General features: G+C 39.5%; 2 protein-coding genes and 3 long non-coding RNA genes across 27 annotated transcripts; 2 read left to right on the top strand and 3 right to left on the bottom strand.

The window, feature by feature from the left end:
- Positions 1-24,209: 24,209 nt before the first annotated feature.
- Positions 24,210-24,782, top strand: LOC121745907. The gene has a single exon (XM_042139850.1). It carries the CDS (start codon positions 24,210-24,212, stop codon positions 24,780-24,782), a length of 573 nt encoding a protein of 190 aa, XP_041995784.1.
- A 7,897-nt stretch (positions 24,783-32,679) lies between these two features.
- Positions 32,680-33,252, top strand: LOC121745906. The gene has a single exon (XM_042139849.1). It carries the CDS (start codon positions 32,680-32,682, stop codon positions 33,250-33,252), a length of 573 nt encoding a protein of 190 aa, XP_041995783.1.
- An 8,778-nt stretch (positions 33,253-42,030) lies between these two features.
- LOC121742940 lies at positions 42,031-51,691 on the bottom strand. 22 transcript variants are annotated; one of them, XR_006038180.1, is made up of 22 exons: positions 51,614-51,691; positions 51,334-51,513; positions 50,930-51,260; positions 50,798-50,862; positions 50,114-50,292; positions 49,865-50,040; positions 49,295-49,683; positions 49,080-49,172; positions 48,860-48,947; positions 48,458-48,714; positions 47,408-47,618; positions 47,157-47,186; positions 46,961-47,083; positions 46,415-46,493; positions 46,190-46,279; positions 45,660-46,057; positions 45,440-45,542; positions 44,958-45,310; positions 44,763-44,859; positions 44,176-44,647; positions 43,362-44,103; positions 42,031-42,174 (listed from the first exon to the last, which is right to left on the bottom strand). It is a non-coding gene; the product is annotated as an uncharacterized LOC121742940 (long non-coding RNA). The 22 variants fall into 22 exon arrangements; XR_006038183.1 differs by having other exon boundaries at positions 43,362-43,441; positions 43,589-44,103; positions 50,114-51,260; XR_006038188.1 differs by having other exon boundaries at positions 43,362-43,441; positions 43,654-44,103; positions 50,114-51,260.
- Positions 51,692-53,303: 1,612 nt separating this feature from the next.
- On the bottom strand, positions 53,304-53,766 carry LOC121744419. The gene is made up of 3 exons (XR_006038599.1): positions 53,678-53,766; positions 53,457-53,559; positions 53,304-53,327 (listed from the first exon to the last, which is right to left on the bottom strand). It is a non-coding gene; the product is annotated as an uncharacterized LOC121744419 (long non-coding RNA).
- Positions 53,767-54,472: 706 nt separating this feature from the next.
- Positions 54,473-64,941, bottom strand: LOC121744333. 2 transcript variants are annotated; one of them, XR_006038551.1, is made up of 18 exons: positions 64,680-64,941; positions 62,414-63,773; positions 62,108-62,315; positions 61,696-61,955; positions 61,488-61,609; positions 60,700-60,807; positions 59,628-59,692; positions 59,348-59,527; positions 58,128-59,274; positions 57,879-58,054; positions 57,309-57,697; positions 57,094-57,186; positions 56,874-56,961; positions 56,626-56,728; positions 55,420-55,614; positions 55,169-55,258; positions 54,973-55,095; positions 54,473-54,513 (listed from the first exon to the last, which is right to left on the bottom strand). It is a non-coding gene; the product is annotated as an uncharacterized LOC121744333 (long non-coding RNA). The 2 variants fall into 2 exon arrangements; XR_006038552.1 differs by lacking the exons at positions 54,473-54,513; positions 54,973-55,095; positions 55,169-55,258; positions 55,420-55,614 and adding an exon at positions 56,417-56,557.
- Positions 64,942-72,089: the final 7,148 nt, after the last annotated feature.

The raw sequence follows: 72,089 nt of genomic DNA, 5'->3' as shown, positions 1-72,089 counted from the left end.
CGACGGTGGGTGGGAGCTGCCGTTAAGGGCAATATTTTGGCTGCCACGAATGATATCCAGAGGAGGAATTTTTGTTATTCTAAGTCCATATGCGGCAGCCGCGGGGGCTGGTAGTCAAGCTGCTCTCGGTGGTCTCTGGCATAGGGAATTCGCAGCAGCGCGTATGACTCCGTGTAGGTGTAGGGCGGCTGCTCATAGGCCGGTGTTGGCGGGTCCCAACAGGAAGGTCCCGGTTGCCAAGAATCTGTGTAGGGCAAGTAGTCATCCACGCTATAATTGAAGGAATTTCTCGAATATCCTTCTCCGTTGTACACCGGAGAATATAGCTCTTCCGACGGCTGATAGTGGGAATACGGAAGATCCGGCTCTGATGTCAGCGAGTGATAGTGGTGGTATGGTTCCGGCATCTGGTGGCCAGCCGGTGTTGCTAAATCTGGAATCGAAGCTCGCATATGGCAGTTGTCCGTATGATGATGTCAGTGACTGATGGTGGCTGTAATGTTGATATTCGGGCTGCTCTCATTTGTCCATCATGTCCAATCTCTTGTTTAATCTATTGCAGAAAGCCATTATCTGGTCACATAGTGAAGACAAAATGATTTTCTCATTGGGATTCATGGATGAAGATGATTGAGGATGGAGGATGAACACGAAATGAAAGCACCAATTGTTAACAGATAATTTACGCCGAACTTAAAAACCTACAAATTTACAAAATTTGTTTGTAAGCCATTTATATTATCTACAAGTTCGACTGATAAGATTGTTCACATAAGGACGTGATCGCTAACTAATTAACAATCCAAAATTAAGACTGAATATTAACCATTAAATTAGGAGATCTAGTGGTTGATATAATGTCAGGTGGATTATATTTTAAATTTAAATAGTTATTAAATAAAATTAAAGGGTATTAATGTCAATTCTCTCTTATGAAAATTATCCCAAAACTTTAAATTTACGTAACTCTCTCGATTTAAATTATTTTTTCGCAAAAAATATATCAAATTAAAGGTAATTTTATAAGGATTCTAACGAAATCTAAATTGCATATGTTCCGACGGCGTTCAGATTATGAAATTTGCTAATTTTATTTCCGTTTTCGTATATGTTGATAAGCATAGTTTTTATCAACACATACATCAAAAAATTTCAATATAATGAATGTAAAATCTCAATAAACTATGCTGATCTTAAAAAAGCACGAAATTATGATATGATAACAGAATGACGATCTTACCCATTTGTTGATATTTTGTTTACTATTAATTAAAATTCGCAAGGTTTAATCTCATTCATTCATTTTAAAATCTAAGAGTCTAGATTTGGTCTTAATTTTTTATTATGATGCTATAAGTAATATAGGAGGACCCTGTTCTCACATAATTGGATACTTGATATCTCCTATCCAAATTTTTATGATCACGTTACGTTCGTCTATATTTTTTATAAAATTTAATATTTTAGAGTAGCCGATTTAATCAATTATTCCATTATCAGGATATATTATGCCCCCATTTAAGTGATAGACTTGTATAAAAAGCGAGTTTTAACTTTGATTTGAATATATATAAATTCTGGGTGTGACACCCCGGAATTTCTTTCCCCTTTTGTTATGGATAAGCCGAATTTAGTAAACTAATTAATTTTTGTTAGAGGGCGTAAAATGCTTCCGTGTAATTCCCGACATTGGATCAAATAAAGTATTTCGTTGGAAGAATTAAAGTTCAAGGAAATTACTTCAATGAGAAAAGTAAGAAAGTATGCTTTTTTTTAAGAGTGCATTTTGGAGATACAATTACAAGGAGGATGGAAATACAAATTGTACATGCTTCGATTCCCACACAATGTAACAACTAATCCTACTCTAGCTATGAGAAGAACTAAGATCAAGCTAGTGGCCAAATTAGGACTTGGTCAAGAACTATGCCTAGCCTAATGCCTAAGCAATTGCTAGATCAAGCAGTGAAACCAAGTATGTGACGTATAGATTCATCTCTTATCTTCCCCCCACATCTTCTCGATTTCCAGCTCCCACAACACTCCAAATGTGCAGCCCTAGACCTGCAAAGATAGCACAAAATAGGGGTTAGAAAATGGACTCATAAGAAAAGGGAAGGAGGGGAAGAGCTCGAATGGGATTGAGGAGATGGCTAGCTGTTGGGTCAGCCAAGAGACTGTCATCTAGGCTGGGAGATCAGCCATTCTGTCACACTTTCTAGTTACACCAAAGAAGGTATCAAATTTGGTACATAAAATAAAGGAAAAGGGAGACACAAGCTCAGTTAAGGGAGGAGATGGGGTGGACTGCTCGGAACAGCCTGGAGCTGCAAGTTAGAGCTCGATAACCGCTCCTTTTGTCACCAATCCAAGTTTCATCAAAAAAGAAATCAACACAAGGTACCTCTAGGGAGTGGACTCCTCACCAAGCTCAAAAGAGCAAGGCAAATCCACACAATCCCAGGCTGGAAGAGCAGCCTACAAACAACTCCAAGACTTACACCAACTTGGCATGATCAACATACTTATAAAACACAAAAGGTAGCCAAAATTAGTAATGCAATGACCCATAATTCTGCCACAAGAAGCCAAAGCATTTGGCCTATAAATACCGCCGCCCTCTCCCCCTCCACAGAGGCATTCCGTCGATTATCAAAAGGGCAAAGAGTGTGACGGAGTGAGGAGTAGCTGCGCGAGACGGATGAAACGGGAGGGCAAACTAAAAGGGGCCAGAGAGAGAGGTAATCACCAAACCACCTTTGCATCATATAGACAAATAAGATAGCACAAGAACATAGACTTTCTCAAATAGGATCACCACAGTTTCAAAAGCAATTACAGTAGGCAGAACCCCATCAAAACGATGAACAACAAGAGATAACTAGCTTCTCCCCGAGTCTCCTTAAACAACCCCACGAGATCAAATATTCATGGAACAAAGAATACGTAGCCACTGCGTAATTCAACAAAGTAGTAAACGGGGGAAAAGGGGGAAGGGACTTAGCTTCTGGACTGAGAGGCCGCCGGAGCGGCAGCGGGCGAGACGGAGGCGGTGCGGCGCGAGGAGGACTCCCCGCTAGACTCCAGCGACGGCGAAGCTCCGGAAACTCCCGCGGAGAAATTTCAGGCCGCGGCTGAGGAAGAGGGAGGGAGGCGACGCCTCCTCTCCACTACTGATTCGCCGAGAGAGAGAGCACTCGCCGGAGGACGTTCGACGGAGGGAGCGGGCGTGAGCAGCGGAGAGCCGGGAGAAAGAAAGGAGACGCCGCTGCTCCTCCATCTCTAATTTTGGGGATCTGCAATTGGGAATTAAGTGGAGTTTGGAAAGAGATGGAGTCACGATGGGGGTGGGACTGCCCATTTCCAAGTGTTGGGCCATTAAAATTATTGGATTGGGCCTCATAAATTAAGATAGTGGTTGGGTACCTTATTTAATTAACTTGGCCGCTCTATTTAACTAGCTGGGCCCTGACGACTATTTGGAGTGTTAAGTGCTAAGTAATCAAATACTGTTTGGGCCACCTTGGAGTAACTAGTTGGGCCGAGATTGTTGAGGAGCAAGGAAATAAATTACGTTGGGAAGGAATTAAAACAAAATTCAAGATTAGAGCTTAATGAATTAATTCCCGAATAAATTACTAAATTCCCAAAGATGGAAAGTGATGAAGCGGGAGATGCGAGGGCAGACCGGCGTCGCCCCGCGACGCCATGGGCGGCCTTAAGAAAAATTCGAAGAAGAAGGAATTTAAGGAGGGATTTTAAGAATCCATATTAAGAGATAATAGAATTTCTCCAAGATAAGTAAAGCGAATAATTTAAGTGCCGTCGTACAGAAAAGCCGAGTTAGGATTTAAGAAGAATCCTTTAAGCCGAGACTAAGAGATAGGATGCATGCATTCTTTTCTCAGAAAAATAGTTCGAGTGTTAATTAGCATTTTACGCTATTTATTTCTGAAGGAATTTGTTCAAGGGGCAAGAGAGGCCGAACGAGGAATTGTTAATTGGAGATAAGCATAACAGGTGGGCTTTCTTTTAATATCCAACACTATAGTGTGGATATAAAGCAAATGTTTTGAAGTTATGAAATACCTTTTTCTCAAAAATTGATATGTGATCATTTCTTTTAAAGTTGTTGTCATGCCATAAAGTGTTTGTTTTCGAGACCTGTCTGTTGAAGATATTTGTCCGTTGGAGATATTTGTTTGTTGGTTTTGGCTACGCCAAAACGTTTCGATTCGGATTGTGGTGCACAAGAGTCGTGAGCCATCCTAGAGAGGTTGGCCGGCGAGGGTACTGTTGAAGGTGGCCACCTTCACGGTACACTAGATTCTCAGACATGGCAGGATACACCAAGAACTTAGACTGCAGTCAGACTTTTAAGATCACAAAAGAATTTAGTATGCTAGGGCCTTTTTAAGAAAAAACCCCGTGTGATACTGTTGATGGATGACAACTTATATTTGTATGTTTTGTTTTCGGCGCGTGTCCACTGAGAACTCCTGTACTCAGCCTTGCATGTATTTATAAATGTGCAGGTTGAACGTCAAGATGGAGAAGATTTGATCGGAGTTGATGCTACTAAATAATCGTGTGGATTCCTAGGCGATTCGTGTCTTCATACACGAAGTCGTTCAGTAGGGACCTATTCCGCTGTGTTTTGTCAATTGAGAATAGTAATGTCTCATCATCGAACTCTGATTCAGTTGACTTGTTGAATGACTCTATTTCTTGAGAGTTTGTAAGTGAATACTTGACACTTATTTTGGTGATATCAATCATTTGGCCTTCGGCAAGTTCTTCAGATTCTACCCCTTTTCTATCCCCGCTTCTTTAATCCCCCATTAGTCGCTAGTTACTCATTCTTGTTATCCTTAACGAGAATTGGGTCGTGACAGAGTGGTATCAGAGCCCTAGTTTCTTTCCGGCTCTGCTACCCACACATTTCTTCAGTTAAGATCTAGACTTGTTCGCTTGATCCTCCCAAGTAATCGGCTCGATCTATACTCCTGGACGTTCAACCGAGGTGAAAGTTAAAGAAGCGAGATTTTGAGGTCGCTAGAACCAAGTGCGACGGGAATGCCCACCTGATAAAGAAAATAAAGAAGAATCGAAAGGAAATGAGAACTTTCCTAGAGAATGTAGTTCAAACTGGAACTACAAGGGATGAACTATAAATCCTATGATTGCTCCCCCGAGCAATCGATTTTTGAGATAGATAATACATCACGAAGCTAAACACGAAAGCGTGAACCCAAGAGAAACGATTTTTTTCGCAAGAAAGCCAACGCCCAATGCATAAGAGCACGAGAGGGGCAACGTTGAAAGGATAGACGAGGAACAGTGCTATAAGGGAATAGCACAAGATGCATCCTCACTGTGGTCAAGTCACTCATGTAGATCCAGGGGTTGATGTTTTCACCACGTTTCGCGAAGACCTTGTAGAATGATAGTTTGAGATGAGAACTTAGTCGGATGACATTAGATCACACAGTATAGTGGCTCTAGAGGATGATTCCTTAGACTCGCATGCATCGTCTTTACGTTCTTTACGTTTTCTTCACGACTGCACTCTCTGACTCGGGATCCACCCACGTGCAGATGGAGGGACAAGACCCAGCCAGACCTACGCTTGATGCTTACGAGAGCCTAGCAGAGTACTTGCTTCGTGCATACCGATCTTACCGCCCGTATGATGGAGAGGGCATACTGCCGATTCTGTGCCGCTTTTACGTGCTGTGGGAGAGGACCCACCAGTACGGTACCACCGAGCTCGATGGCATCCACCAGCTGATCTCTGTGCTTCCCAACGAGTGGAGGGTCTGGGCCACTTGGATGTCGAGTAGCTACATCTATAGGAGGGTCGATACACAGGAGAAGATTGGGGACTTCCGTGGCTTTATATCATTCATCTTCTTACAGTATAATCATTTCCAGGACGTTCCGCCTGTTGCGGAGGGCGACTTTCCACCACCCCCACTCCAGTGGAGCATGTCGACCCCTCCTGAGGGCAGCACCTTGGGCGGCCATGACCATGAGGCGGGACCGTCCCGGCATCTAGGGACGCCAAAGCCAGAGAGAGCTAGGCACGATCCAGAGGCGCGAGGCAAGGCCCCGATGGTAGTTGCCGACGAGGATGAGAGTCCGGGAGAGGTCCGGATTACTCACACCATGGTAGCTCAGGAGAGGGCCCCGGAGATGGTGAGACAGGCAGTCGAGGCACCCGAGCCACCACCAGCTCACCACTGGGTGGATGACCTCCGCACCAGGTTCCGTCAGCAGTCGGAGGAGAGGATGGCTTGGCTGCAGGCCATCCGCACTGAGATGGAGCTAGAGGCGGTTCTCTTCCCGATAGTCGCAGCCCCACCCCCAGCACCCGAGGACATGCCAGGGGCAGCACCTGAGGATCCTATCCTGGTGATGGATAGTGATGATGACTTCAAGGGGAGTTCGGAAGTGAGCTCTCTAGGATCGGACGAGGAGCAGTAGGTGGCTTGTACCATCAGAAACATCTCAGTATGATGGCGTTCGGATGTAGTGCTTTCTTTTGAGATGTAGTAGATTTCTATTGGATTAGCACGTAAGACCCGAGCTGTTAGACGGGCAGTGGCTAAGTACTTTTGGTGATGTTCCGCAGTACCGGGACTTCATGATGCGTACTTGGATGTGCATTCTTTTTGTAAAAGACCTTTCGAGGCGAACTCTTATGATGTACTGGATTTGCGATTATATATGAAATCTCGTTATCTTTAAAAGCGGTGTCATTTATATCTTGAAGATCCACATTTTCTGTTTAGCTATCATGTGTGTTGTATTCTTATTAAAAATTTACATAAACCATCAGGATGCCACCACGAAGGGCTGGCAGGCTACGAGGCCGAGGACGTGGAAGGGGCAGAGGACAAGCCCGAAACGACCTTCCAATCTTTGAAGGGGAAGTGCAAGAGGAGTGGAATGAGGTAACACCACCTCCATCGCCAGTTCCACCACCGTCATCACCCCCGCCACCCCCCAACCACAGGACCGTCGGGTCGAGGAAATGTTTCTGAGATAGAACCCACCAACGTTTAACGGGTTAGGAGACCCAACGGTGGCAGAAACATGGATCCGTGCACTGGAACGCATATTCGACTTTTTACACTGCACAGACCAGGAGCGGTTGTCCTGTGTGACTTTTCAATTGACTGGACCCGCAGACTTTTGGTGGGAGGCGAGGAAAAAGACTATGGCTCCGATGCAACTGGGAGAAATGACTTGGGAGGAATTTAAGACTGAGATCTATGAGAAGTATATTCCCAAGAGCTAAAGGAAGAAAGAGGAGGCTGAATTCTATCATCTGAAGCAAGGATGAATGTCGGTGACGGACTACAACCGGATGTTCTGTGAGATGGCTCGGTACTCCCCAGATCAGGTAGATACCGACGCCAAGATGGCTGAAAAGTTCTGTACTAGTCTGAGGCACGAGATACGCATGACGCTGGCTAGCCACGGAGGACTGTCCTACACTGAGGCTCTGGGACGAGCACTGGACATCGAGGCAGCCATGCCGGGAGAAAAGACTACACCAGCTGTGAACCCTACTCCACCCTCGACTCAGTCCCAAGCACCCAGGGACAAGAGGAGATGGGAAGGACCACGGGCCCAGCCTGATCCTAAGAAGGGAGGGTATGGACCAAGTAGGCCACAATATGGTGGATACCAGACTACCCCTAGATCTTTCAAGGGGAACATGTCAAAAACCAGTCCGTGTCCTAGATGCAACAGGCTGCATGGCGGCATCTGCAGGGCAGGGGCTGATACCTGCTTCAACTGCGGAAGAGCTGGACATTTTGCTAAGAACTGCCCAAGCAAGAACCCAGGGACGGGAGCAAAACCTCACCCGTCAGCTCAGCGCCAACAACTGCGCGCAATGAATATCCAACCTGGAACAATGTCACAGCGGTCGCCTAGAAATCAGCAGCAGAGGCCGAAACTCCCAACACAGGCTCAAGCTTATGCGATGAGGCAGAAGCAGCCAGAGGTGAACCAGGGAAATTTGGCAGGCATGGGTAAGCTTTTCGACACACCCGTTAAGCTTCTGTTTGATACTGGTGCTTCGCATTCTTTTATATCTGCTCATTGCGTGACTACTCTGAAACTCGATGCGAAAGAATCTGAACATAGGATGGAAGTAGTTTCCCCACTAGGAGGACAGATAGAAATAGCTTGTACTTGCTCGAACTTAGAAATCACTCTGGGCGACCTTAAAGTTGTAGCAAACAACCTCAGTGTTATGATTATGTGGGACGTAGACATAATCTTAGGGATGGACTGGCTGGCTGAAAACCATGCCACCATCTTATGCAAGGAGAGACAAATTTCCTTTAGAAACCCCGAAGGTGAAGCTACTCGCTTTCACGGAATCTCCATGGGAACCCGAAAGTCTGTAATCTCAATGATGCAAGCCAGCAAGTTGATAAGGAAGGGATGCCCGGCATACCTTGTGTACCTGAACAAAGAAGAGAAAGAAGAGAGAAAATTGGAAGAAGTCGAGATCGCTCGTGATTTTCCAGATGTATTCCCCGACGCTCTACCTGGTCTACCGCCAGATCGACAAGTAGAGTTCACGATAGATCTAGAACCAGGATCTGCACCGGTATCAAAGGCACCATATCGAATGGCTCCAAAGGAACTGGACGAACTGAAGATACAGTTGCAAGAACTCCTGGACCTGGGATTCATCAGACCCAGCGTCTCGCCGTGGGGAGCACCTGTACTGTTCGTCAAGAAGAAAGAAGGAACCATGAGAATGTGTGTGGACTACCGCGAGCTTAACAAGTTCACTCTTAAGAACAAGTACCCATTACCTAGGATCGACGATCTGTTTGACCAACTCAAGGGAGCCAGTGTGTTCTCCAAAATGGACCTGAAGTTAGGTTATCACCAATTGAAGATTAAGCCAGAGGATGTGCCCAAGACGGCCTTCCGAACTAGATACGGTCACTATGAGTTTACAGTGGTGCCGTTTGGACTAACGAATGCACCAACGGTGTTCATGGATTTGATGAACCGCGTTTTCCATCCGTATCTCGATAAGTTTTTCTTAGTCTTCATTGACGACGTGCTGATATACTCCAAGAATAGAAAGGAACACGAGGAACACCTACGGCTTGCCCTGGAGACGCTACGGGCAGAGAAGTTGTACGCTAAATTCAGCAAGTGCGAATTCTGGCTCAAGGAGGTGAATTTTCTCAGGCATATTGTGACAGCAGAAGGAATCCGAGTAGATCCTGCCAAGGTAGAGGCAGTAAGGAACTGGAAGGCGACGACGACTCCCAACGAGATCCGAAGTTTCCTCGGACTAGCTGGCTACTACAGAAGGTTTATTAAGGGATTTTCAAAGATTGCAAGACCAATGGCTCAGCAACTCAAGAAGGGAACCAAAGTCTCATGGTCTCCCGAGTGTGAGGCAAGCTTTCAGCTACTAAAGGAGAAATTGAACAGTGCACCCGTATTAGCAGTCCCAGAATCAGGGAAGGACTACGTCGTCTATACAGATGCTTCCAAGAGCGGACTTGGATGTGTGTTGATGCAGAATGGGAAGGTGATTGCTTATGCGTCACGACAGCTCCGACCACACGAGCTCAACTACCCAACACACGACCTAGAACTAGCGGCAGTGGTTCACGCGTTGAAAATTTGGAGACACCACCTATATGGAGTTAGGTGCGAGATTTTCACGGACCACAAGAGCCTCAAGTACTTCTTCGAGCAGAGGGACTTGAACATGAGACACAGAAGATGGCTCGAGCTAGTGAAAGATTACGACTGTGGCATAAACTACCACCCAGGGAAGGCCAACGTTGTGGCAGACGCGTTGAGCCGTAAGAGTCAGCACCAACTAGCAGTCTTGTTCACCCAGGAGGAAGAACTGCTTAGAGAATTCGACAGAATGAGTTTGGAGATGGTGCAAGCACCTGAGACGGTGGAAAGTATAATTTCGACTCTAGTAGTTGTTCCCGATTTGAGGGCTAGGATCGTGAAAGCCCAGAGGCGGGACGAAACTCTAGAGAAATTGCGTCTGAAATTGAGGACGGGTAAACAAGAGAACTACCAGGAGGAGGCAGACAATACGCTCACATTTGAAGGGAGGTTGTGCGTACCCAACCAAGAGGAGCTCAGAAATGAGATAATGAGTGAAGCGCACGATACCCCATACACCGCCCACCCAGGGAGTACAAAGATGTATCAGGACTTAAAGAAGAAGTTCTGGTGGGACGGAATGAAGAGGAATATAGCATCCTACGTCGAGAGGTGTCTTGCCTGTCAACAAGTGAAGGCACTACACCAACAGCCGTACAGAAAGTTGCAGCCGTTAGAGATTCCCGAGTGGAAATGGGAACATATAGCCATGGATTTTGTCACGGGATTACCAAGATCTCAGAGAGGAAATACGCGATTTGGGTGATAGTTGATCGTCTCACCAAGAGAGCTCATTTTATACCGATCCCTATCACGTACGGATCAGAGAAACTAGCCCAGTTGTACGTGAAGGAAATCATTCGCCTGCATGGCATACCAGCGACGATCACGTCGGATAGAGATGCCAAATTCACGTCCAGATTTTGGAAGAGCCTACAGAAAGAGCTTGGGACGCGACTAAATTTTAGCACGGCATTTCACCCACAAACCGACGGACAGTCGGAGAGAACCATTCAGACGCTCGAGGACATGCTGAGAGCAGTAGTGCTCGATAGAGGGAGCAATTGGGAGCAAGTGCTGCCATTGATAGAATTTGCTTATAACAACAGCTACCAGGCCACGATTGATATGGCTCCGTACGAGGCGTTGTACGAGAAGAAGTGTAGATCACCCCTCTATTGGGACGAGGTCGGTGAGAGGAAGATTTTGGGCCCGGATGTAATTGAGGAAATGATAGAAATTGTCAGAAAGATCCGAGAGAGGATCAAGGAGGCTCAGGACAGACAGAAGTCCTATGCGGATGTCCGACGGACTGATTTGCAGTTTGAGGTGGGAGATAAAGTTTTCTTGAAAGTGTCACCCTCAAAGGGAATAGCCAGATTTGGAGTCAAGGGAAAACTCCGACCCCGATACATAGGACCGTACGAAATCCTAGAAGCAGTTGGACCAGTGGCTTATCGATTGGCGTTACCGCCGAGTTTTGGAAACGTTCACAACGTATTCCATGTATCACAGCTAAGGAAATATGTGTTTGATCCGAAGCACGTGATTCATCAGGAAGAGATTATAATAAAACCGGATCTGAGCTATGAGGAAAAGCCAAAGGCAATTCTGGACAGGAAGATGCAACATTTAAGAAATAAATCCATTCCTTCAGTGAAAGTACTTTGGGAACACCACGGGCAGGAAGAGGCCACGTGGGAGTTGGAAGACAAGATGAGGGAGCGATATCCCGAGTTGTTCGAGTGAAGCCGTACAAATTTCGGGACGAAATTTCGTTTAAGGAAGGTGGAATGTGACGCCCCGGAATTTCTTTCCCCTTTTGTTATGGATAAGCTGAATTTAGTAAACTAATTAATTTTCATTAGAGGGCGTAAAATGCTTCCGTGTAATTCCCGACGTTGGATCAAATAAAGTATTTCGTTGGAAGAATTAAAGTTCAAGGAAATTACTTCAATGAGAAATGTAAGAAAGTATGCTTTTTTTTTAAGAGTACATTTTGGAGATACAATTACAAGGAGGATGGAAATACAAATTGTACATGCTTCGATTCCCACACAATGTAACAACTAATCCTACTCTAGCTATGAGAAGAACTAAGATCAAGCTAGTGGCCAAATTAGGACTTGGTCAAGAACTATGCTAAGCCTAATGCCTAAGCAATTGCTAGATCAAGCAGTGAAACCAAGTATGTGACGTATAGATTCATCTCTTATCTTCCCCCCACATCTTCTCGATTTCCAGCTCCCACAACACTCCAAATGTGCAGCCCTAGACCTGCAAAGATAGCACAAAATAGGGGTTAGAAAATGGACTCATAAGAAAAGGGAAGGAGGGGAAGAGCTCGAATGGGATTGAGGAGATGGCTAGCTGTTGGGTCAGCCAAGAGACTGTCATCTAGGCTGGGAGATCAGCCATTCTGTCACACTTTCTAGTTACACCAAAGAAGGTATCAAATTTGGTACATAAAATAAAGGAAAAGGGAGACACAAGCTCAGTTAAGGGAGGAGATGGGGTGGACTGCTCGGAACAGCCTGGAGCTGCAAGTTAGAGCTCGATAACCGCTCCTTTTGTCACCAATCCAAGTTTCATCAAAAAGAAATCAACACAAGGTACCTCTAGGGAGTGGACTCCTCACCAAGCTCAAAAGAGCAAGGCAAATCCACACAATCCCAGGCTGGAAGAGCAGCCTACAAACAACTCCAAGACTTACACCAACTTGGCATGATCAACATACTTATAAAACACAAAAGGTAGCCAAAATTAGTAATGCAATGACCCATAATTCTGCCACAAGAAGCCAAAGCATTTGGCCTATAAATACCGCCGCCCTCTCCCCCTCCACAGAGGCATTCCGTCGATTATCAAAAGGGCAAAGAGTGTGACGGAGTGAGGAGTAGCTGCGCGAGACGGATGAAACGGGAGGGCAAACTAAAAGGGGCCAGAGAGAGAGGTAATCACCAAACCACCTTTGCATCATATAGACAAATAAGATAGCACAAGAACATAGACTTTCTCAAATAGGATCACCACAGTTTCAAAAGCAATTACAGTAGGCAGAACCCCATCAAAACGATGAACAACAAGAGATAACTAGCTTCTCCCCGAGTCTCCTTAAACAACCCCACGAGATCAAATATTCATGGAACAAAGAATACGTAGCCACTGCGTAATTCAACAAAGTAGTAAACGGGGGAAAAGGGGGAAGGGACTTAGCTTCTGGACTGAGAGGCCGCCGGAGCGGCAGCGGGCGAGACGGAGGCGGTGCGGCGCGAGGAGGACTCCCCGCTAGACTCCAGCGACGGCGAAGCTCCGGAAACTCCCGCGGAGAAATTTCAGGCCGCGGCTGAGGAAGAGGGAGGGAGGCGACGCCTCCTCTCCACTACTGATTCGCGAGAGCACTCGCCGGAGGACGTTCGACGGAGGGAGCGGGCGTGAGCAGCGGAGAGCCGGGAGAAAGAACGGAGACGCCGCTGCTCCTCCATCTCTAATTTTGGGGATCTGCAATTGGGAATTAAGAGCATCCGCAGCGGTGGCGGTTGGCGCCACCGCCGTCCGTGCCAGCGGCAAGGCGAAGAACCGCTGCCGCTGCAACCGCGCCGCTGGCACGGCGCTGCTCGATGTATCGAGCACGTCCGTGCCAGCGGACGCACACGTGTCACTCTCCCATTCGCCAACGGCATAGCCGTTGGTTTCAAACAATTTTTTATTTTTTTTTTTAAAAAATCGGTTTTTTATTAAAAAACCGATAAAAAATAAAAAAAAAAATTTCACTTCCCCAAAAAATTATATCCGTTTATAACCGTTTTTCCCCACTTTTTAATTTTTTTTTATTTTTTTTACCCCAAAAATACACACTTTCATCTATAAATACCCCCAATTTCACTCCCAAAAATTCACACTTTCACTACACAATTCTCATCATCATTCTCTCATCTCCATTCTCATCTTCAATCTCTCATATCCATTTTCATCTTCCTCTCACACCCTACAACACCACTATGTCCGGTAACGACGACAACCCAAGCGGCTCTCACGGTTGGAACCCCGAATGGTTCGGTTCGCAACCGTTTCCTAGTCCGGAAACGGAATATTCGGCCCCTCCTCTCACCCAAGATTCGGGCGTTCCGAGTGGCTACCGGCCATACCCAATCGACGATCAAGGTGCCTCCGATGGGCGCTACGGGTGGACACCGGAGCCTAGGCCTCGCGCCCCTTCCCAAATGCCGAATCCTCCATCTCGCGCCGGTGTCCGCACACCGTACTCACCGGCGGAGATGGAAAGATTGTTCAAGGCGTACTTGGAAATCTCCGAAGATGCGGTGGTTGGAACGAACCAATCCGGCGATCACTTTTGGTGGCGCGTCTCTAGCCGGTACAATGCACACCGGCCGCCGGGAACGATCGAGCGCAACGAGAGTATGGTGCGCAACTGCATCGGCCGAGCCAACGAAGAAATTGGCAAGTTCAACGGCTATTTCATCCAGGAGTCCCGGAATGCCGGGAGCGGCCAAAGCGAGGTCGACATCATCACCGCCTCGCTGAGCACCTACCAATCCATGAACGGTAAGTCGTTCAAATATCTTAACGTTTGGCAGGAGACGCGGACGCACCCGAAGTATAAGGGAGGCATAACATCCTCCTCTAGCGGCTCCTCCAAACGCTCACGGTCGGTAGCACTATCCGACTCCGGCTCGGAAGAAGTGGCTAGCCAACTCGCCGGAGCTAACTTGGGTAGCCCCGATGCCGGACCAAGCGGTTCCCGACGCCGACCGCAAGGTAGGAAGAAGGCGGCGGCCGAACGACGTCGCGCCGCGACTCCATCTGCCCCTGCTCCCGAACCCGCACCCTATGTTCCACCTCCACCCCCGAACAACTCGTTGTGGGCCCTTTTGGCCCAACTCAATATGGCCGATAGGTCAACTATGACCCCCACGCAACTTCAAACGCACGAGTCCATGATATTGGGTCTCCAAAAACAATTGGGGTTGGTGCCGCCGGATGCGTAGTCTTCCTCGGGTTATATTAGCCAATAATTATGTAATTTTTAATTTTTAGGAGTTTAATTATGTAATTTTTAATTTTTAGTATTTTAATTATGTAATTTTTAATTTTTAGGATTTTAATTATGTCTTTTTATTTTATTTGTAATTTGTAATTTTTATTGTGGTTTTTTTAATGAATTTTAGTATTATGAAAATGTTGTTGTGTAATTGAATTTTATATTAATTGTGCTCGTCCTTGCGGAAGAGCACAGTTGTGGGTGTTGTGCTCTTGCCAGAGAGCAGGCATGAATAGTACCGCCCGGGCCCACAACCGTGCCGCTGGCAAGAGCACGGTTGTGGATGCTCTAAGTGGAGTTTGGAAAGAGATGGAGTCACGATGGGGGTGGGACTGCCCATTTCTAAGTGTTGGGCCATTAAAATTATTGGATTGGGCCTCATAAATTAAGATAGTGGTTGGGTACCTTATTTAATTAACTTGGCCGCTCTATTTAACTAGCTGGGCCCTGACGACTATTTGGAGTGTTAAGTGCTAAGTAATCAAATACTGTTTGGGCCACCTTGGAGTAACTAGTTGGGCCGAGATTGTTGAGGAGCAAGGAAATAAATTACGTTGGGAAGGAATTAAAACAAAATTCAAGATTAGAGCTTAATGAATTAATTCCCGAATAAATTACTAAATTCCCAAAGATGGAAAGTGATGAAGCGGGAGATGCGAGGGCCGACCGGCGTCGCCCCGCGACGCCATGGGCGGCCTTAAGAAAAATTCGAAGAAGAAGGAATTTAAGGAGGGATTTTAAGAATCCATATTAAGAGATAATAGTGTGGATATAAATCAAATGTTTTGAAGTTATGAAATACCTTTTTCTCAAAAATGGATATGTGATCATTTCTTTTAAAGTTGTTGTCATGCCATAAAGTGTTTGTTTTCGAGACCTGCCTGTTGAAGATATTTGTCTGTTGGAGATATTTGTTTGTTGGTTTTGGCTACGCCAAAACGTTTCGATTCGGATTGTGGTGCACAAGAGTCGTGAGCCATCCTAGAGAGGTTGGCCGGCGAGGGTACTGTTGAAGGTGGCCACCTTCAACAGTACCCTCGCCGGACCTTCACGGTACACTAGATTCCCAGACATGGCAGGATACACCAAGAACTTAGACTGCAGTCAGACTTTTAAGATCACAAAAGAATTTAGTATGCTCGGGCCTTTTTAAGAAAAACCCCGTGTGATACTGTTGATGGATGACAACTTATATTTGTATGTTTTGTTTTCGGCGCTTGTCCACTGAGTACTCATGTACTCAGCCCTGCATGTATTTATAAATGTGTGGGTTGAACGTCAAGATGGAGAAGATTTGATCATAGTCGATGCTACTAAATAATCGTGTGGATTCCTAGGCGATTCGTGTCTTCATACACGAAGTCGTTCAATAGGGACCTATTCCGCTGTGTTTTGTCAATTGAGAATAGTAATGTCTCATCATCGAACTCTGATTCAGTTGACTTGTTGAATGACTCTATTTCTTGAGAGTTTGTAAGTGAATACTTGACACTTATTTTGGTGATATCAATCATTTGGCCTTCGGCAAGTTCTTCAGATTCTACCCCTTTTTTATCCCCGCTTCTTTAATCCCCCATTAGTCGCGAGTTACTCATTCTAGTTATCCTTAACGAGAATTGGGTCGTGACACATAATTTATCAACACAAGAAAGATTGATAAATTTATGTCTTTGTGTTGATATTTTTAACATACAAAATTGATATTTAATTATTAGTTATTACTATAAGAAGTTAGTATTTGATCACACACCCTATATTGCATACGCACAATATAATCATATGGATTAACTACAACATTAGAAGGTTTAGCCGTTTATGAGCCGAAGTGAGAAATAATTTATATGACAGTTATTTTGCCTATTTAAGGTAAATCAAATATTCAACTACATTTTTCCTCTCTACTTTATTCCATCTAACAACACTTCCTAAAATCTCATACCACAAAAAAAATGTGAGTGGGACAGAGGGAGTAGTACATTTCATTCTTTTACTTTATGTACTCTTTTTGTATGATTATTACTAATATTTATTGGTTGTGTTCTTATCGCATGGAGAAATAAGTTGAAACCATAGAATTCAAAATCTCAATGACTTACATCCTACCATAATTTCATCAATCAATAAATTAGGTGTGTTTGTGTTTTTTAAATGACCAAATCAAAAGTCATTGGGGTTTTCTATGACAATATGGTATGTGTTTTGCCATTTTCTTTTTTATCTTATTGGGATTGTTAGCATGATTCTTGAATTCTAAATTTCTTTTGATTTGGAGACAAATAAAAAGTCGTTAGCTTGAAATTTGTATTCTATGACCATATGGTATGTCTTTTGCCATTTTCTTTTTATCTTATTGGGATTTTTAGTATGATTCTTGCTTCTTATCAACAGATCATATTGGGGTTTTTAGTATGATTCTTGTTTTTTACCAATAGAAATACATTTACGTTCCTTTAATTTTATGTACTCTCTTTTTGTATGATTATTATGTTGCTAATATTTATTGGTTGTATTCCTACTAGATGGAGAAATTAATTGAACCCATAGAATTCTAAATTTCAATGATCTACAACCTACCACAATTTCGTCGGTCAATAAAGTTCTCGGTGTGCTCGTGTTTTTTAGATGATCAAGCGTGAAAATAAATAAAGTTTGTTTTCTATGACTGTGTTTTGCCTTTTTTTTATCTTATTGGGTTTTAAAGTTGTTTTATCTAAAACCTGTTTAATTTTTTACCCTACATGTTGCACACTCATTGCTATAAAACACACAAACACAACACGCAATTTACATATATTCACACTATATTCGAAATACAAAACATTGCGCCACTCATATACAATACGCACAGTACACAAAATATCTACACTATACACAATATAAACACCACACTATACACACATTATACAAAAAATACAGACACTACACACATACTAAACACACTATACACAAAATCACATACTATAAAAAATGCACACATTGCACACATTATACATACTAAACAAAAAAACTAAATAAATATAGATAAAATACACACCACGGCCACAACATGCTCACATAGCACATACTACACACAATACACACAAATACACACAAATACACAAAGGACACAATGTAGATGCGCATATACACAATACATACAATGCACTCATTTGTATACACAATACATACAATGCACACGTGTAACAAAATACAAGCACAACCACTGCACAAAAAATACACACATTATACACAAACTATACATGTTATACATAATACATACACTTTACACAAAATATATACAATGCACAAAATACACACATTATACACACTTAGACACAAAATACACACCGCACACATACACAAAGAACACACACTACTTATGTTGCACACAATACACAAAAAATACATACACTACGCTACACACACTCAATACACAAAATAAACATAAATAATACACAAAACACAAAATGTTGCACACATTTTACACACACTTGGACAAAAAACAACCAAGTATATATATATATATATATACACTGCCACATACACTGCACACACAATACACATACTACATAAAATGCACAGTATATTCAAAATATATGCATTGAAAAAATGCACAAACACACGCTACACACAACACACGCTTCACATAAACCCACACAATACTTAAAATACAAACATTGCGTGCACTACACATACACAATCCACAATATACACGCAGTACACAAAATATCTACACTATACACAATATAAACACCATGTTATACACACATTAAATACATACTAAACACATTATACACAAAATCACAAACTATAGAAAAAATACATTTAGCTGACTACATATACACAATACACACAGTACATAAATATCTACTCTATACCCAACATAAACACCGCACTATACACACATTATACAAAAATACACACACTACACACATACTAAACATATTATACTCAAAATCATACACTATAAAAAAATACACACATTGCACACATTTTTCCTATACTAAACACAAAAAATAACAACATATAGATAAAATACACGCTACTGGCACAATATGCACACAATATACACACACAAAGAACACACAAATGCACCATGCGTATATACAAAATGCATACAATACACACACTACACCGAAAATACACAGAACTATGCACAAACTACACATGTTATACATAATACATACACTTTTCACACAAAATACACACTATACACATTCATACACAAAATATACACCCCGCACACACATACACAAAGAACACACTACACATACTACAAACAATGCCGTGTATATTTAGAATACAAACACTATGCACATTATACAAAAAATACACATTATTCACACTCCACAACTATATATACACTTCACGCACTATATACTTTACATTACACACTCTCACTTTAAACATAAAATAGACACTATACACACATAACACGAACACACATACATTGACACTATACACTACAAATTTCACAAGCTGCACACACACTATACGAACACACATACTACAAAAAGAAAACAAAATTGTAACACCCGAAGTTTTCGTGCACGAATTTTTAGAGTATAAAAAAAATTTGGACGAAGAGATATTTGGAATCAAAGTGCAAATAAATTTACTTCAAGGATAAAAGTAAATGAAATACTCTTATTAGAAAATTTTGGAACATATATGAGAGCAGTAAAATACAAAACAAGCTACACAATTGGATGAATGAAGCTACAAGTAAGGTTCCTATTCAAGCATAGGAGACCCTTCGAAGGAGGGGAATGAAGTAGTAGCTAATCCTACTCTATTGGAATTGTAGTAGCAAAAACTTAGATAAAAGTTAAGGTTGCTTTGGTCAAAGGAGCTACAATAGGAGATCTTCTACCCCTCCTCAATCTTCTCTCCATCTTTCTCGAAAATATGGCCCCATGTAGCTCCAAGGAGCAGCCACCTCACCTACAAAAAAATTACACCAAAAAGGGTGTCAAATTTTTAACACATAAGAAAGGAAAGAGGAGAGACAAGCTCAATTAAGATAGTAGGAGTAATAGGCAGCCAAGAGGCTGCGGTTTTCAGCTGTGAGAACAGCCATAGTTGACCACTCTCAACTTACACCAAATGGGAATCAAGACCAACTGCCACCAAGTAAGAGGAGCCAAACACAAGCCAAAAATTGATACAAAGAATTTCCCCTATCGAGACTCAAGGGAAAGTCAAGGAAAGACTTCCTCCCCTCAAGAATTTCACCAAAATAGTATAAACAACATGACTATGAAGCTTAGAAAGAGAGCTGAGCTTATAACCAAAATTAGGAGCTCAATGCCCAAGATTCTGCCACAAGAGGCCAAGGCATTTTGCCTATAAATACCACCGCCTCCCTCCCCACTCCACACTCAGTTTTCCTGCCAAATTCTCGCAAGGCAAGGGAGTGCGACGGAGTGAAGGGCGACGGAGTGAGGAGCGACGGCAGTCAAGGGGCAGCCAAGGACCGAAGGGAATCACCGAGCAAGGTAATCCCCTCGACAACACCCTCTTTTGCATCATATAGAATGGTCGGATAGCACAAGAACATAGAACTCCTCATAAGGATCCCTACAACAAGTATGAAAATAGAACAGTAGCAAATCCACCAAGTATTCCCCAGTGAACATATGCAGAACCAAAGCTACAGTGAGCCAATGCTCCCAAATGCATATGTAAAGTCATAACACATAGCCAAGAATCCCAATACCACAAAGCTACTGCCCAACTTCCCCTCAAAGCACAAAAATCACAAGAACAAGGATTTGAGATAACAAAGCAATACCAAGCTGATGCATAACTCGATAATTGACGAGTAAATGGGGGAAAGGGGGAAGGGACTTAGCTTCTGGACTGAGAGGCCGCCGGGCGGCAGCGCGCGAGACGGAGGTGGTGCGGAGCGAGGAGGACTCCCCGCTAGACTCCAGCGACCGCGAAGCTCCGGAAACTTCCGTGGAGAAATTTCAGGCCGCGGCTGAGGAAGAGGGAGGGAGGCGACGCCTCCTCTCCACTGCTGACTCGCCGAGAGAGAGAGCACTCGTTGGAGGACGTTCAACGGAGGGAGCGGGCGTGAGCGGCGGAGAGCCGTGAGAGAGAAGGGAGACGCCGCTGCTCCTCCATCTCTAATTTTAGGGATTTCATTTGGAAATTGGAAACTTGGGAGATTTCCGGAACGAAGAGAAAAGGAGAGAGGATGGGCGAATTAGAGAGGGACTACGCCGGTAGATCTCCGGCGAAGCCGGACGGCGAGGGAGCGCGATGGGGGAGGCGCTGCTGTTCTTCCTCTTCAATTTCAGGATATGGGAGAAATAATGGGGGAGAGATAGTTCACGATGGCAGCAAGGGAGTATTTTGGACCCCAAGAGTTGGGCTTTGTTGGAATTAATTAGTTGGGCCACCTTATTTGTTTTAGTTGGGCCATTCCATTAATAAAGTGACTTGGGCCAAGATTTAATAAAAGAAAGAGAGGGGAGAATGGACCTTATTTATTTAAGTTGGGGCCTTTTGAGAGGAGAATGGGCCGAAAATAAATTAGGAAGAATGGGTTGTTCCCAATTAAAAAGGTTTTGGGCCACGAGATTTTATTGGAATGGGCTACTTAATTTAATTAGTGAATTTGGGAGATTATTTTGTGGAGGGAAATTAATTTAAGAAATTGAGCTTGGAGCTTAATTAAATTAGTTTCCGGATAATTTATTCCAAGGAAGGAAGATATTATAATTTGGGAAGCGAGGGTCGACCGGCGTTGCCCCGCGACGCCATGGGCGGCCTTAAGAGATCTTAAGAAGCCTTAAGAAAAATCCGAAGAAGAAGGAAATTAAGGAGGGATTTTAAGAATCCATATTTATTGAGAAAATAGAATTTCTCCAAAAGAAGTAAAGAAAATAATTAAGTGCTGCAGAACAGTGAAGCCAAGTTAGGATTTAAAGAGAAAACCTATAAGCCGAGACTAAGAGATAGATGCTATCCTGTAGGATGCATGCATTCTTTTTCAGAGAAATAGTTCAAGTGCTAATTAGCGTGTTACGCTATTTATTTTCAAGGGAGAAAATATTCAAGGGCAAGTGAGGCCTAACGAAGAATTTAATTGAAGATAAGCATACGAGGTGGGCTTTCGTAACTAAGTATTTTACGAGCTTTCTATTTAAGATATGATTGTGGGCTTTCTTTTAATAACCAGCAATATAGTGTGGATATAAAGCAAATGTTTTGAAGTTATGAAATACATTTTTCTCAAAAATGGAGATGTGATCATTTCTTTTAAAGTTGTTGTCATGCCATGAAATATTTGTTTTCAAGACCTGTCTGTGAGGACTATATGCCGAGAGTTTGGCGATGCCAAAAACTTGGTAACAAACTTGGTTTCCAATAGGACCACAAATCCTATTTGGAGTTACGTGCGCGAGGGCTGTGAGCCATTTTCCAATAGGACCGCAAATCCTATTTGGAGTTACGTGCGCGAGTGCTGTAAACCATCCTTTTCCAATAGGACCGCAAATCCTATTCGGAGTTACGTGCGCGAGGGCTGTGAGCCATTTTCCAATAGGACCGCAAATCCTATTCGGAGTTACGTGCGCGAGGGCTGTGAGCCATTTTCCAATAGGACCGCAAATCCTATTCGGAGTTACGTGCGCGAGGGCTGTGAGCCATTTTCCAATAGGACCGCAAATCCTATTCGGAGTTACGTGCGCGAGCGCTGTGAGCCATCCTAGAGAGAGGCTGGCCGGCGAGGGTGCTTGTGAAGGCGGCCACCTTCACGGCCCACTGGATTCTCAGACATGGAGGAATACATCAAGAACTTAGATTGAAATCGGACTTTTAAGATCACAAAAGAATTTAGTATGCTCGGGCCTTTTAAGAAAACCCCCGTGTGATACTGTTGATGGATGACAACTTATATTGTATGTTTTGTTTTTGGCAAGTGCCCACTGAGTACTCCTGTACTCAGCCCTGCATGTATTTATAAATGTGCAGATTAAGCAATAGGGTGGAGGCGTGCTGATCAGAGTCGATGCTACTTAAGTAAATAAGTGTGGATCTCTCGACGCTTCGTGTCTTCATACGCGAAGTCGTTTTCTGGACTTTTTCCGCTGCAGTTTGTTAAGAGAGTATAGTGAACTCTCATCATCGAAACTCTGATTCATTTTGATGAAATGCCATTGTTATTCAAATCCTTGTAATCGAATACTTGGATCTTATCTATCATATATTGTTTGACTTTTCAATGTGCAAGTTCTATCTTCATTTCTTCCATATTTCTTTAAATCCCTTTATTAGTTGCGATTTATCCGCTTTTGCTATCCTTGGCAAAGTGCGGTCGTGACAGAGTGGTATCAGAGCCTCAGTTCTTTTCTGCTCTGAGATCCAAATACTCCTTTCAGTCATGGTCTAGACTTGTTCGCTAGACTAAACCAAGTAGCCGACGAGATCAGCACTCCAGCCCGACGTGTTCGACATAATTTTGAGAAAACAGTTTCTTGGGGTGTCTTGAGGACCAAGTGAAAACTTTTTGAAAAAAAAAAAATTCAGTGACAAGAGTAATGTTTTTGCGAAATCTTTTCATAACTCGAACTGTAGGACTCGAACGAATTCTTACTACCGCTTCCCTGAGCGATGATTATAAACAATACTACATACGTTAGTAAGAAAGGACGTGATGTGCGGCGACAAGACATAACACCTAAGAAGGACCAACGCCCGATGCAGGAAGCATGAGAGGGCAGAGGTCGAGGAAGAGAGAATGAGGAACAGTGCTATAAGGGAATAGCACACGGTAGATCCTCGCCCAACCGAACTGCATTACCATGCTTGGGAGATCGTTAATCCTACCGCGTCACACGAATCTTGTAGAACGACGGTCTAAGAAAATTGGACTTAGCTTACGATGAATTTTAGATCACTTCTTGTAGTGGCTTTAGTAGACGACTTTCCCTACTTAGACGTTCGCGACTCGATCCTTAAGCTTTAGATCACAAGTTGACCGCAACTCGGACTACGATGATGGTTTTGATGGAAGCCCTGGGCTGACCTCCCTAAAAAAAAACTCTGATGGTGAATTATGGAGAAGTGAAAGTTATACCAAAAGAAATGCACTAGAATACGAATTCGTTCGGATTAGTCTTTATGCCTCATAGTGAATCGTGCTTTGGTTAGCACGTAAGACCCGAACCGTGATGTGGAAAACAACTAAGTGCTTTTGGTGATGTGTTGCAGTATGAAATCTTATGACGCGTACTTGGGAATACGATGTGGGAAATCCTTGTAAAAGTCCTCCTGAGGCAATTTTGTTTGATATAATGATATACTAACCTTCAGTAGCTATGAAAATCGTGTGCCTCGATAAAGTTGTTGTGTTCTAGTTTCTAGTTTGTTGATAAGTTTGTCCGTTCCGCACCGGCATAGTGCTTAATGGTAAAACCGTGCTTAATGTATTAGTATGCTACCCGGAAGAGTTGCAAGACCCATAGGCCGAGGCCACGAAATGATACTAGCGTTCGAGAGAGGGAGTCCTGAATGGTGGCGCGATGTGACACCACCGCCACCGCCCCAACCACAAGATCGTCGGATCGAGGAACTTTTCCTAAAGCAGTGTCCGCCGGTATTCAATGGTTTGGGAGACCCGAAAGAAGCTGAGACTTGGGTCAAGGCACTAGAACGCCTATTTGACTTCCTACGTTTCCCGGACAAAGACCGACTGAGATGTGCATCATTCCAGCTGATTGAATCTGCGGATTTGTGGTGGGAAGCGAGAAAGAAAACAATAACTCTAGGACAATTGGAGTGGACTACTTGGGAACAATTCAAGACTGAGTTTTATAATAAGTATGTTCCCCTGAACTATCGAAGGGAAAAGGAAGTGGAATTCTGTAACTTGAGACAAGGACCGATGTCCGTGACAGACTACGATCGGTTGCTCTGCGATATGTCCAAATATGCACCGGAGCAGGTGGATACTGATGAGAAAATGGCTAGGAAATTTCGTGCCGGTCTGAGGCACGAAATTCGAATGGCGTTGGTTCGCCACGGGAGGTTGACATACCCTGAATCTCTATGAGAAGCACTATATGTTGAATCTACTTTAGCAAAGGAGGACCCGCACCGGTCACCACTACCGCATTCCGCCAAGTCCAGGCTCAAGCACCTAGGAACAAGAAACAGTTGAATGGACAACTGACTCAACTCGGGCCCAAGAAAGCTCGGCTAAAACAGAACAAGCCACGAGGGTTCGGGAGGCAAACGACCCCCAAAACAGTCAGGAAATATCAACAAGAACCCCCCGTTTGCCCAGAGTGCAATAGAACGCACTATGGGATATGCAAGGCGGGAACAGGAGCTTGCTTTGCATGTGGGCAGAGCGGACATTTTAAGAAACATTGTCCGACAAAACCCCTAGAAATCGGGACGAGGTCACACCCTACAATTCAGTCAGAACTGCGGACACCACACACACAACTTGGAGCAAATCCACAAGTGCCACCGCCAAATTATCAGCAGCCGCAAGGTCTCCTGTCACAGGCTCGAGAGTATGTCCTAACGCAGGAACGGCTAGAGGGGAACCAAGGAAACCTAGCAGGTATGGACGTTCCCTCGACTTACCAATTATCATACTGTTGGATACAAGTTTTTATGCCCATCTCATAACCGCATTTTGAGTAGACACTTTAGATATCCACCGATCAAGCTGAACATAGGATAAAGGTGTCCTCACCATAGTAGGCCTTATAAATAGTACGAAAATTTGCTTGAACATAGAATTCACCGAGAAAGACTCCAAGTTAAGGGTTCACAATTTCAAAACGTTGCCATAATACTAGAAATGGACTGGCTGGCGGAAGACCACGCCACTGACGAAAATCTATAATCTCGATGCTTTAAGTCGTTAAATGATTAGAGAAAGACAAATGGGAACTTGAAAATGGTAGACATCGCCGTAAATTCCAGATATGCCACCGATAATACCACGGTACAGACAAGTGGAATCCAAGATAAGACCTAGAACCCGGATCCGCCTCGATAACAAGAGCACCTTACAAAATACCAGTTGCACTTAAAGGTCTAATGAATCATGATTTTAACCGGCGCTTGAAAAAGAACCTATTCTAGCTTTGTGTGACAGATTTGTCTATCTGAAGGACGCAAGAAAACACTAAGGACAATAGAGGACTACGCTAGAAACGTTAAGAGCCGAGTAGCTCTATGCTAAGATTAGCAAGTTTTGAGTTCAGGCTTAACGAAGCAAATTTCCTCGAACACATGGTAGCAACGGAAAGGAATCCGAGTGGAACCACAGTAACAGACCACTGTAGGAGGCTATCAAAGGATCCTCTGAAATTGCGATGACAATGACTCAAAAGCTCGAGAAAAGGGTCGAGATTTCACGACTCCCTGAGCAAAGTGAGCTTGCAACTACTAGAAGAGAAGATAACTATGGTGCTAGCACTAGTTACCGCAAAACTCGAAATAGCTACATCGTCGGCACCGACGCACTGAAGGGGTTGGCCTGGCCATGGCTAGACGCGGAAGGGGCAGAGAGATCAATTATGCATCATGGCAGCTCAGGCCGCATAAGCTGAAATACCCAACGCATGATCTAGAAGGGGCTGGCATAATCTACATACGAAAGGATTTAGGCATACGATAGATTGAATGTCTAAAGTTAGCAAAAGACTGCGACTGTAGCGTAAATCACTATCCGAGCAAGGCTAACGTAGTGGCCGATACGCTGAACCACGAAACTCAAACATGGTTAGCAGCCTTAAAAGGGAAGAGGAATACTGCAAGAACTTGATAGATTGAGCCTAGAGGTAGAGCGAGCGCCCGAGAAGGTGGGAGAGAGAATTTCCACTTGGGTAGAAGTGCCAACCTCAGGATCAAGATCGTAAATGCACGAAAACAGAGTATGACAGTAGAAGGTTATACCTGAAAGTAAAAGCGAACGACCGAAGGAGTCACCACAAGGAACTGTGGGAAGATCTCACATTCGAATGTAGGTCGTGTGTGGCAGAACAGTAAGAGCTCAAAGATGAGATCACAGGAAAAGCCACGACACCAAGTCATCATGGGAGTACCAAGATGTGTTAGAATCGGGAGAAGAAATCCCGGGGGCAAAGGATTAAGAAAGATATAACAATGGTTGTACGAGGATAACACAAGCTGGGTGACAGTCGATCGCCTCACTGTGCATACTAACTTTGTGACAATCAGACAAGTTAGTTGAGTTATACACATCTTCGTAAAATACCAGTAATTTTCACATTAGACCAAAACGACAGATCTACGACTAGATTTTAGAAGAATCTACATGATTGGTTTCAAGGATTTATTACCACCGATAAGGTGATGAAGTGTCAAAGCGGGTGTAGGAAACGCTCGAAGACACGATCGAGAGCCAAGGTGCTCTGTATAGAAGGACAATTGGGAACAAGTTTTTACCAGAGATGAAGTCCGTTCATAACGACAACTACTAGGCAAATAGTGAAATAGTATCGTACGAAGCCTCACACAGAGAGGAGCTTAGACCGCCCTCTATAGAACGAGGTCAGTGAGAGAAAAGTATTGGACCCAGATTTCTATTACGGAGGTGATAGAAATTTCTCAAGAATCCTAGATGGAAGAAAGGGGCTAGGACGGATGGAAGTCCCGCAGTGATGTCAGACTCATAGTTTAACAAGGAAAAGCAAGGTTAATTGAAGACTGTCTCCCTCAAAGAGATAATTGGATTCGAAGTCAAGGGAAACTTCGACCGCAATATATAGGGTCTAGTGAGATGCTCGAGAGGAGATAGTCATAAATATGGACAAGGAATTGCAAGGGAAGTCGAAACATTTCAAAGAATACAATAATTGAGAAGTAAGTGTTATTTTGGATGAAGGTGTTAGAGAAACACCATGGAGGAAATAAGGGGCAATACGGAGGAGGAATATCTTGAAGCATGCAAGTAGAGCAGCACAAATTTCGGGACGAAATTTTTGTTAAGGTGGGTAGAATGTAACACCCCGAGTTTTCGTGCACGAATTTTTAGAGTATAAAAAAAATTTGGACGAAGAGATATTTGGAATCAAAGTGCAAATAAATTTACTTCAAGGATAAAAGTAAATGAAATACTCTTATTAGAAAATTTTGGAACATATATGAGAGTAGTAAAATACAAAACAAGCTACACAATTGGATGAATGAAGCTACAAGTAAGGTTCCTATTCAAGCATAGGAGACCCTTCCAAGGAGGGGAATGAAGTAGTAGCTAATCCTACTCTATTGGAATTGTAGTAGCAAAAACTTAGATAAAAGTTAAGGTTGCTTTGGTCAAAGGAGCTACAATAGGAGATCTTCTACCCCTCCTCAATCTTCTCTCCATCTTTCTCGAAAATATGGCCCCATGTAGCTCCAAGGAGCAGCCACCTCACCTACAAAAAAATTACACCAAAAAGGGTGTCAAATTTTTAACACATAAGAAAGGAAAGAGGAGAGACAAGCTCAATTAAGATAGTAGGAGTAATAGGCAGCCAAGAGGCTGCGGTTTTCAGCTGTGAGAACAGCCATAGTTGACCACTCTCAACTTACACCAAATGGGAATCAAGACCAACTGCCACCAAGTAAGAGGAGCCAAACACAAGCCAAAAATTGATACAAAGAATTTCCCCTATCGAGACTCAAGGGAAAGTCAAGGAAAGACTTCCTCCCCTCAAGAATTTCACCAAAATAGTATAAACAACATGACTATGAAGCTTAGAAAGAGAGCTGAGCTTATAACCAAAATTAGGAGCTCAATGCCCAAGATTCTGCCACAAGAGGCCAAGGCATTTTGCCTATAAATACCACCGCCTCCCTCCCCACTCCACACTCAGTTTTCCTGCCAAATTCTCGCAAGGCAAGGGAGTGCGACGGAGTGAAGGGCGACGGAGTGAGGAGCGACGGCAGTCAAGGGGCAGCCAAGGACCGAAGGGAATCACCGAGCAAGGTAATCCCCTCGACAACACCCTCTTTTGCATCATATAGAATGGTCGGATAGCACAAGAACATAGAACTCCTCATAAGGATCCCTACAACAAGTATGAAAATAGAACAGTAGCAAATCCACCAAGTATTCCCCAGTGAACATATGCAGAACCAAAGCTACAGTGAGCCAATGCTCCCAAATGCATATGTAAAGTCATAACACATAGCCAAGAATCCCAATACCACAAAGCTACTGCCCAACTTCCCCTCAAAGCACAAAAATCACAAGAACAAGGATTTGAGATAACAAAGCAATACCAAGCTGATGCATAACTCGATAATTGACGAGTAAATGGGGGAAAGGGGGAAGGGACTTAGCTTCTGGACTGAGAGGCCGCCGGGCGGCAGCGCGCGAGACGGAGGTGGTGCGGAGCGAGGAGGACTCCCCGCTAGACTCCAGCGACCGCGAAGCTCCGGAAACTTCCGTGGAGAAATTTCAGGCCGCGGCTGAGGAAGAGGGAGGGAGGCGACGCCTCCTCTCCACTGCTGACTCGCCGAGAGAGAGAGCACTCGTTGGAGGACGTTCAACGGAGGGAGCGGGCGTGAGCGGCGGAGAGCCGTGAGAGAGAAGGGAGACGCCGCTGCTCCTCCATCTCTAATTTTAGGGATTTCATTTGGAAATTGGAAACTTGGGAGATTTCCGGAACGAAGAGAAAAGGAGAGAGGATGGGCGAATTAGAGAGGGACTACGCCGGTAGATCTCCGGCGAAGCCGGACGGCGAGGGAGCGCGATGGGGGAGGCGCTGCTGTTCTTCCTCTTCAATTTCAGGATATGGGAGAAATAATGGGGGAGAGATAGTTCACGATGGCAGCAAGGGAGTATTTTGGACCCCAAGAGTTGGGCTTTGTTGGAATTAATTAGTTGGGCCACCTTATTTGTTTTAGTTGGGCCATTCCATTAATAAAGTGACTTGGGCCAAGATTTAATAAAAGAAAGAGAGGGGAGAATGGACCTTATTTATTTAAGTTGGGGCCTTTTGAGAGGAGAATGGGCCGAAAATAAATTAGGAAGAATGGGTTGTTCCCAATTAAAAAGGTTTTGGGCCACGAGATTTTATTGGAATGGGCTACTTAATTTAATTAGTGAATTTGGGAGATTATTTTGTGGAGGGAAATTAATTTAAGAAATTGAGCTTGGAGCTTAATTAAATTAGTTTCCGGATAATTTATTCCAAGGAAGGAAGATATTATAATTTGGGAAGCGAGGGTCGACCGGCGTTGCCCCGCGACGCCATGGGCGGCCTTAAGAGATCTTAAGAAGCCTTAAGAAAAATCCGAAGAAGAAGGAAATTAAGGAGGGATTTTAAGAATCCATATTTATTGAGAAAATAGAATTTCTCCAAAAGAAGTAAAGAAAATAATTAAGTGCTGCAGAACAGTGAAGCCAAGTTAGGATTTAAAGAGAAAACCTATAAGCCGAGACTAAGAGATAGATGCTATCCTGTAGGATGCATGCATTCTTTTTCAGAGAAATAGTTCAAGTGCTAATTAGCGTGTTACGCTATTTATTTTCAAGGGAGAAAATATTCAAGGGCAAGTGAGGCCTAACGAAGAATTTAATTGAAGATAAGCATACGAGGTGGGCTTTCGTAACTAAGTATTTTACGAGCTTTCTATTTAAGATATGATTGTGGGCTTTCTTTTAATAACCAGCAATATAGTGTGGATATAAAGCAAATGTTTTGAAGTTATGAAATACATTTTTCTCAAAAATGGAGATGTGATCATTTCTTTTAAAGTTGTTGTCATGCCATGAAATATTTGTTTTCAAGACCTGTCTGTGAGGACTATATGCCGAGAGTTTGGCGATGCCAAAAACTTGGTAACAAACTTGGTTTCCAATAGGACCACAAATCCTATTTGGAGTTACGTGCGCGAGGGCTGTGAGCCATTTTCCAATAGGACCGCAAATCCTATTTGGAGTTACGTGCGCGAGTGCTGTAAACCATCCTTTTCCAATAGGACCGCAAATCCTATTCGGAGTTACGTGCGCGAGGGCTGTGAGCCATTTTCCAATAGGACCGCAAATCCTATTCGGAGTTACGTGCGCGAGGGCTGTGAGCCATTTTCCAATAGGACCGCAAATCCTATTCGGAGTTACGTGCGCGAGGGCTGTGAGCCATTTTCCAATAGGACCGCAAATCCTATTCGGAGTTACGTGCGCGAGCGCTGTGAGCCATCCTAGAGAGAGGCTGGCCGGCGAGGGTGCTTGTGAAGGCGGCCACCTTCACGGCCCACTGGATTCTCAGACATGGAGGAATACATCAAGAACTTAGATTGAAATCGGACTTTTAAGATCACAAAAGAATTTAGTATGCTCGGGCCTTTTAAGAAAACCCCCGTGTGATACTGTTGATGGATGACAACTTATATTGTATGTTTTGTTTTTGGCAAGTGCCCACTGAGTACTCCTGTACTCAGCCCTGCATGTATTTATAAATGTGCAGATTAAGCAATAGGGTGGAGGCGTGCTGATCAGAGTCGATGCTACTTAAGTAAATAAGTGTGGATCTCTCGACGCTTCGTGTCTTCATAGGCGAAGTCGTTTTCTGGACTTTTTCCGCTGCAGTTTGTTAAGAGAGTATAGTGAACTCTCATCATCGAAACTCTGATTCATTTTGATGAAATGCCATTGTTATTCAAATCCTTGTAATCGAATACTTGGATCTTATCTATCATATATTGTTTGACTTTTCAATGTGCAAGTTCTATCTTCATTTCTTCCATATTTCTTTAAATCCCTTTATTAGTTGCGATTTATCCGCTTTTGCTATCCTTGGCAAAGTGAGGTCGTGACAGAGTGGTATCAGAGCCTCAGTTCTTTTCTGCTCTGAGATCCAAATACTCCTTTCAGTCATGGTCTAGACTTGTTCGCTAGACTAAACCAAGTAGCCGATGAGATCAGCACTCCAGCCCGACGTGTTCGACATAATTTTGAGAAAACAGTTTCTTGGGGTGTCTTGAGGACCAAGTGAAAACTTTTTGAAAAAAAAAAAATTCAGTGACAAGAGTAATGTTTTTGCGAAATCTTTTCATAACTCGAACTGTAGGACTCGAACGAATTCTTACTACCGCTTCCCTGAGCGATGATTATAAGCAATACTAGATACGTTAGTAAGAAAGGACGTGATGTGCGGCGACAAGACATAACACCTAAGAAGGACCAACGCCCGATGCAGGAAGCATGAGAGGGCAGAGGTCGAGGAAGAGAGAATGAGGAACAGTGCTATAAGGGAATAGCACACGGTAGATCCTCGCCCAACCGAACTGCATTACCATGCTTGGGAGATCGTTAATCCTACCGCGTCACACGAATCTTGTAGAACGACGGTCTAAGAAAATTGGACTTAGCTTACGATGAATTTTAGATCACTTCTTGTAGTGGCTTTAGTAGACGACTTTCCCTACTTAGACGTTCGCGACTCGATCCTTAAGCTTTAGATCACAAGTTGACCGCAACTCGGACTACGATGATGGTTTTGATGGAAGCCCTGGGCTGACCTCCCTAAAAAAAAAAACTCTGATGGTGAATTATGGAGAAGTGAAAGTTATACCTAAAGAAATGCACTAGAATACGAATTCGTTCGGATTAGTCTTTATGCCTCATAGTGAATCGTGCTTTGGTTAGCACGTAAGACCCGAACCGTGATGTGGAAAACAACTAAGTGCTTTTGGTGATGTGTTGCAGTATGAAATCTTATGACGCGTACTTGGGAATACGATGTGGGAAATCCTTGTAAGAGTCCTCCTGAGGCAATTTTGTTTGATATAATGATATACTAACCTTCAGTAGCTATGAAAATCGTGTGCCTCGATAAAGTTGTTGTGTTCTAGTTTCTAGTTTGTTGATAAGTTTGTCCGTTCCGCACCGGCATAGTGGTTAATGGTAAAACCGTGCTTAATGTATTAGTATGCTACCCGGAAGAGTTGCAAGACCCATAGGCCGAGGCCACGAAATGATACTAGCGTTCGAGAGAGGGAGTCCTGAATGGTGGCGCGATGTGACACCACCGCCACCGCCCCAACCACAAGATCGTCGGATCGAGGAACTTTTCCTAAAGCAGTGTCCGCCGGTATTCAATGGTTTGGGAGACCCGAAAGAAGCTGAGACTTGGGTCAAGGCACTAGAACGCCTATTTGGCTTCCTACGTTTCCCGGACAAAGACCGACTGAGATGTGCATCATTCCAGCTGATTGAATCTGCGGATTTGTGGTGGGAAGCGAGAAAGAAAACAATAACTCTAGGACAATTGGAGTGGACTACTTGGGAACAATTCAAGACTGAGTTTTATAATAAGTATGTTCCCCTGAACTATCGAAGGGAAAAGGAAGTGGAATTCTGTAACTTGAGACAAGGACCGATGTCCGTGACAGACTACGATCGGTTGCTCTGCGATATGTCCAAATATGCACCGGAGCAGGTGGATACTGATGAGAAAATGGCTAGGAAATTTCGTGCCGGTCTGAGGCACGAAATTCGAATGGCGTTGGTTCGCCACGGGAGGTTGACATACCCTGAATCTCTATGAGAAGCACTATATGTTGAATCTACTTTAGCAAAGGAGGACCCGCACCGGTCACCACTACCGCATTCCGCCAAGTCCAGGCTCAAGCACCTAGGAACAAGAAACAGTTGAATGGACAACTGACTCAACTCGGGCCCAAGAAAGCTCGGCTAAAACAGAACAAGCCACGAGGGTTCGGGAGGCAAACGACCCCCAAAACAGTCAGGAAATATCAACAAGAACCCCCCGTTTGCCCAGAGTGCAATAGAACGCACTATGGGATATGCAAGGCGGGAACAGGAGCTTGCTTTGCATGTGGGCAGAGCGGACATTTTAAGAAACATTGTCCGACAAAACCCCTAGAAATCGGGACGAGGTCACACCCGACAATTCAGTCAGAACTGCGGACACCACACACACAACTTGGAGCAAATCCACAAGTGCCACCGCCAAATTATCAGCAGCCGCAAGGTCTCCTGTCACAGGCTCGAGAGTATGTCCTAACGCAGGAACGGCTAGAGGGGAACCAAGGAAACCTAGCAGGTATGGACGTTCCCTCGACTTACCAATTATCATACTGTTGGATACAAGTTTTTATGCCCATCTCATAACCGCATTTTGAGTAGACACTTTAGATATCCACCGATCAAGCTGAACATAGGATAAAGGTGTCCTCACCATAGTAGGCCTTATAAATAGTACGAAAATTTGCTTGAACATAGAATTCACCGAGAAAGACTCCAAGTTAAGGGTTCACAATTTCAAAACGTTGCCATAATACTAGAAATGGACTGGCTGGCGGAAGACCACGCCACTGACGAAAATCTATAATCTCGATGCTTTAAGTCGTTAAATGATTAGAGAAAGACAAATGGGAACTTGAAAATGGTAGACATCGCCGTAAATTCCAGATATGCCACCGATAATACCACGGTACAGACAAGTGGAATCCAAGATAAGACCTAGAACCCGGATCCGCCTCGATAACAAGAGCACCTTACAAAATACCAGTTGCACTTAAAGGTCTAATGAATCATGATTTTAACCGGCGCTTGAAAAAGAACCTATTCTAGCTTTGTGTGACAGATTTGTCTATCTGAAGGACGCAAGAAAACACTAAGGACAATAGAGGACTACGCTAGAAACGTTAAGAGCCGAGTAGCTCTATGCTAAGATTAGCAAGTTTTGAGTTCAGGCTTAACGAAGCAAATTTCCTCGAACACATGGTAGCAACGGAAAGGAATCCGAGTGGAACCACAGTAACAGACCACTGTAGGAGGCTATCAAAGGATCCTCTGAAATTGCGATGACAATGACTCAAAAGCTCGAGAAAAGGGTCGAGATTTCACGACTCCCTGAGCAAAGTGAGCTTGCAACTACTAGAAGAGAAGATAACTATGGTGCTAGCACTAGTTACCGCAAAACTCGAAATAGCTACATCGTCGGCACCGACGCACTGAAGGGGTTGGCCTGGCCATGGCTAGACGCGGAAGGGGCAGAGAGATCAATTATGCATCATGGCAGCTCAGGCCGCATAAGCTGAAATACCCAACGCATGATCTAGAAGGGGCTGGCATAATCTACATACGAAAGGATTTAGGCATACGATAGATTGAATGTCTAAAGTTAGCAAAAGACTGCGACTGTAGCGTAAATCACTATCCGAGCAAGGCTAACGTAGTGGCCGATACGCTGAACCACGAAACTCAAACATGGTTAGCAGCCTTAAAAGGGAAGAGGAATACTGCAAGAACTTGATAGATTGAGCCTAGAGGTAGAGCGAGCGCCCGAGAAGGTGGGAGAGAGAATTTCCACTTGGGTAGAAGTGCCAACCTCAGGATCAAGATCGTAAATGCACGAAAACAGAGTATGACAGTAGAAGGTTATACCTGAAAGTAAAAGCGAACGACCGAAGGAGTCACCACAAGGAACTGTGGGAAGATCTCACATTCGAATGTAGGTCGTGTGTGGCAGAACAGTAAGAGCTCAAAGATGAGATCACAGGAAAAGCCACGACACCAAGTCATCATGGGAGTACCAAGATGTGTTAGAATCGGGAGAAGAAATCCCGGGGGCAAAGGATTAAGAAAGATATAACAATGGTTGTACGAGGATAACACAAGCTGGGTGACAGTCGATCGCCTCACTGTGCATACTAACTTTGTGACAATCAGACAAGTTAGTTGAGTTATACACATCTTCGTAAAATACCAGTAATTTTCACATTAGACCAAAACGACAGATCTACGACTAGATTTTAGAAGAATCTACATGATTGGTTTCAAGGATTTATTACCACCGATAAGGTGATGAAGTGTCAAAGCGGGTGTAGGAAACGCTCGAAGACACGATCGAGAGCCAAGGTGCTCTGTATAGAAGGACAATTGGGAACAAGTTTTTACCAGAGATGAAGTCCGTTCATAACGACAACTACTAGGCAAATAGTGAAATAGTATCGTACGAAGCCTCACACAGAGAGGAGCTTAGACAGCCCTCTATAGAACGAGGTCAGTGAGAGAAAAGTATTGGACCCAGATTTCTATTACGGAGGTGATAGAAATTTCTCAAGAATCCTAGATGGAAGAAAGGGGCTAGGACGGATGGAAGTCCCGCAGTGATGTCAGACTCATAGTTTAACAAGGAAAAGCAAGGTTAATTGAAGACTGTCTCCCTCAAAGAGATAATTGGATTCGAAGTCAAGGGAAACTTCGACCGCAATATATAGGGTCTAGTGAGATGCTCGAGAGGAGATAGTCATAAATATGGACAAGGAATTGCAAGGGAAGTCGAAACATTTCAAAGAATACAATAATGGAGAAGTAAGTGTTATTTTGGATGAAGGTGTTAGAGAAACACCATGGAGGAAATAAGGGGCAATACGGAGGAGGAATATCTTGAAGCATGCAAGTAGAGCAGCACAAATTTCGGGACGAAATTTTTGTTAAGGTGGGTAGAATGTAACACCCCGAGTTTTCGTGCACGAATTTTTAGAGTATAAAAAAAATTTGGACGAAGAGATATTTGGAATCAAAGTGCAAATAAATTTACTTCAAGGATAAAAGTAAATGAAATACTCTTATTAGAAAATTTTGGAACATATATGAGAGTAGTAAAATACAAAACAAGCTACACAATTGGATGAATGAAGCTACAAGTAAGGTTCCTATTCAAGCATAGGAGACCCTTCCAAGGAGGGGAATGAAGTAGTAGCTAATCCTACTCTATTGGAATTGTAGTAGCAAAAACTTAGATAAAAGTTAAGGTTGCTTTGGTCAAAGGAGCTACAATAGGAGATCTTCTACCCCTCCTCAATCTTCTCTCCATCTTTCTCGAAAATATGGCCCCATGTAGCTCCAAGGAGCAGCCACCTCACCTACAAAAAAATTACACCAAAAAGGGTGTCAAATTTTTAACACATAAGAAAGGAAAGAGGAGAGACAAGCTCAATTAAGATAGTAGGAGTAATAGGCAGCCAAGAGGCTGCGGTTTTCAGCTGTGAGGACAGCCATAGTTGACCACTCTCAACTTACACCAAATGGGAATCAAGACCAACTGCCACCAAGTAAGAGGAGCCAAACACAAGCCAAAAATTGATACAAAGAATTTCCCCTATCGAGACTCAAGGGAAAGTCAAGGAAAGACTTCCTCCCCTCAAGAATTTCACCAAAATAGTATAAACAACATGACTATGAAGCTTAGAAAGAGAGCTGAGCTTATAACCAAAATTAGGAGCTCAATGCCCAAGATTCTGCCACAAGAGGCCAAGGCATTTTGCCTATAAATACCACCGCCTCCCTCCCCACTCCACACTCAGTTTTCCTGCCAAATTCTCGCAAGGCAAGGGAGTGCGACGGAGTGAAGGGCGACGGAGTGAGGAGCGACGGCAGTCAAGGGGCAGCCAAGGACCGAAGGGAATCACCGAGCAAGGTAATCCCCTCGACAACACCCTCTTTTGCATCATATAGAATGGTCGGATAGCACAAGAACATAGAACTCCTCATAAGGATCCCTACAACAAGTATGAAAATAGAACAGTAGCAAATCCACCAAGTATTCCCCAGTGAACATATGCAGAACCAAAGCTACAGTGAGCCAATGCTCCCAAATGCATATGTAAAGTCATAACACATAGCCAAGAATCCCAATACCACAAAGCTACTGCCCAACTTCCCCTCAAAGCACAAAAATCACAAGAACAAGGATTTGAGATAACAAAGCAATACCAAGCTGATGCATAACTCGATAATTGACGAGTAAATGGGGGAAAGGGGGAAGGGACTTAGCTTCTGGACTGAGAGGCCGCCGGGCGGCAGCGCGCGAGACGGAGGTGGTGCGGAGCGAGGAGGACTCCCCGCTAGACTCCAGCGACCGCGAAGCTCCGGAAACTTCCGTGGAGAAATTTCAGGCCGCGGCTGAGGAAGAGGGAGGGAGGCGACGCCTCCTCTCCACTGCTGACTCGCCGAGAGAGAGAGCACTCGTTGGAGGACGTTCAACGGAGGGAGCGGGCGTGAGCGGCGGAGAGCCGTGAGAGAGAAGGGAGACGCCGCTGCTCCTCCATCTCTAATTTTAGGGATTTCATTTGGAAATTGGAAACTTGGGAGATTTCCGGAACGAAGAGAAAAGGAGAGAGGATGGGCGAATTAGAGAGGGACTACGCCGGTAGATCTCCGGCGAAGCCGGACGGCGAGGGAGCGCGATGGGGGAGGCGCTGCTGTTCTTCCTCTTCAATTTCAGGATATGGGAGAAATAATGGGGGAGAGATAGTTCACGATGGCAGCAAGGGAGTATTTTGGACCCCAAGAGTTGGGCTTTGTTGGAATTAATTAGTTGGGCCACCTTATTTGTTTTAGTTGGGCCATTCCATTAATAAAGTGACTTGGGCCAAGATTTAATAAAAGAAAGAGAGGGGAGAATGGACCTTATTTATTTAAGTTGGGGCCTTTTGAGAGGAGAATGGGCCGAAAATAAATTAGGAAGAATGGGTTGTTCCCAATTAAAAAGGTTTTGGGCCACGAGATTTTATTGGAATGGGCTACTTAATTTAATTAGTGAATTTGGGAGATTATTTTGTGGAGGGAAATTAATTTAAGAAATTGAGCTTGGAGCTTAATTAAATTAGTTTCCGGATAATTTATTCCAAGGAAGGAAGATATTATAATTTGGGAAGCGAGGGTCGACCGGCGTTGCCCCGCGACGCCATGGGCGGCCTTAAGAGATCTTAAGAAGCCTTAAGAAAAATCCGAAGAAGAAGGAAATTAAGGAGGGATTTTAAGAATCCATATTTATTGAGAAAATAGAATTTCTCCAAAAGAAGTAAAGAAAATAATTAAGTGCTGCAGAACAGTGAAGCCAAGTTAGGATTTAAAGAGAAAACCTATAAGCCGAGACTAAGAGATAGATGCTATCCTGTAGGATGCATGCATTCTTTTTCAGAGAAATAGTTCAAGTGCTAATTAGCGTGTTACGCTATTTATTTTCAAGGGAGAAAATATTCAAGGGCAAGTGAGGCCTAACGAAGAATTTAATTGAAGATAAGCATACGAGGTGGGCTTTCGTAACTAAGTATTTTACGAGCTTTCTATTTAAGATATGATTGTGGGCTTTCTTTTAATAACCAGCAATATAGTGTGGATATAAAGCAAATGTTTTGAAGTTATGAAATACATTTTTCTCAAAAATGGAGATGTGATCATTTCTTTTAAAGTTGTTGTCATGCCATGAAATATTTGTTTTCAAGACCTGTCTGTGAGGACTATATGCCGAGAGTTTGGCGATGCCAAAAACTTGGTAACAAACTTGGTTTCCAATAGGACCGCAAATCCTATTCGGAGTTACGTGCGCGAGGGCTGTGAGCCATTTTCCAATAGGACCGCAAATCCTATTTGGAGTTACGTGCGCGAGTGCTGTAAACCATCCTTTTCCAATAGGACCGCAAATCCTATTCGGAGTTACGTGCGCGAGGGCTGTGAGCCATTTTCCAATAGGACCGCAAATCCTATTCGGAGTTACGTGCGCGAGGGCTGTGAGCCATTTTCCAATAGGACCGCAAATCCTATTCGGAGTTACGTGCGCGAGGGCTGTGAGCCATTTTCCAATAGGACCGCAAATCCTATTCGGAGTTACGTGCGCGAGCGCTGTGAGCCATCCTAGAGAGAGACTGGCCGGCGAGGGTGCTTGTGAAGGCGGCCACCTTCACGGCCCACTGGATTCTCAGACATGGAGGAATACATCAAGAACTTAGATTGAAATCGGACTTTTAAGATCACAAAAGAATTTAGTATGCTCGGGCCTTTTAAGAACACACATTACACAAAATATCTACACTACACAGTATAAACACCACGCTATACACACATTATTATACAAAAAAGAGACACGTACACATTCTAAACACACTATACACAAAATCACACAATATAAAAATATACACACACTAAACACACACATACACAAAGAACACACACTACTACATACTGTACTTATGTTGTACAGAATACACAAAAAATACATACACTACGCTACACACAATCAATACACAAAATAAACAAATAATACACAAAACACAGTAGGTTGCACACACATTGCTATAAAAAATACACTGTACGCACTCTTCACACAAAAAACATAAGTATATATACACACATAATACAAACAATCACATAATATACATACACTACACATACATTGCACACACACTACACATACTACATACACGCACAATTTATTCAAAATACAAACACCGTGTGAAACACACCACGCACATTGCACACACTATATATACACTCCATGCATTACATACTATACAATACAATACAAAATACACATTATATAAAAAATACACACACTGCACATATGCATACACAAAAGACACACAAACACAGCACGCACACTACACGCTGCTACACACATTGTTACTATACACTACAAACTTCACACAAGCTGCACACACACTATACAAATTTGTATTTTAGTCATGTGTTTAGTAGATGAAAGCAGAATATACACAAAATATACAAACATTTGGAAAAATACAGATAATACAAACTGCACACAATATACAAGCACATACACCGTAAAAATAAAACATAGTATACACAAAATAATTAAATGTAGGGAAAATACATGCACAACACACACATTATGCACATACTACACATAAATTACATGCACTACACAAACATTATAAACAAAATGTATACGCACACATATATACACAAAATGCATACACTCACACTACACCCGACACACACTTCACACATACCCACACCTTACTCAAAATACAAACATTGCACTCATGCACACATACACAAAACTATATGCACTGCAAAAACACACATACAAAGACTACACGCAACACACACTTCACACATACATACACCACTCAAAATACAAAAATTGTGTTACCCATACACAATACACAAAATATCTACACAAACACAAAATACAAACACCGCGCTATACACACATTATACAAAAAATACACACACCACACATATACTAAACACACTATACACAAAATCACAAACTATAAAAAATACACATTACACATATTATACACTATTAAACAAACATTTCACATTTTATGCACTTCAAACTATACACAATATACAAAAACATACGCTATAAAAAGTAAACACAAAATACACACACGTTGCACACTATACGTACTATGCACATACTATATACACATTACACAAACACTATACACAATGTATATACACACTCGCACACACATACACAAAACACATGGTTTGCAAAAACACACAAACACATACTACACACAACTCGCACTTCACACATACACACACTATATTCAAAATACAAACATTGTGCTACACATGCACTATACAAAAATACACACAGGACAAAATATCTACACTAATACACAAAATACAAGCACCGCGACAAAATGCACATAGTGCATACGTTATACATATATACATTATATACCAAAATACACACATTCTACACACAACGCCCATAATATACACAAAATACAAACATATAATCAAAACACAATCTACACACGGTACTTAAAATGAAAACATCACAATATACTGCGCACAATAAATACATTACTCATAATACATACATTTTGTGCAATGCACGTGCATTGCAAACACACATACACACCAACACTTACATTGCACACAATACAGACACCGCTACACACTACACACTACACGCAATACACATATCATACACAATACACACATACACAAAATGCACATATATACACAAAAGAAAATACAAACAATATATAAAACACACAATACACACAACACATGTCACACACACTATACACAAAATACAAGCATTACACACGCACACTACACACAAGCACTTCGCTAAACACGCACTATACAAAAAAATACACATTGCACACAATATACGTATAATAAACAGACTAAACCCAAACCCATACTACACGCAATATACACACTGCACATACTCATGCATCACAGTACGCTCACTACACATACACACAAAGTATTCACAGTGCAGATATACATACACAAAATATATTGCACATATACACACACAAAATACATGCAATACAAACCCACACTTAACGCAATACACACTTTACACACCACATACAAAATACACAACACACTGCGCGCACACATACATAAAATACATACACTACAAACACACATATACACACTGTACGCAAAATCACAAAGTACACGAAGTTCATACACTAAACCAAAACACACACAATGCGGACACAACACTACACTCACACTATACACAAAATACACGGTGCACATAGTACACACAAACACCTACACCCCAAAATGAATCTAAACATTTCCCTTTATGTGATGGACGATAAAATGTGAGGCAAGATAGAACACTCCTTTGTCTGCATAGAAAATTAGGTGGTGGGGGTTAGCTACTTTTCTTATCTTGTTTCCTAAAAAGTTAGCTCCTCCATAACTCCTACAAAACAAACACAAAAACAAAACAAAATAAACTATATAAATAAGCTGATGAATAAAAACTAAAGACATGAAGTACAACATAAGTAAATAAATACTTAAAAGTGCATATTCAGAGTACCAACTTAAATATGGGATAGCAAGTTATCGATGTTCACCACATAGAAAATATCAAGAGACCATAGAAAATATGAGAAATGTACTTGGTCTTGTTCACTACATAGAAAATATAAGAAATGTACTTGGTCATTTTCAATATTATTAAAATCATAATGAGTTTGGTGTTTTAAATTAGGAAATCTTGTTCTCCAACCCTCGAGAGAAACTAAGTATACATTAATAACCCATAAAAAAGTGTTTCTTGTGACAATCAATAGAGAAAAAACCATTGAAACACACACAAATATGACAAATTACAACCACAAAAAGAAGAATGCACGCAAACACCCACACCTCAAAACTATTATAAATATTACCCTAAATGTGAAGAACAAGAAAATGTAAAGGGAGATAGTATACTTAATTTTTTGCGTAGAAAGCAAATAAGGGGTGGTGCTAGGATAACACCCCTATACTGGAACCGAGAACCGGCGCAACTTTGGGGTAAGTCCCTACAAAAGTGTGTGCTCAAAGTGTACTAGCAGAAAAATCCTAAGAGTATTGGATACAAAAATAACACCTCACTGTTGAAAAGGAGATATCTCAAGAATGCATGAATAATATTTAAATTTTTTAGTGCATCACAAGATTTCCAGAGCGGTTATCAATCGAGGAAGATGTGTGCATCAGTGGATGGATTCCATTCATTGGTGTCAACTCAGTTTGTGATTCTTGCAAAGCCGTATGGTATTTCTAATTAAAACCAATTAGTTTGGTGGATCCTAACAAGTTTTTATTCGCCTCTCTTGTTTTATTTTAATAGTTATTATGGAAATCAAGACAAATTGATGGACAAGAGATTATCACTAGCCACCAGCTGAAATGACTGCTCTAGAAGATCACTTGCTATGGCCCAGCCCTTCAGTGACTTTCCGAGTTGGCTAAATATTGAACCACGTAAAGGTTCCTTGATGTGATGTAAAGGCATTTTCAATCAGCACGCAAAATATATAAAGTAGTGTTCTAACAATTCACAAGATAATTAACATTTATAACACAAGAAAGTAATAAAGCAAAGGTTATCTATACCTACAGGTTACATTAGCAAGACTTCCTGTCAAATGTGCTGCATTTCGTATAAGTTTCTCATCAGGCTCTGTGGCATAGACCTGTCAATTAAAACCACATAACTTCTTTAGCATTCGCATAGTTATATACACTATGGAAAAAAGGGTCCTTCAGAATCAACACATCAGAGATAGAGTAATCAAATTATTTACAAACACATAATCAAGCATGCACACAAACACCCTCACCCCAAATCTTAATCTTAACATGACCCTTTATGTGAAGGGAAAAAATGTGAGGGGAAACAAAATACTCCCTTGCTTGCATGGGAAGTTAGGTGATGGGCGTTAGGTATTTCTTCTCTCATCTCACTTCCTTTAGAAGTTAGTAGCTCCTCCTTAACTACTACAAAACAAACAGAAACAAACAAATTCAATTATATAAATCAGCTGGTGAATAAAAATAAAGAAATGAAGCGCAACATATGTAACAAATACATAAATTGCATATTCAAAAGTATCAACTTAAATACAACCTAATATGTTGGACAACAAATTCCAGATTAAGAATCCAGCTGAGTTTGTAACCTTTTCGGCAGCTGCTATTCGGACTTGTGCTTCATAATCTAAAGCCGGCACACATACGTCTAAACATATAAAAATGAGATTGTATCATCAAAATAACTCATTCTAATATCAAGGTTTGTCCCAAGATGCTCGGAAGACAGAATTGCATTAGTAGGATGTGCAGCATTTCCAGGTTCCTGCATTTACAAATTCTACAGGTAAAAAGTGCACAAGCAAACAATGGCATATATATAACAGAATGTTCTCACTTTTGCATAACTGGAAGGTTCCATCAGTAGCTAGCTAAAGCAGGAGGGAATGAAGGAATGATGTCGTTTACAAGAGTTTGTGGACCATTGCCAATTGAAATACGAGATGAGCGAACTGAAAAATGATCACCAGAATTTTGCTAATTTGATTCCTTTTAGTTTTTGTTGGTCGGAGGTTTACTCATAGAAAAACAACAATTAATAATTAACATTTAATCAATAATATAAAAATCAAAAGATGCCATAAACTAAACAAACCTTGTAGGATTCTGGGATCCAACTGGTTCTATCTCGTCAGAGTCGATTTCCGGTGTATGGGGTATAGCACCAATTCCAGTGCTAACAAGGCCAGATGAGTAAATGCTAGCACTCATTTGGTCAGAAGTAGAGATGCAAATTGCCTGGATAATCCACCTCCTGATGAAGCCGATGGGCAAACTGGAAATGCATTTGAGCTCTGGGTTGATCGATTCTGCCGTGAAAAAAGAGCAATATGCAGCAAAGAAAATGACAAAATGAAATGAGATACCAATAAAGATCACAAAGATAAACTAGATAATATATATTAGAATTTGTCAAAGAATCACCTCATAAACTCGTTGTGAATGTGACACATGCCCTGGCTCTGGATAAAGGGCTCCCGTTTGAAAGTAATCGATCTATTTCCCCATTAAATGGTTTGGACTGCATGTAAACAAGTTTAAAATACAATAAGGAAAAAAATACAAACAATATTAATTCCAAACCCATACACAATGGACTAAATTAACACAAGACTTTACCGAAATTTTTCTCAGCTATTTGCGGGTATTATTGCTTTAATAAGTAAATCTCATTCAATACTGAAATAGTGCTCTCAACAAAGGACCGAGTTCTGCTTGCAGCTCAGCCTTGCACTCAACCTGCAATGAACAACAGCAAAAGTTAGATGAGCAGTATGAGCAAACTCAAGTTTGCAATCAAAAGCAAATTTGGTCCCTCGATAGCTGATCTAACTGTCATAGACAAATACAAATGATGGAATAATATTTAAAACTTTGTGTGTATCACAACATTTCCAGAGCGGCTATCAATCGAGGAAGATGTGTGTCAATGGATGGATTCCATTCATTGGTGTCATCGCCGCCTGTGATTCCTACAAAGCCGTATGGTATTTCTAATTAAAACCAATTAGTTTGGTTGATGCTAACAAGTCTTTTATTCGCATCTCTTTTATTTTAATAAAATTATGGAAATAAAGACACATTGTATGAAAGGAGATTACCATTAGTCACCAGCTAAAATGACTGCTCTAGAAGATCATTTGCTATGGCCAAGACCTGAAGTGACCTTCTGAGTTGGTTTGATACTGGACCACGTAAAGGTTCCTAAATGTGATATACATGCCTTTTTCAATCAGCATACAAGGTATATAAAGTGGTGTTCAGACAATTCACAAGATCATTAACATTTATTAGACAGGAGAGTAATAAAGCAATCTATACCTAATAAGTTACATTAGCAAGACTTCCTACCAACCTTGCTACCATCAAATCTGCTGCATTTCGCATAAGTTTCTCATCCGGCTCCATGGCATGTCCTGCCATTTAAAAACACATAACTTCTTTAGTATTCGCATTGTTATATACACTATTGAAAAAAGGGTCCTTCAGAATCAACACATCGGAGATAGAGTAATCAAATTATTTACAACCACATAATCAAGCATGCACACAAACACCCTCACCCCAAATCTTAACTTAACATTGCCCTTTTAAGTGAAGGAAAAAAAAATGTGAGGGGAAACAAAATACTCCCTTGTTTGCATGGGAAGTTAGGTGATGGGGGTTAGGCATTTCTTCTCTCATCTTGCCTCCTTTACAAGTTAGCTCCTCCTTAACTCCTACAAAACAAACACAGAAACAAACCAAGTCAACCATATAAATCAGCTGGTGAATAAAAATAAAGAAATGAAGCACAACATATGTAACAAATACATAAAGTGCATATTCAAAAGTATCAACTTAAATACAACCTAATAAGTTGGACAGCAAGTTCCAGACAAGGAATCCAACAGAATTAGTGACCTTTTTCGGCAGAGCTATTCATGCTTGTGCTTCATTATCTAACGCATGCACACACATGTAGAAATATATAAAAATGAGATTGTATCATCAAAACAACTCATTCCAATATAAAGGAAAAAACATATCAATCTAAACAACATAATAAATATATTTTGCACATTAATTTTACATACCATGTAGGATTGACATCATTCCCACTTCTAGACCGATCCCAGCTTATGAAATTATATAGTCATCATCAGAAATATTATCCTGAGAATCAGTGCATATTTTGAGCAACTCAAGAACAATCTGCTAAAGCTTGGTTCTTTGCAAACAGTTATAGAAGCAGTAATTTACCTACATAGGAATCAAATGTCCATGATGCAAAGCAATGCAGCTTTAGACAAGTAATTAGCTCATTAAATAACATTCATACCTTGTTGGATGTGGATTCTACAATTGAAGTCTAGGTAAAACGCATGATCAAATTAATAGTTGGAAAAATCAGTAAAAGTTTTATGCTCAAACCACCATGTCTTAAAAAAGGAAAACAACATAATAAGCTGACATCAACATATTGGAGGATACCAGTTACCAACTAAGATAATAGTAAAATAAACTTATAGCTATAGTTCGTAATTTTGTACTCCCTCCGTCCAACAATAAGCGAGGCAATATTTTGGGCACGAGATTTAAGGAATTGATATATAAAGAGTTAAGGCGCATAGTATACATACCTTCTATGAGATAGTATGGTACATACGCAATGCATCACCAAAGGTTATAAATGGCTCAGAGACATTTGTCTCGGGATGCTCGCAAGACAATTGCATTAGTGGATGTGTAGCATTTCCAGGTTCCTGCATTAATAAAGTGCACAGATAAAAAAGTGCACAAGCAAATAATGGCTAATATATAAAAGAATGTACTCACTTTTGTGTAACTGGAAGGTTCCATTAGTAGCTGGCCCAATCAAGAAGGAATGAAGGAATTATGTCATCTTCAAGAGTTTGTGGACCATCGCTAATTACAATGCGAGATGAAGGAACTAAAAACGATCACCATAATTTTACTAATTTGATTCAATTTTGTTTTTATTGCTCGCAGGGTTTAGTCGCATGAAAACAACAACTAATAATTAATAAATGGTATAAAAATCAAAGAAAACCATAAACTAAACAAACCTTGTAGGAATCTGGGATTCAACAGGATCCATCTCGTCAGAGCAAATTTCAAGTGTGTGGGGAATAGCACCAATTCCAGTGCTAACACTCATTCAGTCAGAAGTAGAGATGCAAATTTCCAGGAAAGTCCACCTACTAATGAAGCGGAGGGGCAATCTGGAAATGCATTTGAGCTCTGGATGGATCGATTCTTGCCTAGAAAATGAGCAAACTGATGCGAACAAAATGAAAAAATGAAATGAGACATAAATAAAGATCACAAAGATGAAAATAGATAACATATATCTGACCACCTGAATCAACTTAGATGTCCTAGAATTTGACAGAGAATCACCTCATAAACTCGTTTTGTGAATGCGACAGGTGGCCTAGCTTAGGACAAAAGGTTCACTTGACCTTGCACATAAATGCTAGCATAAAAAAAAAGTGGCACAACACTGTCTCTATGCTTTCTCCTAATAGAAAGTTGTTAATCTATTTCCCCATCACTGGTTGGGACTGCATGTATACAAGGTTAAAAAAGGCAACAAGGACAAAATACAAACAATATGAATTCCAAACCCATACTCAATAGACTAAATTAACACAAGCCTTTACCAAAGTTTTTATATCAGTTATTTGCTAGTATTATTGCTTTAAAAAGTAAATCCCATTCAACGGAAAAAACATCAACAACCTCCACGTTCACCACACTACATAGAGAAAATTTCAAACGACCATAGAAAATATATGTACTTGGTCTTGTTCAGCAGCATGTCTGGTTCAGCATCACAAATTCATTTTCACGTATTAAAATATTAATAAGTAAGGTGTTTTAAATTAGGAATCTTAGTTCTCCAACCCTTGAGAGAAACTAAGTCTACACTAATAAACCATTAAAAAGTGTTTCTGGTGACAATTAATAGAGAGAAAACCTTACATATACACACAAATAAGATAAATTACAACCCCAAAAAGAAGAATGCACGGAAACGCCCACACCTCAAAACTATTCTAAACATTACCCTCAATATGAAGGATGAGAAAATGTAAAGAGGATAGAATACATACTTGTTTGAGTAGAAAGCAAGTAAGGGGTGATGCCGGATCACACCCCTATACCGGAAGTGAGAACTAGGACAACTCTGGGTTAGTTCCTGCAAAAGTTTGTGCTCAAAGTGTACTAGCATAAAAATCCTACGAGTAGTGGTTACAGCTATAACACCTCACTTTTGAAGATCAGAGGACATCTCTATAACTTATCAACACTGAAGTAGCACTCTCAACACGGGACTGAGTTCTCCTTGCTACGCAGCCTTACACTCAACCTGGAATGAACAGCAGCAGAATTTAGACGAGCAGTACGAGCAAACTCAAGTTTGCAATCTAAATCAAATTTGGTCCCTCGATAGCTAATCAAACTGCCGTAGACAAACACAAATGCTGGAATAATATTTAAAATTTTGAGTGTACCACAACATTTCCAGAGCGGTTATCAATCGAGGAAGTTGTGTATCAATGGATGGATTCCATTCATCGGTGTCAACTCCGTTTGTGATTCCTGCAAAGCCATATGGTATTTCTAATTAAAACCAAATACTTTGGTTGATGCTAACAAGTCTTTATTCGTCTCTCTTGTTATATTAGTTCTTATAGAAATCAAGACACATTGATGGAGATTATCATTAGTCACCTGCTGAAATGACAGCTCTAGAAGACGACTAGCATAGCCAAGCCCCTGAAGTGACATTCTGAGTTGGCTTGATATAGAACCACGTAAAGGTTCCTAAATGTGATGTAAAGGTCTTTTCAATCAGCACGCAAGGTATATAAAGTGGTGTTCTGAAAATTCACAAGATCATTGGCATTTATAACACAAGAAAGTAATAAAGCAAAGGTTATCTATACCTACAAGTTAATTAGCAACACTTCCTGTCAACCTTGCTACCATCAAATGTGTTGCGTTTCGTATAAGTTTCTCATCAGGCTCCGTGGCATAGCCCTGCCATTTAAAAACACATTTCGTTAGTATTTTCGCATTGTTACAAACACTACTGAAAGGACCCTTCAGAATCAACGAATCAGAGTGAAAGTAATCAAATTATTTACAACCACATAATCAAGCATGCACACAAACAAACTCGCCCTATATCTTAATCTTAACATTGCCCTTTATGTGAAGGACAGGATGTGAGGGGAAACAAAATAATCCCTTGTTTGCGTGGGAAATAGGTGATGGGGGTTAGGCATTTCTTCTCTCATCTTGCCTCCTTTACAAGTTAGCTCCTCCTTAACTCCTACAAACAAACACAGAAACAAACAAAATAAATTATACTATAAATCAGCTGGTAAATAAAAAATAAAGAAATTAAGCACAACATATGTAACAAATACTTAAAGTGCATATTCAAAAGTATCAACTTAAATACAAACAAATATACCGGATAGCAAGTTCTAGATAAAGAATCAATTTGTAACCTTTTCGGCAGCTGCTATTCGGACTTGTGCTTCATAATCTAAAGCAGGCACACATATGTTTAAACATATAGAAATGAGATTGTATCATCAAAATAACTCATTCTAATATCAAGGTTTGTCCCAGGATGCTCGAAAGACAGAATTGCATTAGTAGGATGTGCAGCATTTCCAGGTTCCTACATTTATAAATTCCACAGGTAAAAAAGTGCACAAGCAAACAATGGCATATATAAAACAGAATGTGCTCACTTTGCATAACTAGAAGGTTCCATCAGTAGCTAGCCAAAGCGGGAGGGAATGAAGGAATGATGTTGTTTACAGGAGTTTGAGGACCATAAAGGCTAGCATAATAAAAAGTGGCACAACACTGTCTCTGTGCTTTCTGCTAACAGAAAGTAGTTGAACAATTTTCCCATAAATGGTTTGGACTGCATGTAAACAAGGTTAAAATGCACCAAGGACAAAGTAGAAACAATATTAATTCCAAACCCATACACAATGGACTAAATTAACACAAGAATTTACTAAAAATTTTATCAGCTATCTGCTAGTATTAATGCTGTAATAAGTAGCAACACAATTTCATTTACACATATCATTAAAATAATTTAAGAAATTCACTTGGTCTTGTACAACAGCAGCACAAATTCTTTTTCACATATCGTTAAAATATTAAAAAAATTAGGTGTTTTAAATTAGGGAATCTTAGTTCTCCAGAAGTTAGTAAGCAACCCTTGAGAGAAACTAACTCTATACTAATTACCCATAAAAAGTGTCAGGTGATAATCAATAGAGAGAAAACCATGCATGCACGCACAATAAGGATAAATTACAAGCACAAAAAGAAAAATGCGCGCAAAACACCCACACCTCAAAACTATTCTAAACATTAACCTCATGACAAGAAAATGTAAAGGGAGATATAATACTCACTGGTTTGCGTAGAAAGCAAGTAAGGGGGGGCACCAGGATCACACCCCTATACTGGAAGCGAGAACCTAGACAACTCCGGGGTTAGTCCCTAAATATGTGTGAGCTCAAAGTGTACTAGCGGAAAAATCCTACGAGTTATAACATCTCACTGCTGAAGAACAGTGGACATCTCTGAAACTTGATCAACACTGAAGTAGCAATCTCAAAAAAGGACCAAGTTCTGCTTATAGCGCAGCACAGCAGCAGAATTTAGATGAGCAAGCAGTGCGAGCAAACTCAAGTTTGCAATCTATAGAAAATTTGGTCCCGCGATAGTTGATCAAACTGTCGTAGACTAACACAACTGCTGGATTAATATTTAAAATTTTGGGTGTATCACAACATTTCCAGAGCGGTTATCAATCGAGGAAATGTGTATCAGTGGATGGATTCCATTCATCAGTGTCAACTCTGTTTGTGTTTCCTGCAAGGTCACATGTTATTTCTAATTAAAACCAATTAGTTTCGTTGATGAAAACAAGTCTTTATTACCTCACCTCTTTTATCTTAATGGTTATTATGGAAATCAAGCCATTGATGCAAAGGATATTATCATTAGTTACCAGCTGAAATGACTGCTCTAGAAAATCACTTGCTACGGCCAAGCCCTGAAGTGACCTTCTGAGCTCGCTTGATACTAAACCAAGTAAAGGTTCCTAAATGTGATGCAAGGGCCTCTGCAAAAAACACACAAGGTATATAAAGTGATGTTTTGACAAATTCACAAGATCATTAACAATTAACACAAGAAAGTAATATAGCAAAGGTTATCTATACCTTAATGCTACCATCAAATGTGCTGCATTTAGTATAAGTTTCTCATCAGGCTCCATGGTATAGTCCTGCCATTTAAAAGCACATAACTTCTTTAACATTTACAATGTTATATACACTACAGAAAAAAGGACCCTTCAGAATCAACGAATCAGAAAAAGTAATCAAATTATTTCCTGCAGGAAAATTGTTTCTAAAATCAAGCAATGTAAGAAACTTCTCCAATATGTATGTCCAATCATTGATTTGATTTTCCTACATGAGCTTATATGATTCTGGAGTCACCCAGCCATAGAAGTAGCAATAAGCTGGCATCGTAGAAATATTAAAATCTGAGAAAGATCAGCGGAAGTGGAGAGTTAATGTAATAAATAGATATAGTCTTTAGTTTTCTTGGAAGTGTTTGCATATGACATCTCTGCTATGATAGCATAAATCATTAGTTACCATTCATACAAAGAAATTGACTTCAAAATTCTTGAACTAGACTACTTGATGCTTAAATCAATCCAACACCATACATAAGAAAAAGAAATCATAGCCTAAGAGGCACAACATGTCACAGTATATAATACATGAAATTTTGGCTATACATCATGACAAATCCAACAACAAAACCAGACTATGGATTCAATAATTCCATGCCCAGATTCATACCAGAAAAAACATTGAACTATTTGAACACAAAAAATAGTTTCGGTATATTAATTTAGAACAATCAGTAAATAAGATCTAACCAAATGTACTGCTTCCTTCAGGGTACTTTAAAAAAAATTGTATTCCTCAAAAGATTAGCAACATATAGTCGTATATAGACTGTTGTTCCCTATTTAAAAAATGACCACATCCCTTCAGAGAATTAAGCATTTTACTAACGAAATGCTTAAATGCTAGAAGCAATCTCGTCATATCTAGCATCAATATTTGGCCATAAAATCAAACATAGAACTTTGAAATTACTGATATCTTACAAGCAAGAATATTCAGTGACGTGTTCATTTAAATAGTGGGACAGGATTCCAACAAGGTATTCAAAAGTGGACCGTTAAAAAAGAGGCAATAGGCGCAAAGAAAATGAACAAAGAAATGAGATACCAATAAAGATCACACATATAACATAATACTATATATATAATTGGGGGGGGGGTCAAAGAATCAAACTCTCTAAACTCGTGTTGAATGTGACACAACACTGCCTGGCGCTGGATAAAGGGCTCCCGTTTGAAAGTATCGATCTATTCCCCATTACCTGGTTTGGACTGGCAATGTAAAACAATTTAAAATACATAATGAAAAAGGCAAAATCCACAATATATAAATCCAAACCCTACACAATGACACTAACTAACACAGCCTTTTCGCCTAATTTGGTTCTCATCAGGCTATTTGCGGGTATTATGCTTTAATAAGTAAATCTCATTCAATACTGAAATAGTGCTCTCAACAAAGGACCGAGTTCTGCTTGCAGCTCAGCCTTGCACTCAACCTGCAATGAACAACAGCAAAAGTTAGATGAGCAGTATGGAGCAAACTCAAGTTTGCAATCAAAAGCAAATTTGGTCCCTCGATAGCTGATCTACTGTCATAGACAAATACAAATGATGGAATAATATTTAAAACTTTGTGTGTATCACAACATTTCCAGAGCGGCTATCAATCGAGGAAGATGTGTGTCAATGGATGGATTCATTCATGGTGTCATCGCCGCCTGTGATTCCTGCAAAGCCGTATGGTATTTCTAATTAAAACCAATTAGTTTGGTTGATGCTAACAAGTCTTTTATTCGCATCTCTTTTATTTTAATAAAATTATGGAAATAAAGACACATTGTATGAAAGGAGATTACCATTAGTCACCAGCTAAAATGACTGCTCTAGAAGATCATTTGCTATGGCCAAGACCTGAAGTGACCTTCTGAGTTGGTTTGATACTGGACCACGTAAAGGTTCCTAAATGTGATATACATGCCTTTTTCAATCAGCATACAAGGTATATAAGTGGTGTTCAGACAATTCACAAGATCATTAACATTTATTAGACAGGAGAGTAATAGCAAGCAATTTATACCTAATAAGTTACATTAGCAAGACTTCCTACCAACCTTGCTACCATCAAATCTGCTGCATTTCGCATAAGTTTCTCATCCGGCTCCATGGCATGGCATAGTCCTGCCATTTAAAAACACATAACTTCTTTAGTATTCGCATTGTTATTACACTATTGAAAAAAGGGTCCTTCAGAATCAACACATCGGAGATAGAGTAATCAAATTATTTACAACCACATAATCAAGCATGCACACCAAACACCCTCACACCAAATCTTAACTTAACATTGCCCTTTTAAGTGAAGGAAAAAAAATGTGAGGGGAAAACAAAATACTCCCTTGTTTGCATGGGAAGTTAGGTGATGGGGGTTAGGCATTTCTTCTCTCATCTTGCCTCCTTTACAAGTTAGCTCCTCCTTAACTCCTACAAAACAAACACAGAAACAAACCAAGTCAACCATATAATCAGCTGGTGAATAAAAATAAAGAAATGAAGCACACATATGTAAACAATACATTAAGTGCATATTCAAAAGTATCAACTTAATACAACCTAATAAGTTGGACAAGCAAGTTCCAGACAAGGAATCCAACAGAATTAGTGACCTTTTTTCGGCAGAGCTATTCATGCTGTGCTTCATTATCTAACGCATGCACACACATGTAGAAATATATAAAAATGAGATTGTATCATCAAAACAAACTCATTCCAATATAAGGAAAAAACTATCAATCTAAACAACATAATAAATATATTTTGCACATTAATTTTACATACCATGTAGGATTGACATCATTCCCACTTCTAGACCGATCCAGCTTATGAAATTATATAGTCATCATCAGAAATATTATCCTGAGAATCAGTGCATATTTTGAGCAACTCAAGAAAATCTGCTAAAGCTTGGTTCTTTGCAAACAGTATAGAAGCAGTAATTTACCTACATAGGAATCAAATGTCCATGATGCAAAGCATGCAGCTTTAGACAAGTAATTAGCTCATTAAATAACATAATACCTTGTTGGATGTGGATTCTACAAATTGAAGTCTAGGTAAAACGCATGATCAAATTAATAGTTGGAAAAATCAGTAAAAGTTTTATGCTCAACCCACCATGTCTTAAAAAAGGAAAAACACATAATAGCTGACATCAACATATTGGAGGGATACCAGTTACCAACTAAGATAATAGTAAAATAAACTTATAGCTATAGCGTAATTTGTACTCCCTCCGTCCAACATAAGCGAGGCAATATTTTGGGCACGAGATTTAAGAATTGATATATAAAGAGTTAAGGCGCATAGTATACATACCTTCTATGAGATAGTATGGTACATACGCAATGCATCACCAAAGGTTATAAATGGCTCAGAGACATTTGTCTCGGGATGCTCGCAAGACAGTTGCATTAGTGGATGTGTAGCATTTCCAGGTTCCTGCATTAATAAAGTGCACAGATAAAAAAGTGCACAAGCAAATAATGGCTAATATATAAAAGAATGTACTCACTTTTGTGTAACTGGAAGGTTCCATTAGTAGCTGGCCCAAGCAAGAAGGAATGAAGGAATTATGTCATCTTCAAGAGTTTGTGGACCATCGCTAATACAATGCGAGATGAAGGAAACTAAAACGATCACCATAATTTTACTAATTTGATTCAATTTTGTTTTTAATTGCTCGCAGGGTTTAGTCGCATGAAAACAACAACTAATAATTAATAAATGGTATAAAAATCAAGAAAACCCATAAACTAAACAAACCTTGTAGGAATCTGGGATTCAACAGGATCCATCTCGTCAGAGCAAATTTCAAGTGTGTGGGGAATAGCACCAATTCCAGTGCTAACACTCATTCAGTCAGAAGTAGAGATGCAAATTTCCAGGAAAGTCCACCTACTAATGAAGCGGAGGGGCAATCTGGAAATGCATTTGAGCTCTGGATGGATCGATTCTTGCCTAGAAAATGAGGCAAACTGATGCGAACAAAATGAAAAAATGAAATGAGACATAAATAAAGATCACAAAGATGAAAATAGATAACATATATCTGACCACCTGAATCAACTTAGATGTCCTAGAATTTGTCCGGAATCACCTCATAAACTCATTTTGTGAATGTGACAGGTGGCCTAGCTTAGGACAAAAGGTTCACTTGACCCTTGCACATAAATGCTAGCATAAAAAAAAAGTGGCACAACACTGTCTCTATGCTTTCTCCTAATAGAAAGTTGTTAATCTATTTCCCCATCACTGGTTGGGACTGCATGTATACAAGGTTTAAAAAGGCAACAAGGACAAAATACAAACAATATGGAATTCCAAACCCTACTCAATAGACTAAATTAACACAAGCCTTTTACCAAAGTTTTATATCAGTTATTTGCTAGTATTATTGCTTTAAAAAGTAAATCCCATTCAACGGAAAAAAACATCAACAACCTCCACGTTCACCACACTACATAGAGAAAATTTCAAACGACCATAGAAAATATATGTACTTGGTCTTGTTCAGCAGCATGTCTGGTTCAGCATCACAAATTCATTTCACGTATTAAAATATTAATAAGTAAGGTGTTTTAAATTAGGAATCTTAGTTCTCCAACCCTTGAGAGAAACTAAGTCTACACTAATAAACCATTAAAAAGTGTTTCTGGTGACAATTAATAGAGAGAAAACCTTACATATACACACAAATAAGATAAATTACAACCCCAAAAAGAAGAATGCACGGAAACGCCCCACACCTCAAAACTATTCTAAACATTACCCTCAATATGAAGGATGAGAAAATGTAAAGAGGATAGAATACATACTTGTTTGAGTAGAAAGCAAGTAAGGGGTGATGCCGGATCACACCCCTATACCGGAAGTGAGAACTAGGACAACTCTGGGTTAGTTCCTGCAAAAGTTTGTGCTCAAAGTGTACTAGCATAAAAATCCTACGAGTAGTGGTTACAGCTATAACACCTCACTTTTGAAGATCAGAGGACATCTCTATAACTTATCAACACTGAAGTAGCACTCTCAACACGGGACTGAGTTCTCCTTGCTACGCAGCCTTACACTCAACCTGGAATGAACAGCAGCAGAATTTAGACGAGCAGTACGAGCAAACTCAAGTTTGCAATCTAAATCAAATTTGGTCCCTCGATAGCTAATCAAACTGCCGTAGACAAACACAAATGCTGGAATAATATTTAAAATTTTGAGTGTACCACAACATTTCCAGAGCGGTTATCAATCGAGGAAGTTGTGTATCAATGGATGGATTCCATTCATCGGTGTCAACTCCGTTTGTGATTCCTGCAAAGCCATATGGTATTTCTAATTAAAACCAAATACTTTGGTTGATGCTAACAAGTCTTTATTCGTCTCTCTTGTTATATTAGTTCTTATAGAAATCAAGACACATTGATGGAGATTATCATTAGTCACCTGCTGAAATGACAGCTCTAGAAGACGACTAGCATAGCCAAGCCCCTGAAGTGACATTCTGAGTTGGCTTGATATAGAACCACGTAAAGGTTCCTAAATGTGATGTAAAGGTCTTTTCAATCAGCACGCAAGGTATATAAAGTGGTGTTCTGAAAATTCACAAGATCATTGGCATTTATAACACAAGAAAGTAATAAAGCAAAGGTTATCTATACCTACAAGTTAATTAGCAACACTTCCTGTCAACCTTGCTACCATCAAATGTGTTGCGTTTCGTATAAGTTTCTCATCAGGCTCCGTGGCATAGCCCTGCCATTTAAAAACACATTTCGTTAGTATTTTCGCATTGTTACAAACACTACTGAAAGGACCCTTCAGAATCAACGAATCAGAGTGAAAGTAATCAAATTATTTACAACCACATAATCAAGCATGCACACAAACAAACTCGCCCTATATCTTAATCTTAACATTGCCCTTTATGTGAAGGACAGGATGTGAGGGGAAACAAAATAATCCCTTGTTTGCGTGGGAAATAGGTGATGGGGGTTAGGCATTTCTTCTCTCATCTTGCCTCCTTTACAAGTTAGCTCCTCCTTAACTCCTACAAACAAACACAGAAACAAACAAAATAAATTATACTATAAATCAGCTGGTAAATAAAAAATAAAGAAATTAAGCACAACATATGTAACAAATACTTAAAGTGCATATTCAAAAGTATCAACTTAAATACAAACAAATATACCGGATAGCAAGTTCTAGATAAAGAATCAATTTGTAACCTTTTCGGCAGCTGCTATTCGGACTTGTGCTTCATAATCTAAAGCAGGCACACATATGTTTAAACATATAGAAATGAGATTGTATCATCAAAATAACTCATTCTAATATCAAGGTTTGTCCCAGGATGCTCGAAAGACAGAATTGCATTAGTAGGATGTGCAGCATTTCCAGGTTCCTACATTTATAAATTCCACAGGTAAAAAAGTGCACAAGCAAACAATGGCATATATAAAACAGAATGTGCTCACTTTGCATAACTAGAAGGTTCCATCAGTAGCTAGCCAAAGCGGGAGGGAATGAAGGAATGATGTTGTTTACAGGAGTTTGAGGACCATAAAGGCTAGCATAATAAAAAGTGGCACAACACTGTCTCTGTGCTTTCTGCTAACAGAAAGTAGTTGAACAATTTTCCCATAAATGGTTTGGACTGCATGTAAACAAGGTTAAAATGCACCAAGGACAAAGTAGAAACAATATTAATTCCAAACCCATACACAATGGACTAAATTAACACAAGAATTTACTAAAAATTTTATCAGCTATCTGCTAGTATTAATGCTGTAATAAGTAGCAACACAATTTCATTTACACATATCATTAAAATAATTTAAGAAATTCACTTGGTCTTGTACAACAGCAGCACAAATTCTTTTTCACATATCGTTAAAATATTAAAAAAATTAGGTGTTTTAAATTAGGGAATCTTAGTTCTCCAGAAGTTAGTAAGCAACCCTTGAGAGAAACTAACTCTATACTAATTACCCATAAAAAGTGTCAGGTGATAATCAATAGAGAGAAAACCATGCATGCACGCACAATAAGGATAAATTACAAGCACAAAAAGAAAAATGCGCGCAAAACACCCACACCTCAAAACTATTCTAAACATTAACCTCATGACAAGAAAATGTAAAGGGAGATATAATACTCACTGGTTTGCGTAGAAAGCAAGTAAGGGGGGGCACCAGGATCACACCCCTATACTGGAAGCGAGAACCTAGACAACTCCGGGGTTAGTCCCTAAATATGTGTGAGCTCAAAGTGTACTAGCGGAAAAATCCTACGAGTTATAACATCTCACTGCTGAAGAACAGTGGACATCTCTGAAACTTGATCAACACTGAAGTAGCAATCTCAAAAAAGGACCAAGTTCTGCTTATAGCGCAGCACAGCAGCAGAATTTAGATGAGCAAGCAGTGCGAGCAAACTCAAGTTTGCAATCTATAGAAAATTTGGTCCCGCGATAGTTGATCAAACTGTCGTAGACTAACACAACTGCTGGATTAATATTTAAAATTTTGGGTGTATCACAACATTTCCAGAGCGGTTATCAATCGAGGAAATGTGTATCAGTGGATGGATTCCATTCATCAGTGTCAACTCTGTTTGTGTTTCCTGCAAGGTCACATGTTATTTCTAATTAAAACCAATTAGTTTCGTTGATGAAAACAAGTCTTTATTACCTCACCTCTTTTATCTTAATGGTTATTATGGAAATCAAGCCATTGATGCAAAGGATATTATCATTAGTTACCAGCTGAAATGACTGCTCTAGAAAATCACTTGCTACGGCCAAGCCCTGAAGTGACCTTCTGAGCTCGCTTGATACTAAACCAAGTAAAGGTTCCTAAATGTGATGCAAGGGCCTCTGCAAAAAACACACAAGGTATATAAAGTGATGTTTTGACAAATTCACAAGATCATTAACAATTAACACAAGAAAGTAATATAGCAAAGGTTATCTATACCTTAATGCTACCATCAAATGTGCTGCATTTAGTATAAGTTTCTCATCAGGCTCCATGGTATAGTCCTGCCATTTAAAAGCACATAACTTCTTTAACATTTACAATGTTATATACACTACAGAAAAAAGGACCCTTCAGAATCAACGAATCAGAAAAAGTAATCAAATTATTTCCTGCAGGAAAATTGTTTCTAAAATCAAGCAATGTAAGAAACTTCTCCAATATGTATGTCCAATCATTGATTTGATTTTCCTACATGAGCTTATATGATTTCTGGAGTCACCCAGCCATAGAAGTAGCAATAAGCTGGCATCGTAGAAATATTAAAATCTTGAGAAAGATCAGCGGAAGTGGAGAGTTAATGTAATAAATAGATATAGTCTTTAGTTTTCTTGGAAGTGTTTGCATATGACATCTCTGCTATGATAGCATAAATCATTAGTTACCATTTCATACAAAGAAATTGACTTCAAAATTCTGAACTAGCTACTTGATGCTTAAATCAATCCAACACCATACATAAGAAAAAGAAATCATAACCTAAGTGGCACACCATGTCACAGTATATAATACATGAAATTTTGGCTATACATCATGACAAATCCAACAACAAAACCAGACTATGGATTCAATAATTCCATGCCCAGATTCATACCAGAAAAAAACATTGAACTATTTTGAACACAAAAAATAGTTTCGGTATATTAATTTAGAACAATCAGTAAATAAGATCTAACCAAAATGTACTGCTTCCTTTCAGGGTACTTTAAAAAAAATTGTATTCCTCAAAAGATTAGCAAACATATAGTCGTATATAGACTGTTGTTCCCTATTTAAAAAATGACCACATCCCTTCAGAGAATTAAGCATTTTACTAACGAAATGCTAAAATGCTAGAAGCAATCTCCGTCATATCTAGCATCAATATTTGGCCATAAAATTCAACACATAGAACTTTGAAATACTGATATCTTACAAGCAAGAATATTCCAGTGACGTGTTCATTTAAAATAGTGGGACAGGCTTCCAACAAGGTATTCAAAAGTGATGAAAATATATGTCGCAATATTACCTTTAAAATAGTGGGACAAGCTTCCAAAAAGATATTCAAAAGTGAACCCAAAGGTTGAATGTGACTGGGAGAGAGGTCCTGAACATCCTTCAGAAACTTGATCTATTCCTGGAGGCATGCACATAAACCAGAGCATGAAATTACAATTATAACAGACACAAGATGGCACTGCCAGATGTAAATTCTAAAATTAGTCTTGGCAAATAATATCTCACAGAATGATTTCTTTACACAACAACAGACATTAACTTGCTTTTCTTTGTGTCCATGGGATCTTAATAGGGAGGGATTTTTAAAAAAGAGAAAACACTAACTTCATAGAAAGCATCTTTACTTGACACTAATTGACTGCTCATCCAGCTTCCAAGGCCCATGATTTATTTTTTAGATGCAAGTACAGCAAACCGAATGCCAAAGTAAAAAGAAACATATCTAGGAAGTACTTGGGAAAGAGTCTGTGAAAACAATTTAATAGATATATTAAGATGCCAAGATTTGACAATCAATGGGGTTTATATATCAAAGAAAAGAAATACTAATATAGCACATTTATGTACACAGCATATGACACAAAAAATAGGATAATAAGTGTATATATTAATTATATAGATGCTAGGTAGCAAGAAGTGAATTAGAAAATGTAGGAAATCACCAGGCACACAGTATAATACCCAAAAATATATGTGATAGATTTATACAGCTGCAAAAAGGCAGCAAAAATTGAATCAAATAAGTTAAAAAATATTCGCTACAACCAACAAGAAGATGATTAAGCAAAGCAGGCTCACCCTTTCCCCGGCTTCTTCTAAGTTAAGAACTAAGTCTCCCCCTGCCGCCACACGACTTGCCCCCATCGGGCCGCGGCCCCCAGGTCTTGCTCGTCCACCAGTGCGGAGCATTTTTAACAGCGCTAATATAAACAAGCATAAAGGTAAAAATTGGTTTCCAAAACAAATTCGAGTCTATTTATGCACTAGGCAGTTTCACTGAAAGCACCTGAAGAAGTGATCTCCACATAGTTGGGCCTCGGCCTTCAGATTGACTAAGAAATTCAAGTCTATTTTTGCACGAGGAACTATCATGGAAAGCACCTTAGTTTCACAAGAGATAACATTTGCAAGGGTGAATCTGAATGCTTAGAGAGGCCTTCAGATCAACTAAGAGTAACACGAGAATATGTTGAATTATCTCAGTCGCCTCAAATGCAATAGGATTGGCACACAGCACTTTAATCTGACTCAAACAAAAATTCTTTCCTGCATACAGACAAGAAAATGGTAACAGATTTAGAGGAACATATAGAAAGAATCCAAGGAAATAAAAATAATAAATTGTTGCATGTATTCCACTTCCTACAACTAAACAAAAAGTATATCTAAATGTATGTACAAGGAAGAGAATAGCTAACCACACATCCTGGTATCGTGATCTTCAGATTTAGACAAAGCAAGACTAACTCCAATTTTATCAGGTACCGACAAGCGTAGAGCATCAGAAAGATTTTGCAATAGTCCTTCATTGATGGCTTTAGTATGAACTGAGAGACACTTGATATCGAAGTGGTCAAAATTGGCTTGGAGCAGTAATACGCTACCCTCCATTCCATTGTATACTGTCTGAGGAACAAGTTAGAAAAGTACCCACTCACATCAAACACCCCCAAAACTTAAGTCTTGCTAGCCCTCGAGCAAGTAACACAATAAATCACACTCACAAGATATATTAGATAATCCTCTGCCTCAAGTCACGCCAAACCATATGAATCAGTAGGGAAATTAGGCCAACCCCGAATTCACTCGCGGGTAAAACTTTAGAACAAGAATTGTACACGAACTAATTCCCTAAGAACTAGGCATCCCATGCTTCAATCTAAGTTCATGTTGTGTCCTGGGAGTCTCAAACCATCGTCACTAATTCATAAAGAGAAGTTCTTCTGACTATTCTTTATTTTATGCACATAAGATCTTTCTCCCAAAATCAAGCAAAATTCATTGCTCACAAGTCAATATGATGCACAAATCAAAAGGTCTTATTCATTGGGATGTAACGGGGCTTTTGGTAAAGGTGGGATAATATTTGGTTAAGTAGCTTACCACCATTCTTAAAATACTAGCACATCCATCACAACGTCTTTCACATCTCACTCACTGCGTACAAATTTCTTACAGCTCAACACCCCAAACATGAGATTTTTCGACCATATGTCAACTTATTCTTTTGAGCATTCTTTTATCATTTCTATTTTTTCGCTCAATATTTTTTTTCGAGCCTTGGCTTTTTTTTTACTCAAGAAAGGCTGCTTTTTTATTTTGTTGTTTTTTTCTAGCCTTGGCTTTTTTTAGACATGAAAGGCTGCCTTTTTTTTTCTAGCCTTGGCTTTTTTTACTTATGAAAGGCTGCCTTTTTATTTTTTTCTAGCCTTAGCTTTTTTTTACTTATGAAAGGCTGCCATTTTTTTTAGCCTTGGCTTTTTTTTACTCTTGAAAGGCTGCCTTTTTATTCTATTTTCGTTTGAAGGGACAGTTTTTCACTCACTTTGTATCTCAGTAATACCACCTAATGAATGGTCCAGAACCTCCATCTTTTTCTTGCCACCATAATACCCTCCCAAGAATGTGCTAGCACTTTAATGTTAGTGACTAGGGAAGAAAATATAGGCCAACAAATGGATATAATAAGTAAGCTGATATAAGGACATCAAAATTTTCAACAAAGAAATTAGTCTTTTGGGGCTCAAACTGGCTCACTAGTGGTTTATGCAGGGTCAGGCATGTGATAATTTGGATATGAGTCCTTTATTCCTATTGCCTAAATCATTTTTATGCACCAATATCAACAAGATTGCAACTCATAAAGCTCTCATTCAGTCGATCGGCCCTATGGCTTTTTCAATTAATTTTTCAAAACCGGAATAGTTCTCTCTCCTTAGCTCAAGAAATCGGGCAACAAAGAACACTGTTATCACTTATTTGAAGCATGGGAAACCTAGGACTCCAGAAGTTAGTAAGCAACAACTAAGTTTGCAGATCAACCCTTGAGAAAAACGAAGTCTACACTAATAACCTCCTCAACTCCTACACAACAAACACAAAACAAACAAAATCAATTATATGAATCAGCTGATAAATAAAAATAATGAAATGAAGCACAACATAAGTAACAAATACTTAAAGTGCATATTCAAAAGCATCCACTTAAATACAACCTAATATGTTGGACAGCAAAATTCTAGATAAAGAATCCGATAGAATTTGCAACCTTTTCGGCAGCTGCTATTCATGCTTGTGCTTCATTATCTAACACATGCACACATATGTAGAAATATATAAAAATGAGGTTTGATCATCAAAACAACTCATTCTAATATCAAGGAAAAACATGAAATCTTAACAAAATTATAAATACATTATGCACATTAATTTTGCATACAATGTAGGATTGACATCATTCCCACATCTAAAGCGAGGCCAGCATGTGAAATCATACAGTGCATCATTGGAGAATTAGTGCGTACTTTGAGCAAATCAAGAACAATATGCTTAAGCTCGGTTCTTTGCAAACAGTTATATAAGTAGTAATTCACTACATAGGAATCTAATGTCCATGATGCAAAATAATGCAGCTTTAGACAAGTAATTAGCTTATTACCTAACACTCATACCATGTTGGATGTGGATTCTTCAATTGAAGTCTAAATCAGTGAGGCTTCCAGGAAGTTCAAAAACATGAGAGGGTTATTTTAGTAATTTCAAGTAGAAGAGGGGACCTTGTTGTGTTCATAGGTCAAACTCAACCTTTCTAATTCCTAAAATCAACTCTAAATTCACAATTTAACAATAGTAAATTTGGTGATGCTAATATTGATTCAGCAGACCTCAACCTACTCGCAATAATCTAAGCAAAAACATTATCAATCCACAAACCCCAAAAAATGATGAACAAATTTATATAAAGAAAAAAAGAAAATACAAATTGATTACCTGAAGACGGCGATGGCTGTTGAGAGGAACGGCGGCGGAGGTTTAGTGAGAGGCTTCTAGGTGCGGGTTGACTCTCCATCTCCTCAATTACTCATTCGAGGCAGCACCAACAAATCCCTGTGCCGAGTTTTCATTGCATCCATCCGCCGATTTATACGCCGTTCAATTTTTACAGAGGAAGGAGGAAAGGGAAGGAAGAGAGAGAGTGCAGAGAAAAGTGAGGGGCGTGAAATGGAAAGGACTCTGCAAAATATTCAAAATATAGAAACGGTATAATCATTAATATTCAAACTTTATTACTATTAAATTCGTAGACAGTCATGTATTAATATTGAAAATTTATTACTACTAAAAAATTGTGAAATTCGTATAACTTAATACTATGAATCAGTTTTAGTTTTGATATATTAAAGAGAGAGAATGGTCAGGGTGAAAGTGATACGAGAGAATGAAATACTTTGTATTGTAACGATCGTAATGGATAATGGCCTGTAGAATTATAGACCAAAATATAATCATTGATCAGATTTTGGATGGGTTATTAGAAATGGGACATCAAATTGCTGTAGTTCATTCCTAATTCGAATTACTTAGTTGATGCAGTTAATTATGGTATGAACTAAGTTAGATTACAGATTAAGTGGGATTTCATTCTCATTTTCACCATTTTGTTTTTTCGCTCAATTTCTCTTTCACTCTCAATCTAATTTTGCAATTTCTCCTTAGCAAAAGAAACCTAGGGATAAGGGTCCATTGCACCACCTGACAGTTTAATCCAACTACGAAATGGAGATGCAGACAACACAAATTGGAAAAGGTGGGTGAATCAATTGATTTAATTTACTTTTCACCTTACCTCTACAATCTATCTGATATTTTCTTCATTTGTGGTAGTGTATGAGCTAAAATCTGGAATTTAACCCATGAATTGGAGGTTATATAATCAAAGGTTTGGTGTAGTTTCCACTTCATTTTGATTTTATAGTTCGGTTAAATTTTCGTTTCTCTTAAAACTTTTACTGTTTTGGTTATCAATTTTGGAATTATATGTGATCTGCAAAAAAAATTTGTGTCTTTTGATTGGGTAAATTTGTTTCATCTTAATTTTGTAATATGAATTGATTGTAATATATGAAGTGATTTCGTAAGAATTATATTTGTTTTGAATTTTTCAAAGTAGATTCATAGGAGTATTAACATAAAATGATCCCATATTTAGGTCAACTTATTTAATTATACGATGAAAAATGTTGTTTATTAGATGAAGTGATTTGGTATGATGTGACTGCATTTCATTTGTGGTGAAGCGTAAATATATCTAGATATTAGGTATGTTGTAAATTAATTAATTTTACCAGAATATATTTGTTGTGAGTTCTATTATTTAACTCGACGAAGTTATGCGTATTGGATTTTTGAAACTAGTTTCAGTTGAACATAAAATCGTTCTGTATTAGGGTGAACTTATTAAAATATAAGATGAACAAATTTATTTCTAAAATGATGTAATTTGGTAGCTTTAACTGAATATTGTGCTTTAACCATAAATGTGATTGAAGAAGAGATTAAAGTATACCATGAAGAAATATGATAATATGATGAAGTAATTTGTTGTGTTGTAACAAAACATTGTGTTTTACCATTAAAAAACAAACACAAATCAATACAAATTGATATTAAAGATGTACTATTAGAATCATACAAAATATATAAATCAAAACGAACAATGTTGAACATGCGTCACACGAGAATATTGCTAACATAAGGTATGTAGCATATCATTCCTTATTTCAGGAAATACATTATAAAAATATAATATAATTTGCAGATTTGGGAATACATTACATAAATATAAACGAATTTGCATGGAATAATACACATGCTAATGTTTTTGCATTTATAGTATATATTTAAAATAGTCTCCTCCGTCTCGTATTACTCGCACTTTTTTTTCCGGTCGTAAATTTGGAATTTATTTTTTAGTGTAACTAAATTAGTATTTTAAGTGTAATGAGAGATCACTTAATAAATGAACACTTAATCTGTTATAATTAAATACCATGATTCTTATTTAAAATAAATATAGTGTAAGTAGTTTGGGACGAGGCGAAACATAAAAGTGCAAGTAACACGGGACAGAGGGAGTATTATTTTGCAGATGAATGATATGCTACACATCTCTACTTATACGAGCATCACTCTCGTTTGATGCTCGTTTACCGTTGTTCGTTTTTATTTATATATTTAGTTTGATTCTAATACTTTGAAAAATGTTATTGAAAATTTTAATTTCACAAAATTCATATAAATCACAGTTCGATTTGCTTGTTTTCTCTATAATTTCAAATAAATTAAGCTTTGACTTTTATGAATTTTATAAAATTAAAATTTTCAATAATATTTTTTAAAGGATTAGAATCAAATTTATTTAATTTTTAAATCGAAACAAACAACGGTAAATGGCATCAAATGAGAGTGGTGCTCATATAATGAACTCACACTAGATATGTAGCATATTATTACTTTTATTTTGCATATCTCCATAATTCACAGTTTATATGTATCTATTTAACAATACTATATAAAATATTAGTAAAAATTTTGTTTTCTAGTAAATTTATGTGAAATTGTATACTCCCTCGAATATGCACTTTGGGATCGACACGTGTTTTAATATAAAATGATGAAGTAGGAGAGAGGTAGAGAGAAATAGTAATAAAGTATTGTTAGTGGAGAATGAGTCTCACCTCATTAGAGAGAAAAGACTTTCCAAAATTAGAAAGTGCATATTCTTGTGGGATAGACTAAAAAGGAAAGAGTGCATGTTCTTGAGGGACGAATGGAGTATTAATTATGATTTTTAATTTTTTATTAGAATACAATTTTCTTCTTTTTTCGTGTATATAACATTATTGTTTTAGATATCATCAAAAACAACATCTCGTAATCAGTTGATTGATTTTTTTTAAGTTTGTAATTTGATATTATGATTTCAACGGTTAGAAGACCAACCAAAACTAATATTTTACTAAATTTTACTATTTGAATTACTATTATCTCATATAAAAAAAGTATTAAATTTTGTATTTCAAATTCATTATGTATTTGTATTTTTATTATTCTATAAATTTGTAGAATAAATAAAGAAGGCGAGAATATTGAAATATCATCTTAAATAAATGTATAAATATATTATTTTATAATTTCAGCATCGGCTTAAATAATTTTTTGGTTCCATCCCTGGCAGAACTACTAGGTATAGAGCCCTTGCCTTGCCAAAAGCCTTCATCTTTCTTCTCCTGCTCTCATCCTCGTTGTCCGACCGACGCACTCCTCAATTTGAAATTACAACAACTTCGGAACTTGAAATTCAAATTAAATTGGGGGGCCCACGGTGAAATGCACTTGTTTACTTCACTAAAATTAGATTGTACACATTTTAATAGCAATTAAATAATTACTACTCCCTTTGTACCACTTTAGCAATCCCGGCATCCCAGTTTGAAAATTGTAATAGACCTTATATTCCACTAACCTTTTTCCAGTCACATTTTATTATAAAATTAATATATAAAAGTATGACTCACAATCCACTATCCTTTTTCCACCAACTTTCGTTTACATTTCTTAAAATCCGTGCCAAACTAATATGGGACTCCGTAAAGTAGGACGAAGGAAGTACATAATTTGATAATATATGGAACTCATAATTATTAATTTTAATACAATTGTATAATGCATAGAATTGATTTTTAAGTTGAGTACATAATTAGGTAATGTGAACTCATAATTATTACTTTTAATACCATTATATAATCCTTCGTCCCACAGAAATATGTCATTTGGGATTGACACGAGTTTTAATGTGTAATTAGTAACGTAAGAGAGAAGGAGAAAAAATAATTGAAATTGTATAATGGATGGTGGACCCTCAAATGATAAAGTAAAAGAGAATGAGAAAAAAGTTGTCATAAATGGATATGAACTATTTGTATGAGACGGATAAAAAAGTAAATAAAGTAAATATTGGCTTATTTCTATGGGACATAGGGAGTATGTAGACTAGATTTTTATTACTTAAAAACAAAATGACATTAATTTGCATATTTCCAATTACTGTAATGTAGTTTCATTTGAGGTGATTGATTTTGTTAAAAATTATGATTATTGTTTAGAACAAAGGCACATCGCTTCATGTATCATTTTTAGCAAAAAATGATTATATCACATTGCATTAGTCAGTAGCCAAAAGTATGGTAATTAAGTTTTGACTGACTCATATTTTTAGAAAAAATTATAAAATTAGAAAACGTACCATGGATGTTAAGCATGAGAATTTTATTTTAATTTCTTACGATATCGATCAGTTTTAAAGAAAATCAATGATTGAGTTTCATAGAAATCAAGAATATTCAAAGAATCGAGACTATATGAATGATCGAGAGTATATTCGAAGTGTTTTTAATATTTAATTTTGAACGAAATAATAATTTCTAAAGCGGTAATTGATTATAAATAATTGTTTTGGAAACAAAATTAATCAAGAAATATAAACATGTAAGCTATTTATGATTTAAATTATTTTTACAGTAGCGAAGTTTATAAATCTAAGTTGGCAAGTACATTTGAAAAAATTAAACATATAGTCTTTCCTGTTTGATGAGTTTTGCCCACACAAAGATCAAACTTTGAGTTTGAGAGACAGTCGAAAGATGTATGGTCGAGTTCTGAATATCTTCACGTTGAGAAGGGGCGAGCAATCTTCAATTCTTTGGACAAGCTATTTGGTAATTCTAAACCATAGAATTCATGATTTAGGATCTATATTCTTTATACATGAGTTATTTGCATCCTAGCATGCTATTATTTGTTTAACATGTGAGTTTAATTGATCCCATAATAAGTCAAATAGATCATTTATTTGATTGATTTATTTATACATGTCTTCCGTTGTGCATGGTTTACCATAACCTTAAAACTAGTATCTGAACTGTTTCATGAAGTATTTTCAAAAACAGGATTATCTTGGAACTCTAGTGGAACTACCAGGAAGTCTCTCTAAGTCGGAACCTCTTGATTTCAACGTGGAACTAACAAACCAAATTCACACTTAGAACGTGTATGCATACATTGGGAAACTTGAAAACCACCGTGTTAGAATAATTGAGTGAACCATTACATAAACCTCTCTATGATGATTAACCAAGAACGATGGAGAAGGAGCACAAACTGTAAAGCGGAAGCGTGCCTTGATCCATCTAGAATTGAACGGCAGGAATTGCTTTGCAGCGGCTATGGATCTTCCAAACGATCAGAGACATTCTTTGCAATAGTCTGCCGAGAGAATACAGAGATATCAAATATTCTTCTGGCGTCTGGGGACCATAACCTAATTTTATATTTATATAAATATAAGATCCTTTATTTTCTATCCGGTCTCTCAACAAATAGAAAATCACAAAATGGTATACATTTATTTCCATAACAAATAAATACACTTTAGCCCAAACTTTAATCTTTATAGGATCACTTTAATTGGGCAACTGAAAGATAGTCATACACATTAAATTAGTCATGTGGAAGCCCACATTTCTAACAATCTCTCACTTGGGAAACACATAACACAAAATAAATGTGTACAAACCGAATGAGCGCTCAAATATGATATCACATATTGTATTTCCGAACAATCTTATTGTCAACCATATCGGCATAGGACTAAAGACGCAGTCACCATACTTTTTCATGATTAAACCCATCAGTAATCACATATGCAAACATAATCAACAACAGATCAATTATGGAGTATAGCATGAAAATTTCATGCAAGGTGATCATACATGCCTATTTCCAACTGATCCTCCCAAATCCTTAGTGAGATCAAACCAAAACAAAAAACACAAGTAATGGACAAAACACAATACTTTATTTTTGCAGAGAATGACATGACTTTATAACTTCATGTTCAAAACACAATATAGAGTAATAACCAAAACTACTCTCACTGAACGGAAGTACCCTTAAACAACATAATACCCATTTGGGCTACATGCCCATGAAAGACCTTGAGTGATAGTCCCTTAATGAGCGGATATGCAATCATCAAATCCGTTCCTATATGCTCTATAGAAATTTTTCCATTCCGAACTTTTTATTTACAACCAGGAAGCTATGACACTAGAGCTCCTATTGCTTAACACTGCAGGGTTATTGTCACAACATAACTTTAGTGGTCTTTCAATACTTTAACAATATGTAGTCTCGTGACAATTTGCAGTCATATTTAATTACTAGATGCCCCAAAACAAGTTACGAAAACTGTTGTCATAGCAGAAGGTGATACAAGTGTTTGCTCAACACTTCTCCACGAAATGGCTCCACAACCAACAGACGTACGTAACTTAAAAAAATGGATCATTTTCTGTATTGGCATCTTACAAAATCAGAATCAATGAATGCCTAATGATCTCTCCAAATGATCTGATTTTTCTATATGGGAGCACGTAATGCTTAGTTCTCTGTAGTATCTCACAACCCGTTTTGTTGTTTCCTAATTATCCATATCGGGTTACTGAGATATTTGCCCAACATATTAACAATAAAAACCAAATTGGGTCTAATACATACTTGAGCACACATTAGGCTCCCAACAGCCAAAGCATAAGGAACCTTTTGCATTTTCTAAATCTCAAGTTTTATCTTAGGGCACTGAATGAGACTAAGTTTGTCTCCTTTAGCCATATGGGTGTTTCTTTACTTGCAATTATGCATCTCAAATACTTTAGGCACTTTTTCTTCAATATAACCCTTTTGTGACAATCGAAGAATATCTCGAGAACTATCTCAATTTATTTCGATTTCAAATACAAAAGAGGTTCCCCCAAGATCTTTCACCTCAAATTTCTTCGAGGGTAATTCTTGGTGTTGTGCAATATTCCTTATCATTAATTGCAATTAATATGTCATCGACATGCAATACCAAGAAGATGCATTTGCTCCCACTGAACTTGTGATATGCACAACCATCAATGACATTCTTTCTGAATCCAAATGAAAAAACTACTTTATAAAATTTGTGGTACCATTGACGAGAGTCTTAATTGAGGTTGTTGAGATTGACTTTAAATGATCTCATCCACATGAGATTGAACGTTTACAACATTATCAAATTGAAGTTCTTAATATGCTTCTTCTTCAATGATAGTAATTGATACCTGAACATTGTTAGAAGCAGTAATAGGTGTCTATACCGACTCCTCCTCAAAAGTACGGCCCCTTAAAACCTTCTTCCCCTAAACTCAACATCCTCAAGGAATATTATATTTTCTCGCCCCAAAATGAATCATACACTACTTATCTATCTATACATGTATAAAAAGTGAGTTTTAGCTTTAATTTGAATATATATAA

The sequence above is a fragment of the Salvia splendens genome, chromosome 8, assembly GCF_004379255.2.
Source record: "Salvia splendens isolate huo1 chromosome 8, SspV2, whole genome shotgun sequence".
Lineage (NCBI taxonomy): Eukaryota > Viridiplantae > Streptophyta > Magnoliopsida > Lamiales > Lamiaceae > Salvia > Salvia splendens.
The sequence above is the reverse complement of the archived record's forward strand: the minus strand, read 5'-3'. Positions and strand labels throughout refer to the sequence as shown.

What these genes read in the sequence shown, in the direction of transcription:
- LOC121745907 (XM_042139850.1), top strand. Translation starts at nt 24,210, where the DNA reads ATGATACTAGCGTTCGAGAGAGGGAGTCCTGAATGGTGGCGCGATGTG.
- LOC121745906 (XM_042139849.1), top strand. Translation starts at nt 32,680, where the DNA reads ATGATACTAGCGTTCGAGAGAGGGAGTCCTGAATGGTGGCGCGATGTG.